The sequence below is a fragment of the Coregonus lavaretus genome, assembly GCF_964263955.1.
Source record: "Coregonus lavaretus genome assembly, chromosome: 28".
In the NCBI taxonomy this organism is placed as follows: Eukaryota; Metazoa; Chordata; class Actinopteri; order Salmoniformes; family Salmonidae; genus Coregonus; species Coregonus lavaretus.
This window is the reverse complement of record NC_140015.1, coordinates 17107055-17178600: the sequence shown is the minus strand read 5'-3', so window position 1 is coordinate 17178600 and position 71546 is coordinate 17107055. Positions and strand designations below refer to the sequence as shown.

The 71546-nt window shown below is 47.5% G+C and overlaps 2 protein-coding genes and 1 pseudogene across 4 annotated transcripts in view; 1 reads left to right on the top strand and 2 right to left on the bottom strand.

Annotated features, from left to right (window-relative positions):
• The window catches only part of LOC311104191 (retinol dehydrogenase 8-like), a 3872-nt gene extending 309 nt beyond the window's left edge, over positions 1–3563 (top strand). Inside the window, exons 2-6 of one of the 2 annotated variants that reach the window (XM_084145895.1) lie at positions 1–141; positions 2246–2425; positions 2542–2635; positions 2912–3095; positions 3229–3563. The exon at positions 1–141 is cut by the window's left edge and continues 39 nt beyond it. In XM_084145895.1, coding sequence (XP_084002021.1) covers positions 1–141; positions 2246–2425; positions 2542–2635; positions 2912–3095; positions 3229–3507 — 878 coding nt within the window. In that variant the 3' untranslated portion in view covers positions 3508–3563. Of the gene's footprint in view, positions 142–2245; positions 2426–2541; positions 2636–2911; positions 3096–3227 lie in introns of both variants that reach the window. The other variant, XM_084145894.1, reaches the window with a different exon arrangement.
• A 458-nt stretch (positions 3564–4021) lies between these two features.
• On the bottom strand, positions 4022–4997 carry LOC311104197 (microfibril-associated glycoprotein 4-like; annotated as a pseudogene). Its single transcript, XR_014615799.1, has 2 exons — positions 4528–4997; positions 4022–4434 (listed from the first exon to the last, which is right to left on the bottom strand). The product of XR_014615799.1 is annotated as a microfibril-associated glycoprotein 4-like (transcript).
• An 8559-nt stretch (positions 4998–13556) lies between these two features.
• On the bottom strand, positions 13557–51267 carry LOC311103939 (uncharacterized protein). Its single transcript, XM_084145571.1, has 27 exons — positions 50976–51267; positions 48906–48978; positions 31079–31221; positions 30527–30862; positions 29355–29711; positions 28972–29127; positions 28666–28851; positions 26546–26659; positions 24987–25100; positions 23426–23659; positions 22842–23291; positions 22059–22445; positions 21604–21832; positions 21243–21444; positions 20945–21101; positions 20338–20522; positions 20093–20225; positions 19026–19283; positions 18809–18921; positions 18025–18560; positions 17436–17914; positions 17064–17289; positions 16688–16947; positions 16154–16458; positions 15802–15949; positions 15547–15644; positions 13557–15414 (listed from the first exon to the last, which is right to left on the bottom strand). The coding sequence occupies exons 1-27, from the start codon at positions 51037–51039 to the stop codon at positions 13906–13908; spliced, it is 7452 nt and encodes a 2483-aa protein (XP_084001697.1). The 5' UTR covers positions 51040–51267; the 3' UTR covers positions 13557–13905.
• Between the last annotated feature and the right edge of the window lie 20279 nt (positions 51268–71546).

Sequence of the window (71546 nt, the reverse complement as noted above, 5' to 3'; positions counted from 1 at the left end):
TAGGAAAGCGGGAGCCCCAGGAGAGAGAGGCTGGGGACACCCTGAACAGATCCCTGGAGATCAGACAGCTGGATGCCTGCTGTGAAGACTCCATCAGAGAGTGTGTGGACAGCCTGCAAGACAGACGGGTGGATGTACTCGGTGAATATTAGGCTTCCGCGCACGCACGCTCGCACGCACACACACATAACACACACACATTCATACTGACTCTACACACACACACTTGCATGCAATCATCATATACACTGCTGCTACTCTGTTTATCATATATCCTGATGCCTAGTCACATTACCCCTATACATATCTAACCCTACTACTCCAGTATCCCTGCACATTGTAAATATGGTTTGGGCACTGACCCAGGAACTGACCCTGTATATAGCTACTGACCCAGGAACTGACCCTGTATACAGTGAGGGAAAAAAGTATTTGATCCCCTGCTGATTTTGTACGTTTGCCCACTGACAAAGAAATTATCAGTCTATAATTTTAATTAATGGTAGATTTATTTGAACAGTGAGAGACAGAATAACAACATAAAAATCCAGAAAAACGCATGTCAAAAATGTTATAAATTGATTTGCAGTTTAATGAGGGAAATAAGTATTTGACCCCCTCTCAATCAGAAAGCTGGGACCATAGTCACCAAGAAAACAATTGGTAACACACTACGCAGTGAAGGACTGAAATCCTGCAGCGCCCGCAAGGTCCCCCTGCTCAAGAAAGCACATATACAGGCCGTCTGAAGTTTGCCAATGAACATCTGAATGATTCAGAGGAGAACTGGGTGAAAGTGTTGTGGTCAGATGAGACCAAAATCGAGCTCTTTGGCATCAACTCAACTCGCCGTGTTTGGAGGAGGAGGAATGCTGCCTATGACCCCAAGAACACCATCCCCACCGTCAAACATGGAGGTGAAAACATTATGCTTTGGGGGTGTTTTTCTGCTAAGGGGACAGGACAACTTCACCGCATCAAAGGGACGATGGACGGGGCCATGTACCGTCAAATCTTGGGTGAGAACCTCCTTCCCTCAGCCAGGTCATTGAAAATGGGTCGTGGATGGGTATTCCAGCATGACAATGACCCAAAACACACGGCCAAGGCAACAAAGGAGTGGCTCAAGAAGAAGCACATTAAGGTCCTGGAGTGGCCTAGCCAGTCTCCAGACCTTAATCCCATAGAAAATCTGTGGAGGGAGCTGAAGGTTCGAGTTGCCAAATGTCAGCCTTAAAACCTTAATGACTTGGAGAAGATCTGCAAAGAGGGGTGGGACAAAATCCCTCCTGAGATGTGTGCAAACCTGGTGGCCAACTACAAGAAATGTCTGACCTCTGTGATTGCCAACAAGGGTTTTGCCACCAAGTACTAAGTCATGTTTTGCAGAGGGGTCAAATACTTATTTCCCTCATTAAAATGCAACTCAATTTATAACATTTTTGACATGTGTTTTTCTGGATTTTTTTGTTGTTATTCTGTCTCTCACTGTTCAAATAAACCTACCATTAAAATTATTGACTGATAATTTTTTTTGTCAGTGGGCAAACGTACAAAATCAGCAGGGGATCAAATACTTTTTTCCCTCACTGTAAGTATAACTTTTGTATGACTGAAGCTTTTAGTGATAGGTCTAATGCTTTAATATTTAATAATTTCTGTCCTCCGAATTCATATTCATTATATAAATAGGCCCGTTTAATTTTGTCTGGCTTTCCGTTCCAAATAAAATTGAATATTTATTTCTCATATAATTTAAAAACTGTTCGCTAGGCGTAGGCAAGACCATAAGCAAATAGGTAAACTGGGATAAGAGTTCATCAGGGTGATTTTTCCACAAATAGACAGGTATTTACCTTTCCATGGTAGCAAGATCTTATCTATTTTTGCTAACTTTCTATTAAAATGTATTGGAGTGAGATCATTTATTTCATTTGGGATATGTATTCCGAGGATATAGCTACTTACTTTCTCGTGTTCTTCTTATTTCTATTTCTTGTGTGTTTTTGTTCTACTTGACTTTGTATTGTATTTTTGTATAGTACTACTGATATTGATTACTGCATTGTTGGTAAAGAGCAAACAAGAAAGGCATTTCACTGTACTAGCGCACGTGACAATAAAAACTTGAAACACACTCCAATATAAACTCACTTATACTGTATACAGTACACCATGAGGGATAACACATTGTCATCCATAATGAGTGAAGAGGGTGTGACATGGCATTATCAGTCTCCCTCAGTGAGTAATGCAGGTGTAGGCATGATTGGGCCGTTGGAGTGCCAAAGTGTGTCTGAAATGCAGGAGCTCTTCGACACCAACTTCTTTGGCTTGGTGCGGCTGGTGAAGGAGGTCCTGCCTGATATGAAGCAGCGTCAAAGCGGACATATTGTGGTAATGAGCAGCATCATGGGCATTCAGGGTGAGTAGTCAATACATAAATGCAGCTTCAGAAATAAATAAGGTGTTTACTTCCTAAACGTATCCCTATAGAATTTGACATTAAAATGAATGAATGGATTTTATTTGTATTGATAGGGCTACTCTTCAATGATGTCTACTCTGCTTCAAAGTTTGCTGTGGAGGGGTTCTGTGAGAGTCTAGCAGTACAAGCCATGAAGTTCAATGTGAAGTGAGTCTACACTAAAGGAGATCCATCCACATCACTTTACATGAGTCATACAGCAGTAACTAAACAATCACAAAGCAGTAACAAGACTTTGCCCTGATGCCACAACAGTGAACCCACAGGTTATGTTTTCATGTAGATGATTAGCCTGAGATACTGAATAGTTGATCGCACATGCAAGCAGGTGGATTCCCTCAGTTAAACAGTGGTCCTTTATCTCTCCCTGCTCTGTCCATCTGTCCTTCTCCCTGCTCTGTCCATATTTCCTTCCACTCTGAGGATGATTCTAGTGGAGCCTGGTCCGGTGGGGACAGAGTTTGAGAGGAAGGTGTACGAGGACGCTGAGAAGATGGACCTCGCGAGGGCAGACGAGGAGACTGCTAGGATCTTCCGTGAGATCTACCTGCCCTACTCTAGGAAGGTGTTCAACTCCCTCGCACAGACACCTGAGGAAATAGCAGAGGTAACACTGTTCTGTCACTACTTTATATTTTGTGACTACTATCCTATTATTATTTGGTATGCAGTCTCAACATCTCATCCTTTGGTGGCTAGATGGGGAACAGAATGTACTAATCGCTCTACTCTCTTGCAGCCAAACACTTCAACTGATCACAGCGAAGGAGCCTCCGTTTCGCCACCAGACCAACCGCGTGTACATGCCCATGACTGCCCTGAAGCACGCAGACCCTACCGGTCGTCTACCCCTGGACACCTTCTATAAGATGCTCTTCAAGCACGACAGTCTATTCACTGCCAGTCTGGGGCTGCTGCACATGTTGCAGAAGAGGACGGGTATTTTGTATCAATGGGAGTATTTCCCGTGTGCCTTGTATTTTCCAGTGCGCCTGTTTTGTGCCCTGGAGTGTGTTTGATGCATTTCTGCGTAAACCTGTATTTTGCAGATTAAAGCCTGTTATTCTGTGATTTACCCTCCTGCGCCTGACTCCTTCAACATCACCTTATCACAGCTCGATTCAATCCGTAGTGCTGAAGACCCGTGCTATGGTGCAATTAAAATGTACAGGTAATTTCCGATTGAGCCGACATATGCAATGTTTACCGTGCATGCAATCATTGCCTTTAAATTTGAATCGAGCTGTAGCTCGGATCTTCAGATTGAATCGGATTGAATTGAGCCCTAAGAAAGAGTATGTGTGTCTCACACCAATCTGGACTCCTTCAACTGTTCCTTCAGCTTTTAGAGGATATTAGTGCTTTACTACTGTATTTTAACAGTGTAATGAAGGTTTATAGTAAAACTGGCAACACTTAAATAAAACGAGGCAACTTTTTTCCCTTCAAGTTATTTGCTTTAAAATGTTTAAACTTCAGTTGCTTTCCCAATATTTTCATAATTTGAAAGGTAATATTTGAATGCAATATAGATGAAAATATGAGTGTGAGAGGTTCTGAACTTATTCCACAGGCCTTATCTTCATCTTAATGGCTTTTAAAATGCAGAATGGATTGTTCTACATTTCCATTTACAGTATAACTTTCTTCATACTGTATCTACCAAGTAGTCATTTCAGATTTATAATACTGTTATTTCACGGGAAAGGAGGAGAAATTGAAATGCTCTATAGACTCACCTGCACATCCATCTTTGAAGCCACTTAAATGCAGCTTGTATCCTTCATGCTCAGAGGAGACAGAGAAGGAGGAGTACTGGACATAGACTTTAGCTCCTTCAAAGTCCTCCATGTCCACCCTCAACTCATTATTCTGCCTCTGAGTGAGGAGATGGATGTTTTCTAGGCCTGAGGGACAGCACAAGGTGATGGTGGAGAACATGAGCACTAAAGATAGTAATAATACACATTAAAAACATTTAATGCATTTAGTATCTCAGCATAGACATTTCAAATGTGTCCAGTGCATCATGCTCTTACCTAACCAGTACTCTCCAGATGCCTGCCCAAACCCATTCCTGTATTGGTACCATGCACGGTAAAAGTTCACTGTCCGATTTCCACTGAAATTTGAGATGTTCCACACCAGGGGAATTTTTATCCATCTCCGGTTGATAACATTTTCTACTTCAAATGTTAATTGTGCAAACAACACAGATTGAGCCCTGAGGTAGTGGTAGTGATTTTTTTTTTGATGAAGCTCAAAACACTATAAACAAAAGGTCTATTCACTATACACACTGTCCATTTCCCCCCCCCCTCAGGTTGGTCCTCACAGCCCATGTCACAGTAGACCTGGATGGGGGAGGTTTCTCCTGCAGGGTAGATGGTGTACACTCCACTGGGTCCAAAGCCCCTTCTATACACATCAGCACAATCCACTGGCATGGTGTCGTATGGTAGAGTATTGACTGCCACAGGGAGCAGTAGAATGAGCACATCCAAAGCCTGCAATATGTCATGGGCCTCTCACTCCACCGGGTTACCACCTTAATTTTCTTCCACTCTGCTCACCACTCTCTCTACTCAGCCTAACTAGCTCCACCTGTCCCTGCTCTGCTCTGCTCTAATTACTCTGCCAGCTGCGCTGCATTAACCACTACCTCTCCCAGTATTTAAGGCCCTGTCTTTCAGCTCTCCGGTGTCAGATCGTCTGCAATGCTCACACCCGGAACCTGTTTGCTCGCGCTTCTGGCTTACCCTGGTTTTGTGACCCCGGACCTGCCTGTTTTTTGGATTCTCTTCTGCCTCAGGAGATCCAGACCTGCTTCTGCCATTACGACTCCTGACTACTCTTCAATCCCGGTAACTCTGACCAGCCTTCTGCCTTGCTACTACGTATTTTGGATTTCCCTTGAACTGTACTGCTGCCTGGTTTCATTCCGCCCTGTTGTGTCTGTGTCTCCCCCCCCCAGGACTTCTGGACCACCCACCACCGGCTTCATAGGACGCATCGCTGCCACTGGGGGGGGCACAGACCCAGCGCATTGGACGGGATCCCTGTTACCCCTGGAGCCTTCATTCACTCCCTACTTCCCTTTTCCCTTAAGTTTAATAAACTTTCTGGTGTGACGCAATTGTGGTCCTCTGGTCGTCTGTCTGAACCGTGACAGTACGATCTGACCATTATGGACTCAGCGCACACTTTCCCCGACATGGAAACCGATGAGCATGAGCAGCAGTTCCAGCAGCAGCAACAACAACTCGCCATGATCATTCAACTCCTCACCAACCTTACCCCAGCCAGTCTGCCCACCAGCCCAGCCCCCGAGTTACCTGCCCCGGTCATTGCAGCCGCTGCTCCGGAACCCAAGATTGGAAACCCCGAGCGGTTCAACGGCGATTCAACCCAGGTCCGGCCATTTCTGACTAGCTGCCGACTTCAGTTCTCCTTGCAGCCAAGGACCTTCGCCACGGAGGGGGCTAAAGTTGGGTATGCCATCACTCACCTGACGGGCCGAGCTCGACTCTGGGGAACAGCAGAGTTCGAACGTCAAACCCCCGCATGTGCAACCTTCGACCTGTTTGCTGAGGAGATGCTGAAGGTGTTTGACCTGGATTCACCCACCGCAGAGGCGTCTCGTGAACTGTTCAGTATTCGACAAGGCAGACGTACAGTCGCAGACCATTCCATCGACTTCCGAACCCTGGCTAGACGAAGTTCTTGGAACACACCATCGTTGGTGGACGCGTTCTTCCATAGTTTGGCTGACTATATCAAGGACGAGTTGGTCTCCCATGAACTGCCTTCCACTCTTGATGAAGCCATCGCACTGACTGTCAGGATCGACAGAAGGATACAGACCCGTCGTCGTGAGAGGGGGCGCCAAGGTCCACCTACTACCGGCATTCGGAGAGATCCGACTGGGCTCCTGTCATCTACTGCCACTCACCCAGGTCAGCTTGATCAGTCTGAGCCTATGGAGATTGGGCGAGCCTCCCTCACTCCTGCAGAGCGCCAGCGCCGCTTCACCTCAAACCTCTGCCTCTATTGTGGAGGTGATGGACATCGTGTGGTAACCTGCCCTTTAAAGGGCCGAAGCTCACCGGGCATAGGGGGAGTCCGGTTGAGTTCAATGACCATCCAGTCCTCCGACCGCAAACCCCTGCTGCAAGTTCACCTCCGCCTCTCTGACTCAACTCACACCCTGGCTGCTCTGGTGGATTCTGGCGCCGAAGCCAACATAATGGACATCAAGCTGGCACGCCAACTGGGACTGGAGAACCTCCGTTTGACACCTCCTATTCCTGCCCGGGCACTGGACGGACACTTACTCGGATCGGTCACTCATGTCACGGCCCCGGTCTCGATGGGTCTGTCCGGAAACCATCAAGAAACTATCCAGTTTCACCTGCTCCCCTCTCCAGGCCAACCCCTCATCCTGGGTTACCCATGGCTCCGCCGGCACAACCCTCAGCTCGACTGGGTGACCGGGGTGATCAGGGAGTGGGGAGAGGACTGCCACCGAACCTGCCTGCTTGCTGCCGCACTACCCCCTCGGCCAGTACCTACTAACTCCGCTCCTGACCTCTCCAATGTCCCAGAATGCTACCATGGTCTCAGAGAGGTGTTTAACAAAGCAAGAGCCACATCTCTGCCCCCTCACCGACCGTACGACTGTGCCATCGACCTCCTCCCTGGAACAGCTCCTCCAAAGGGTCGTCTTTATTCGTTGTCTGCTCCTGAAAGAAAGTCCATGGAGGACTACATCAATGGCTCTCTGTCCGCAGGATTAATCCGTTCATCTTCATCTCCTGCTGGTGCTGGCTTCTTCTTTGTGGGGAAGAAGGACGGATATCTTCGCCCCTGCATCGACTACAGGGGACTCAACGACATCACAGTGAAAAACCGTTACCCTCTGCCTCTGCTCACCTCTGCTTTTGAGTTGCTCCAGGGAGCCACTGTTTTTACCAAGTTGGATCTCAGAAACGCTTACCACCTAGTGCGGATCCGGGAGGGAGATGAATGGAAAACCGCATTCAATACACCAACAGGCCACTACGAGTATCTGGTTATGCCTTTTGGCCTCACCAATGCTCCTGCTGTGTTCCAGGCTCTAGTGAATGATGTACTGCGGGACATGTTAAACAAGTTTGTCTTCGTTTACCTGGATGACATCTTAATCTACTCCAGAAACCTGTCTGAACACACCCGCCATGTCCAGCAAGTCCTTCATCGTCTTCTGGAGAATTCCCTCTACGCCAAGGCAGAGAAATGTGAGTTTCACGTCAAGACAGTGGCCTTCCTGGGGTACATAGTGGCAGAGGGAAGTATCCAAATGGATCCTGCCAAAGTATCAGCAGTCACTTCATGGCCAGTTCCGGAGAACAGAAAGAAGCTGCAACAGTTTCTGGGGTTTGCTAACTTCTATAGGAAGTTTATCCGGAACTACAGTACCGTTGCTGCCCCTCTCACTGCTCTAACCAGCACCAAGCAACCCTTCACCTGGACCCCAGCAGCCGACAAAGCCTTCAGTACCCTCAAGGTGAGGTTCACCTCCGCTCCCATCCTCCAGATGCCTGATGTGGACCGGCAATTCATTGTGGAGGTGGACGCCTCGGATGTGGGAGTTGGTGCTGTGATTTCTCAGTGGGCTGCGGAGGATAGGAAGCTCCATCCCTGTGCCTTTTTCTCACGTCGGTTGTCCCCCTCTGAGTGCAATTACGACATAGGGAACCGTGAGCTGCTGGCTGTGAAGCTTGCCTTGGAGGAGTGGCGTCACTGGCTGGAGGGGTCCACCATTCCATTTCTCGTTTGGACCGATCATAAGAACTTGGAGTACATCCGCACGGCCAAACGGTTGAACTCCAGGCAGTCCCGCTGGGCCCTGTTCTTCACCAGGTTTAATTTCACTCTGTCATACCGGCCTGGATCACGCAACACCAAGCCAGACGCCCTCTCCCGTCAATTCCAGAAGGATGACACCCCCTCCAAGGACCCTGTGTCGATTCTGCCAAGTCCCTGCATCGTTGCAGCTCTGACCTGGGCTGTTGAGGAACAGGTGCTGGAGGCTCTCCGTAACCAGCCAGGTCCCAGCACTTGCCCAGCTGACCGCCTTTTTGTCCCCGAAGACCTGAGGTCCCAGGTCGTTCAGTGGGGACATGACTCCCGCCTAGCTTGTCACCCTGGCTCCACCCGCACTTACAACCTGCTCGCCCAGAGGTTCTGGTGGCCCTCTCTGAGGAAGGATGTACGGGAATTCGTCCAAGCCTGCCCCATCTGCAACCAACACAAGTCGTCCTGCCAGCCCCCAGCCGGATTGCTGCAGCCCCTGCCTGTGCCCAGACGTCCCTGGTCTCACATCGCCCTTGACTTTGTCACGGGGCTGCCCCCTTCAAGTGGCATGACCGTCATTCTCACCATCGTTGACCGTTTCAGCAAGATGGCACACTTCATTCCCCTCCCCAAGCTCCCAACCGCCAAGGAGACCGCCCAGGTGGTCCTGGAACACGTCTTCCGGATCCACGGACTGCCAAAGGATGTAGTTTCTGACCGTGGTCCACAATTCTCCTCCGCTTTTTGGAAGGAGTTCTGTCACCTGCTGGGAGCCACAGTCAGTCTGACTTCCGGATTCCATCCCCAATCCAATGGGCAGTCAGAGCGGGCTAATCAGGAGCTCGAGAAGGCACTGCGATGCATGACTTCACGCAACCCCCACTCCTGGTCGCAGCAATTGACATGGGTGGAGTACGCACACAATTCTCTGACCTGCTCTGCCATCGGTATGTCCCCTTTCCAATGTGTTTATGGATACCAGCCTCCTCTATTTGCCAGCCAGGAAGAGGAGGTTACTTGCCCATCTGCACTTGCTTTTGCCCGTCGATGTCGCCGCACCTGGTCACAAGCCCGAGCCACACTCCTCAGATCCGTTGCCAGCTACACTACCGGGGCCAACCGTCGGAGAATTCCTGCTCCCACCTACCATGTTGGTCAAAGGGTGTGGTTGTCATCGAAGAACCTGCCACTCAGGGTGGAGTCGCAGAAGCTGGCACCTCGGTTCATTGGCCCATTCCCTATCATAAGAGTGATTAGCCCAACTGCTGTCCGGCTCCAACTGCCTAATTCCCTGAGGGTGCACCCCACTTTCCATGTGTCTAAGATTAAGCCCATCCATGAGAGTCCGCTGGTCCCTGCTGCGCCTGGTCCTCCTCCTCCACGGCTCGTCGATGGTGGTCTGGTTTACACCGTCCGCCGCCTGCTTCGGTCCAGACGGAGGGGTAGGGGTCTCCAGTACCTCATTGACTGGGAGGGCTATGGACCTGAGGAAAGGACCTGGGTGCCAGCTAGTCGGATTGTGGATAGGACTCTCATCACCGCTTTCCACCAACGGCATCCTGATCAACCTGCAATCCGTAGGGGCCGCCCCAGAGGGGTCCCTAACCGTCCGGCCCGCTCGGCTTCCTGTCCTGTGCCTGATCCTGTCTCGGGACCTGTCCCATCTCCCGACCACGGCCCTCCGGCTTCCTCCGAGGATGAGGACGTTCACTCGGACCGTTCGGAGGAGTTCTAGCCCTCCTCCGGCTCCCCTCCTCCCGCCCGGCGTGGTGTTGCTCTTGGGACTTCTGGGGCCGTCCCTTGGGGGGGGGGTTCTGTCATGGGCCTCTCACTCCACCGGGTTACCACCTTAATTTTCTTCCACTCTGCTCACCACTCTCTCTACTCAGCCTAACTAGCTCCACCTGTCCCTGCTCTGCTCTGCTCTAATTACTCTGCCAGCTGCGCTGCATTAACCACTACCTCTCCCAGTATTTAAGGCCCTGTCTTTCAGCTCTCCGGTGTCAGATCGTCTGCAATGCTCACACCCGGAACCTGTTTGCTCGCGCTTCTGGCTTACCCTGGTTTTGTGACCCCGGACCTGCCTGTTTTTTGGATTCTCTTCTGCCTCAGGAGATCCAGACCTGCTTCTGCCATTACGACTCCTGACTACTCTTCAATCCCGGTAACTCTGACCAGCCTTCTGCCTTGCTACTACGTATTTTGGATTTCCCTTGAACTGTACTGCTGCCTGGTTTCATTCCGCCCTGTTGTGTCTGTGTCTCCCCCCCCCAGGACTTCTGGACCACCCACCACCGGCTTCATAGGACGCATCGCTGCCACTGGGGGGGGCACAGACCCAGCGCATTGGACGGGATCCCTGTTACCCCTGGAGCCTTCATTCACTCCCTACTTCCCTTTTCCCTTAAGTTTAATAAACTTTCTGGTGTGACGCAATTGTGGTCCTCTGGTCGTCTGTCTGAACCGTGACACAATAAATGTCAACTTTAATTTAAAGACATACTTCAGAATTATTATAGAATAATAATCCCCCACCCCGTATTCAAGGTAACCAACTATTATGAATAGCAAGGTCTTTGGAAGTTCCGTTTTATACCATTTAAAGAACATGTCTGTCCCTCCTTGTAGACTTGTTTACTTTTGTGCAATATTGATAGTGGAAATCCACCGCAATTGTGACAGAGTGGAAATTCCACCCGACATGGGCACGAACTCACTACTCTCAGTGCCGTAACAACGTACTCAAGAAGCACTGTCAATACCACTGACCCAGAAACGCTAAGACATTTCTAAATCTGGGGAGACAGTACTTCTAGGTCTCAGGAAGGCAGTAACGATGCCCTTAACCATCCACTAAAACTGCAACCAACATCATATTCTACATTTGAAACTATTTGCTCTATTCACATGCAATACATAATAATTAGTGCATTATTATAAGTCAAATATAAATGTGTGAAAATATGATACACAAACACAGAAATGTAGTTCCCTACAGTTTTTATTAGAAGTGACGTATTTTACAACTTTTGTCTGTAGAAAGAAACATTGTGGAACGGTTTTTATGTACAATGATTTTTAAACTACTTTTAAACAAGTATAGGAATTAATAATAATGATAGAAAATATCTATGACTTCTAATAATACAAGACCAATAAAATATCAGTCACATCCTCAATTTTCTTTTTGTCCTTTTTAGTACATAATCATTTTTAGAAACATAACATTCATCTTAAACAAGTAGATCTACCCAGGACAAACATTATTTACAGACAGAAGTTGGGATATCTGAAATGTAGAGACAGAGCATAGTAGTGTGGCCAGGAAAGGAAATCAAAGGACAACAAATAGATACTTCACTAAATGAACCCTGAACTGGAATCTGAACCTAGTATCAGTCCAACCCAGAAACCTCCCATGTCTGACTCTACTGTAGTAGCTGGTTATAGTGAACAGGCTTGGACGGGTGAAGGAAACATAGTAATGAAGCCGAACAGGGGAGGAGGATCTGGTGGGCATAGAGGTGATTGGCTTTCCCAGTAGTAAGTACTACATCTCCAGCAGTAAGTATCCTAGCCAGGGAGCAGCAGTGGTGTGGTTGTGAGGGTTAGTTGGATCACTGGGGAGTGACATCCATAGTAAAGAGCTACAGTAGAGGGTGCAGCACTACATAGTAGTGTTCTCTCCTTCCACGTCTTCTAACAAGTCATGTCTAAATGTCCTGTCCGTGGCTGGTGGGGTGCAAGCTGCTAAAGATGCAGGGGAACGCTCCTCTGCATGCCGTAGTATAACACCTCCCTGAGGAGTGACAGAGCACTAGCAGTCCCAACCCACCAGCCACGCCCTCACACTGAACGACTGACTGACCACGACTGGACCGCACCAGAGTTGGAATCAGTCCACAGACTTATCCATAACTGAACCACAGGAGAGAGAACATACCAACACCTCAATTACCAATGGAACCGCAAGAGAATGTGCATCTATTGGCCAACACAACAGCTAGCCTGAGTCCCAGATCTATGTTTGCGGTCTTGCACACATAACAATGACAGCAATGGAGCAGGCAAGAGAGCACAAACAGATGTGGGACTCAGGCTACACAAAAACAGGACCAGGGGTCAAAGAATAGAATAGAACCAGTAAAAAACATGCTATCATACTGACAGGCAACATGCAGGAATGTTTGCAGGGGAGTGGTAAAAGAATAGCAGCCGATAAACATAGCTTAGTACACTGAAGAGATGTTCAAAAAGGTAACCATGGTGTCAACACATATACAGTATATAAAAAACAAACACATAACTGAGTAAAACCAAAACTAAAGGGCAGTGATAATAATAATGCCCTCATCTGAATGAATTTTCAGAATGAGTGAAAACAAGCTATGACTTAAGTAGTGATGGCAGAATGGGTGGGTTTACACTGACAGTGGTAGGCAGACCCTTTAGACCAGGACCAATGAGACTAATGACCAGGAGGATGACTCGAGCCATGTGTGGGACTGGCACTCACCCAGACAGCCTGGGGAAGAACGTGGCTGAAGTTGAAACTTTAACACATCACTGTTTTTGTTTAGTTGTCTGTCTGTCTGACTGAACACTGGCCAATGAACGTACTGTAATGAATGTTTAAATGCCTTCCTGGCTCTGTGTGTGTGGATAAGCAGAGTGCTTCATTGCAATGTCAGAACCCCACCTCACGATCACCCTCCCTCCAAACGCTTTGTCCCGTGAAGTGCTTCAGAGACGCCCATCATTCTACATTCTTACAAATAATACTTCTACGGAATGTAATCAGTTCTTTTTTCCCTAGTTCATCAAATCAGAACATAATATCACTAATGACAGCCAACTTAAAAGACTACGTATTTGTTCCCAAGCCAATCTGATCGTTTTACCTGTTGGCCTAAATAAATAACATCAGTCCAGAGAGGCGAGACCTCTTCCTCTTTCTGTCTGAACCCCATGTTGATCTGCCTACGGTGTGTTAGACACTGGTGGTGATGGGGAGTGAGTGAGTGAATCACTAGTAGTTTTCCTTGTAACACCACTGGCCTCAGGTGAGCCCAAGCCGTGTTCCATGTAACAGGTGAGTGTGAAACACTGTGTGAGAGGGCAGGACAGAAAGAGACTGAGAAAACACCTGAAAAGGCAGTTCTGAGAAACACAAAAAAACAATAAATAAAAATAAAGGAATTCCCTTCAACATTTTTACTTTTTTCTTTCTTTTATCTACTTTTTAAAAAGTTTGTTAGTTTTTCAGGAGAGTGTCCCTAAGTCTTTGAAATGAAAGACTTCGTTTTCTTCATATACTTTTTATAATAATAAAAAAACAAGTCCATCTGTGACAGAATAAGTCTTACTTCATTAAATTGTCTGCTCTTTCATATCCAGACAACACACATTTCCCTTGACTCTTTCTCTGCAAAAAACACAGTCAATCCAAATCCAATGAAAATCTTGGAACCAGGCTGACACATAAACTCGAGACACACAGGCCTTTACAGCCAGTCGTCTCCTCTCTCCTCTCCCCCAGGCAGGTCTCTGTTAACCATGTGTTAACCAGGTGCCTTGGGGGTTCATGCAAACACCTGCATCTTGCCGTTGGACTCCTGGACATGGGGGATCTGGGTTTGGGCAGGACCGGCCACCGCCGGGCTGGGGGTGGAGTCTGACCAATCAGACACACAGTGGGGGGAGGGGCTGGACCAGGGCTCGGGCGACTCTGGGGAGGGGGTTAGGTAGGGATGCTCGCTGGGCAGGCGGAGGTAATGCTTGGGGGTGGCATCCAGGGCGGAGGAGTAGCTGTGCTGGGAGGGCGGAGTGGGGTAGTCCTCCAAGCCTGCAGTGCTGCCACTGGCCTGGGGAGGAGGGGCCTGGGAGGCCTGGGGAGAGGTGGGCTGAGGGGCTGGCTGGGGCTGAGGAGGCTGCTGCTGCCCGGGGGGCTGCTGCTGCTGGAAGAAGGCTGGAGGGGGCTGTGTCGTCTGGGGGGTGGGTGGGGAGGAGGTGCCCATGCGGAGGCTCTGCTGGCTGGCCATGGAGTGGTTGTGGAGCTGCTGCTGCTGCTCTGCGATGGAGGGCAGCTTGACAGGGCTGAGGGAGATGGGCGTGCTGGCGATGACAGGCGTGGGCTGCAGCATGGCCTGCTGGGCGCTGCGGTACAGGTGCTGCTGGTGCTGCTGGTGCTGCTGCATCATGAGGCTGTTCTGCTGCTGCTGCATGGGGCTCTGAGGGTGCATGCCCGCCTGGCTGCTGTGGACCAGGTTCACCACCTGTCCCCCGCACTGGGAGGAGGGGGGCATGCGGCTGTGCCAGTCGAAGGGCACGCTGACAGGGCTCACCAGGCCCATGTTGAGCCCCAGCTGGCCGGCGTTGAGCACGTAGCCGTGGGGGCCCTGATTGACCTGGCTGGCCATGGACACGCGGCCCTGCATGGACATGCCTCCATCTCCCAGGTCGTTGAGCTGGGCCAGAGACACAGCGAAGGGGCCAGAGCCGTCCATCATGCTGCTGTGCACCATGGGAGTGCTGGGCACTGACATGGAGGAGTGGAAGAGCCCAGAGGAGGGCATGGCCACCGGGGAGCAGGGGTTGGTGATGTAGCCGGCATTGTTGGCCCCTCCGCGGGGGGAGTCCAGGGAGTCGACGGGGGACAGGGTGACAGAGCTCTCCAGCAGGGCGCTCTGCATGTCCAGGGTCAGCTTCTTGTTGCGGGCCTTAGCTGAATCCTTGAGGTTCTGGGCATGCTGCCCTCCCAGACCTGAACCCTTGGCCCCGGGGCGGCGACTCTTCTTCCCCTGGGGGGTGTTCTTCAGGCCGGGCATGAAGGCGCTGGGGGGACACATGAGGGGGGACAAGGTGTGTGTCCCGGCCAGGTGGTGTGGGGCCCCTCCGTGGCCCTGGGGGCTCCTCACTGTGTTGTACTCATCCAACAGCTGAACAATGTCATGGTGCATTCGATCCTGGGCGATGTCCCGAGGCAGACGGTCCATATGGTCGGTTATCTCCCTGTTGGCGAAGTGGGCCAGGAGGATCTTGACTGCCTCACAACTACCCTCACGCGCCGCCAGGAAGAGAGGAGTCTCCTCCTAATATACAGAGAGAGAGAGAGAGAGAGAGAAAATTAGACATGTTTGCTCCCCAATATCTCTCTATATATTCAAGATTGTATCACTGTGGGTAGCTGACAGCTGTAGATATAGGTGGAGGGCTGTGTGTACCTTGAGGTCCTGCATGTCTTTGTTGGCTCCGTTCTTCAGCAGGGCCATGGTGGCCTCCACGTTGTTGACAGCAGCTGCCCAGTGCAGAGCAGATTTACCTTGGATGAGAGGAACACACACTGTTGTTACTCCTCCTACCTCTTACCACTAAACACAGTATCACCATTCAACTGCATGAACTCTCTCTTCAACACACACACACACACACACACACAGTATGCTGCACCGCACACACTAGTTTGGCCAATCACGTACCCAGTTCGTCGACAGCGTTGATGTCTGCGTGACAGGTGATGAGTTCCTCCACCATGCCCTCTACAGCCAGGCGGGCAGCCAGGATCAGGGCGGTGGAGCCGTCGTACATACGAGAGTCCAGGTCTGTGGCCCGGGTCCTGATCAGAATCTAACCAGGACAGACAGGGAGAAATAACATATGTCAGTCTGGCAGATGAGACAACAGTCAACTCAGCAAGTGGACTACTGTAAGTAGTAGCAAAGTCAAGTCTTACATGTGTAATTATGCGTATAGAAAGACTGAGGTATACACTGAGTAAATGTGAAGATATAACTTAAACATTAAGCATTTGAAAAGTGTGTGTGTATTTACCTGGAACACCCCCTGGGCATCGGCGGCCACGGCAGCGTGTAGCGGCGTGCGTCCTGTGTTGTCCTGTGCATTGGCGTCGGCCCCGGCGTCCAACAGCCGCTTGGCAGCGTCAGCGCGGGCGTAGCGGGCAGCCAGATGAAGGGCGGTCTCTCCGGTGCGGTCCGTCTGGGCGGCCAATGTGGCGCCCTGGTAGATGAGGTCAGAGATTATGTTGGCGGAACACTCCTCTGACTCCTCCTCCTCGGGGAGCTCGGGCTCCAGACCGCCTCCGCAGAACGACGCCAGCATCAGAGGGGTGAAACCGTCTGGTGGAGAGAAGGAAGGGAGAGGCACAGGGTCAGTCAATGTGTCAACCAATACATAACAGACAGGAACATATAAAAAATATCAAATGTATCAACTAACAATAAACAGTGGGAAATTGAATCAGGAGTTTTTTTTAAATAATATACTACTGTCTCAAGGATTCCAATCCAGACGCATCCCCCTGCACATGACACAACAACGTTCCATGTGATTTATTTCAATACTGACCAGGTCCTCGGACGTTGACGTCCATGCAGTCCTGGTCGAACTCTCCCTGGGGCGGGGTGAGGGCCATGGAGGGGGGCATGCGGATGTCTGCAGCCGCTAGGTGGTGCTGGGTCCACTGTCTACAGTCTACAGTGTCTTCACTGTCTGACAGGATGCTGGGCTCCTCAACCTTCAGTCTCTTGGCCTCAGGGCAGTCTGTGTCAATCCACGAGTCACTGTGGTCGCCAAGCAGAGACTCCTCCACCGTCTTGGGCATGTGTCTGGAGAGAGACAGGTAAAACACAGTCACAATACCATAGTGGAGCAGATACATTGATTTGGAATCACCATAGGAGTGCTGTAAGTGTACTGAGGACACAACAGTGTGACTACTCACTTCATGCCCAGTGCATCCTGGCCCAAGGGTTCCCTGCGGTTCTTGTTGCTGCTGGGTTCCTTCTTGGGGAAAAAACCCTCAGGGAACCACAGGGTGCTGTGTTCTCTCTTCCTGCGGGCGATCAGCACGCCCACCACCAGGATGACCAATAGGAACAGGGCTGCCACGCCCACCAGCATCAGTTTGCCCCACTCTGGCATGTCTATAATTTCTGGGAACTTCTCACCTACATGTTATAACAAGGACTTTAGTATATGAGCTGTGGTTACAGTATGTGGTGAAGAAATGACATATATATCAATGTTTTTAATGTTATCTCATGTTATCTTTAGATGCTGTATCCTGGTATAGTGTCTGTGTGTTCCTACTCACCGCGGACTTCTTTGATTGGGTATGGGAAGTTGAGCTTGATCTCCACGGCTGACAGGGCTCCCAGGTAGTCTGCTGCACTGTTTGCCGATGGGAAACAGTCATCAGAGCTCTGGGAACACAGACGGTTGTCTATCTCCAGGTACACTATGGACCCAATGACCTCCTGGTGGGGCTGCAGCTCTCGTTTGAGGCGCGCCTCTCTCCGGATGTAGGGCCGGATCATGGCCTCTCCGTTTTGGTCCAGGCGGAAGCGCAGGGTGGTTCTCAGGATGGCGCTGAGCTTCTGCAGGAAGGCGGGGCCCGTACGTACTAGCTCCTCCGGGGGTAGCAGGACCACCAGGACCAGCACCCCTTCAGCCAGGTCCTCTGGAACGTTCCCTGCACAGTCCAGACCGTCCCAGCCACACTCCTCTGAGTTACAGCCCTGGTCACAGCGACCGTCAGCGTAGTGGTCGATACAGTACGTCTTGTAGATGGGACTGGTGGAGACAGAGAGAGTTAGAGAGATCAGCTTAGAGGGTTACATATAGTAGAGGGTCAGGTGAAGGAATGAGAGTCCAGAACAGAATGATGGAGGTGGAGTACTTACTTGCAGATTTTCTCCTTGTTCTTGCAGTCAAAGTTGTCGTAGAGGCAGTCAGCGTTGTTGCACGCCTCGTCACACTGGCTGTTGTTGAAGACACGCCAGCAGCGCGGGTCGGTGCAGCGGGCCCACGGGTTCACCCCCAGCGAGCAGTCGGCCCCGTCCCAGCGGCAGAGGAATGTGTTGCACTCCTTGTCGCAGACACCGTCGTTGGCCTTGCCGTGGCAGTCGGGCAGGGGGCAGGTGGGCGGCGGAGGGGGCTCTGCCAGCCTAGTGCTGCCCTGCTCGCAGCGCTTGCCCGTCCAGCCTTGGACACACTGGCAGTGGAAGAAGGGGAAGCTGGTCTCCTCGGTGCAGAGGCCTCCGTTGCGGCACGGCTGGGAGGAGCAGCCCTCGTTACTATGGTGCTGGCACTGGGGCCCGGCGTAGCCAGTCAGGCAGGTACAGCGGGCGCCCCGCGTGGTCAGAGCACAGCTACCTCCATTATAGCAGGACAACTCCCGGCACGACATGCTCCTCTCACAGTTGTTCCCAGCATAGCCCTGAGGAGGGAGAACATTCACATACATAGTCAGTGTGGGTAAGAAACAGACATGTGGTCAACTACAATACATGAGACATGGATGTTAGCATTGTAATAAATCCAGGGGTCTTTGACATATGTTTCTAGGTTATGCTATTTGAGCAGGGAAGGTCAGGGAGATAGAGATGGTTTTAGAAATATCAGCTTTTTCCACAGGTGGACTAGACACTAGATAAAAGTGTGCGACAGTGACATATTGATCCTTACCAGCTGACAGGTACAGGCGTATTCAAGGGCTGAGCTGCTGGAGACAGAACAGGCCCCTCCGTTCTGACAGGGCTGAGACTCACACACACTGAACCTGCTCTGGCACCGACGACCTGCACACAATAACACACACACGTTAGACTGGTGCAAACAGATACAAACACACACATTTATATACACAACAATACGACTATACACACACGCACACCCTCCTTACCTGTGAAGCCGGGCTTGCAGACACACTGGTAGTCGTTGGGGAGCTGGATGCAGTCCAGACTGTTGGTGGGGCTGCAGGGGTTGGAGTGACACTCGTTGATGTCCCCCTCACACCTCTCTCCAGTGAAGCCAGGAGGACAGTTACAGCGGTAGCCCCCCACCCTGTCCACACAGGTACCGTTGTTCAGACACTTAGGAGGAGTCCCGTGCAGCCTCAGAGGAGGAGCACAGTCATCCTCATTGATCTCACACAGAACACCTAAAGGAGAAATGGCCGGGTATCAATATTGAGTACATTTACATGCACACTAATAATTAGATATTAAACTGATTATGGCAGTAGGCAGAGCATGGCATTAGTCATGTAAACACCTTACTCTGCTCATCTTAATCAGCGTAAGGTTATAATGGTAGTAAGCATACGCTGATTAAAACACCTGGTTTTCTGAGCAATCTTTTCTAATTATTAGGACATGTAAATCTGAGTTCCAGCAGTGTATTTGATCTGTGCATGTGCCAGGCAGCACCAGCAGCACAAGCCTCCCTTATGCGCGAGTGAAGTGAGTCTGTAAAAACTGAAAGTATGCATCTTAGAAGTAGCTTTCACATACAAACTTTATATGTCCGAACTCAGATAGGGAAGCCTATCAAATAAGCTTCCCAAAAATAACATGGTTTATTTTGTTTGGCAATTTTCTGCATTCATCAAAGTCCCATCAAGCAGCCTGATTTCAGATGTGTCCATGTAAACAGGATTATTAGGGAAATCGTTCTTCTTGAAAAGCATGTAAATGTTTTAAACTAACTATTATATCAATCTGACTATCCACAATAATCATATTATTGTGTGCGTGTAACCATACTCAATATAGGATTCTCTCCTCTTTATTCACTTCACAAGGAAATAACAGGACATGTTGTGAGTATGGAAGAGGACATGTTGTGAGTATGGAAGAGGACATGTTGTGAGTATGGAAGAGGACATGTTGTGAGTATGGAAGAGGACATGTTGTGAGTATGGAAGAGGACATGTTGTGAGTATGGAAGAGGACATGGGTGAGGACATACCCAAGGTGCCAGGTGGGCAGGAGCAGATGTAGTGTCCCACCAGGTCAATGCAGGTTCCACCGTTCTGGCACGGGTGAGACTGGCACTCATTGACCTCCATCTCACAGTTCTCTCCGGTGTAGCCTGGCATACACTGTAGGGCCATAGACACATACCATTAACATCATATCTATAACTGTATTACAACAACATTAAGGCATTAACTGCAGTTTATACAGAATTCAGACTTGACTAATCCGACTCACGTCACACTGGTATCCTCCCACGTAGGCCCTGCAGGTGGCGCCGTTGTGACAGGGTTTGTCCTCACAGTGGTCCACCTGGCTCTCACAGTAGCTGTCTGTGTAGTCTGTTGGACACTTACAGTAGTGGGTGTTGCCTGTGTTGACACAGTGACCTCCGTGGTGACACAGCTCGTCTGTCTGGAGGCCTGGGAGCAGACAAGAGACCGGGGACAGTTATACCACGGTATACATATAAACACATACTGTATACATGCGCTAAACCAGGGGTGTTAAACATATACTTTAAAATGACTCAAACCAAATCGAAACTGTGTAGAAATGATAATGGACCTACATTCATACAGTTTCTTGACTGTGTCCAGCTCGCTAATAATCACCGAAATGAAAGCTAGACAGTCAGGGAGCATCGAAAAATCCCAAAACTATGGATAGAGGACAATTCTTTGCTAATTTTGATAGCGAGGAAATATAACACAATTTTTGTATGACCTTCTAGACCTTGTTGAAGACCGAATGCGGCCCCTGGGGCAAAATGAGTTGGACACTGCTGCGCTAAACACTTACAGTAAACACACACAAATAGCAAGAACAGGGCATGCGTCCGTACCTCTCTTGAGCGCGGCCACCTCACAGGAAACCCCAGGGATGTCACAGTAGCGTCCAGACCAGCCTCCTAGACACTCACAGGAGAAGGAGGCGTCCTTCTGACGACAGCGCCCTCCGTTCTGACAGGGAGACGATCGTCTGCACCAGTCCACTGGCATCTGGAGAGACAGAGAAGAGGACCAGCTTAACACCACAGTATCTGAACATGTGTTTGTGTTAATGTGTTCTGGATTACTATAGAATAGTATAGAATAGAATAGTATAGAATAGTATAGAATAGAAATGCCGTGTGTGTGTACCTGGCAGCGGTTGCCTGTGTATCCCTTGGGGCAGGAGCAGCGGAAGGACTCCAGAGCGTCCTGGCAGACCCCTCCGTTGAGGCATGGCTGGGAGTCACACTCATTCACCTCATACTGGCAGTGGGAGCCTGTGAAGCCTGAGCGGCAGGTACAGGAGTAGCCGTTGATCTTGTCTGTACAGGTACCGCCGTTGAAGCATGAGCTGTGGGTGTAGGGTAAAAGATAGTTATATTATCACTGTTGATCCATTCTGCACACATCAGAACACACACTGTTTCAAAGGTCACAAAGGGCACACGTGCATGCACACACACACACACACACACACCACTCTCCCCCTGAAGCGGACTATCACACTCACCTTTCAGTGCAGTCAGGGATGTTTGTCTCACAGTTAATGCCAGTGAAGCCAGGTCTGCAGGTGCAGGTGTAGCTGTTGACGTAGTCTGTGCAGGTGCCTCCGTTCTTACAGGGGGCGCTCTGACACTCGTTCACCTCCACGGCACAGCGCGGCCCCGTGAAGCCTGGCAGACAGCTGCAGCGGAACGAGTTCACACCGTCCGTACAGGAACCCCTACTCAGACACGGGTCTGCAGGAAGACGGAGAGAGAGAGGGGGGGTAGGGATGGAGGGAGAGGAGGATGATATGATATGTCTATACAGTACTATAGTTCTATGGATAATGCGATAAACTGGAGTTGGAGGAAGTAGTAGCAGATATGGAGGCTGGTATTGTACAGCAGCAGCAGAGACAGTGGTCCTATGGATAATGAAGTACAGTAATAGAACGTTGCTAGTCTCTCATTGGTCACTCACTAGGGGCACAGTCGTTGATGTCCGTCTCACAGCTGGGCCCGGTGAAGCCGCCACGGCAGGTGCACACGAACCCTCCCTGTGTGTTGGTGCAGGTACCACGGTTCTTACACGGGTTGGCGATGCACTCGTTCACGTCAATGTTGCACAGCTGACCTTGCCATCCTTGCTGGCAGTTGCACTGGTAGCCCAGGTAGTCAGGTGTGTGGGTGCACAGGGCATGGTTGGCACAGGGGTTGGGGGAGCAGGGGGTGAGCACGTCGGCACAGGTGGGCCCGCTGTAAGGCAGCTCACACAGACAGGTGAAACTGGCCACGCCGTCCACACACGTGCCCTGGTTCAGACACGGACTGGACGAACACTCGTTGATGTTTACCTGGCACAGGTTACCTAGGCAACACAGGAGAGAGCGACACAAGGGGGATGTGTTAGATTACGATACAGAGTAGAGTCATTGAGTAGGTTAATTTAACATGGGGATAAACCTAACTAAGACTAGTAAACTGGCTGTCACTCGCTGCAGTTCTTTTAGATATCCACTAGAGGGCGATATGAGCCAGTACATTAGATGGGACAATTTATGGATGGAAACCAAACCAAACAAGGCCAACGTACAGCAGTTTACACGGTCTGTAGATGTTTATTTTCAAACAGTGATTGTGTTTGTATGCTGTGAGAGTGTATACATCACGGGTGCCTGGTGTATGCTTGTTAGGCTGCTGTAGTGCCTATGTGTGTCTAGAGTCAGAGTTAGGGATAGGGTTTGGGATAGGGCAGCAGGCTCACCTCTGAAGCCCTGGCGACACTTGCAGGTGAATCCGTTCAGCTGGTCGATGCAGGTGCCAGCGTTCTGACAAGGGCTGGGCAGACAGTCATTACGGTCTAGGTCACAGTTCTTCCCCACCCAGCCGGGCTCACAGTCACAGCGGTAGCCGTTGATGTCGTCTCTGCAGGCGCCGTGCACACAGGGGTTGCTGCCACACTCGTCCACCTGGGAGTAGCAGTAGGGAGGCTGGAAGCCCTCGGGACACTGGCAGTGGAAGCCGTTCTCCTCGTCCACACACGTACCCCCGTTTCTGCAGGGGCCGGACGAGCACTCGTCCATCTCCATGTTGCACAGAGGGCCGGTGAAGCCTGGTTTGCACACGCAGTCGTAGCGGTTGATGCCGTCCTTGCAGATGCCATAGTCACATGGTTTGCTGGCGCAGTCATCAAAGTTAATCTCACAGTTGGTACCTGTGTGGACAAGAGAGAACACCAATCAAACAGCAGTACTATGACAGAGACCCCAGCAGAAATTCTGTGTCCATAAACAGAATAAAGTTGAAGATATTTAGTGTTATAAATCTCTATTGGTACTGCTCTCTCACCTGAGGTGCCGTGTTGACACTGGCAGATGTACTTGTTGACCAGGTCTACACACTTGCCCCCGTTCTGGCAGGGGTTACTATGGCACTCGTTCAGCTGGTTCTCGCAGCGGTAGCCCGTGTAGCCCGCCTCGCAGTTACAAGTGTAGCTGGCGATGCCGTCCACGCAGGTGCCGTGGTGGCACGGGTCGGGCTGGCAGTTGTTGGTGTTGCTCTCGCACAGTGTGCCCTCGTACCCTGGAGAAAGAGACAACAGGAATTAGAACAGGCCTCTTGGGGGTTCTTTGCATCACACTCTTCATCTTTTAAACACTGTTTTTTTTCTTTAAATCTGCCTGCCACCCAGCAACCTCTCCTCATCCAAACCCCTCCTACCATTTCCCCTCTCCCATTCACTTCTCTCCATCTCCATTTCCCTTTCATTTCCCTCTTTCTCCACTTCCCTCTTTATTCCTTTCTATTACCTCCCCCTATTTCCCACTCTTTCTCTCTCTATGAAAGCTTCTACAGTTTGGAGTTCTGGGCCCCGTGGTTTCCATGCCGACGGTGTTGTATGTGTGAGACTGAGCAGTGTTAGTTGGTTCGTTAGCGTGCAGAGCAGAGCGTTGTGGTGTGGTGGTGCAGAGAGAGCTGAGCGCTGCTGTGCCGGGTGCTAGGCAGGCCCCGTCGTGCTGTGGGCCAGGGGACAGGTCCTTGCGGTGTAGAAGGAGTAGGGCCCTTGACAAGGCTCACAGGCCTGGCTTTGTTCCCGCCGGGGACAATGGGCCACACCACGTCTAACAGGGCCACTTCACTCAACAACAGAGGAGGGGGGGTGGGGGGACACAGGGAATACCAAGCAGCTGGCCACCGCTAAACAATGCAACAGGCTCCCCATACACACACATAGACACAGCCTCCGACAAACACACACAAACACACACACACACACGCTAGACAAACTAACACAAACACACTTGCTCAAGAAACCAGCTAAAACCCACTGTAGCTGAGCTGTTCACATTCTTACATATAGATGCTAATGTGAATGGGAATGACCTTGAGTGAGCTAAGATATGCCATAAGGCCAGTGCAGTGTGTTGGGGTGTATGGGGGTATGTATTGTGGGGTACAGAGGAACAGATGTCGGGGTGATGACCAGCCCTAACCACCCCCCACCCCCCCAGCAGCTGCTGGCCCTGGGTGACCCTGTGTGGGGTCTGAGGGACCGGCTGGGGAGAAGAGGGGGGATTAGGGGCCTCAGTCCAGCCTCAACCCCAGCCCAGTCTCAACCCAAGCTCAGCCTCAGTCCCAGTCCATCTCCAGCAACAGTCTCCCAGGTCCAGTCCAATCAGCAGTCTGAGGCCACAACAGACACACAACCAGGGAGTCATCTGACCCCACCATCACACCTACTCTCACTGAGACCATCACCATCTATAACCCCTATAGAGGTGAGGGGACAGACGTGCCTGCTGTAGGGGGTGATTGTCAGTCTAGGAGCACTCATGTATGTACACACTGACACACACAAACACAGAACACACACTGACAAAAATAAATGTACATTATTATTGCTCCTTACCTTCAGCACAGCGGCACTCGTATCCGTTGGGCCGGTCGTAACACTTGGCTCCGTTCTGGCAGGGCGTGCTGGCGCACTCATCAATGTCGATCTGACACATGGTGCCAGTAAACCCTGGGACAGGCAAATACAGAGGTGAGGGGTCAGAGAAAAGCTCCAGTAGATGGGTCCACAGTGAGGTCAGCCCGCGCTCCTTAAGGGGCCAGAGGTCTCCAGGCTAGGTTAGATGTGGGACGTCTGGACAGTGGGATGGTAAGGTTCTAAAGTGTCTGGACAGGGTGACGACGGTCTATCGTCATTGATCCATGGACTTGAAATCCAGAGTGTGATCCAGAGAATTGGACCTAAACATGGTTCTGGAGAGGGTTAGGTTCTGCAATGTCTAAAATCTTCAGTGTTCTGTTATGATGCATTCTGGGATGTCTGGTGAATTTGAGAACGTCTGGACTCTCAAGGACTATGTTGTGTTCTGGAATGTCTGCTAATGTCAAGTCACGGTTGTAGTCCCGTGTAGCTCAGTTGGTAGAGCATGGCGCTTGCAACCCCAGGGTTGTGGGTTCGATTCCCATGGGGGACCAGTATGAAAAAAAAAAAATTATGCACTCACTAAACTGTAAGTCGCTCTGGATAAGAGCGTCTACTAAATGACTAAAGAATGTTTAAAAAAAAATCTGTCTACCAATCGCTTAACCCAGCAAGATTTTATCTCCCACATGCCTACCATTTAAATTGATTTCTTGCCCCAACATTAATGTAAATGTCAAACCAGAATCCTGAGTATGGTTAATGCCTTGGTCAACTAGCTGAGACATTTATTCTTGTACACATTCTTCTACAGTGTCTGAAATAGCTTGTTCTCAATTTGTTGAGATGGCAACACCAAAGTAGGCTTTAAATGAACTTCTATTCCACGTCTGAGAAAAAGTTTGTCTGGCAAAGCAACAGAAATCAATTGGGAAGGGACCCTTGGAGGAGTCAATTGGTGCGGTTGGTTTAGGAATACCTAGTGGTGATTAACAGTGTGAGGAGGATGGACCTGGTCTGTGTGTCTCTGTGTGTCTGTGTTGCTGCTTGGGGCAGGAGGTTAGAGGGGGAGAGACAGTGGAATTGTTTTCTCTCTCAGGGAACCCCCCCTCCCTGCCTGCATCAGCTACACAGGCTCAATAGCTAGATGGGGGGTGAGGGGGGATGTCTGCCCCAGATGTAAATTGCGAACCTGAAAAAGAATCTCATTAGTAGGACTGCTGTCCCTTCCACATTCCACCATAGAGGGGGAGAGGAAGGGGGAGGGGTTGTGGGGGGTCACAATAGTGTCTTTGTTCAGTGGAGAGGATAGGCAGGCTGCCTCTGGGGCCTGCATGGCTTTTATGACTGGGCTTGGTTGCTCTAAACTCCCATCAGACACAACTAGCAGGAGGAGCACTCTGATTCACAGGGACATTTAACTCCACATCTCACACCTGTTTGGTTCACACTGACCAACACAAGGTTAGACATTTTGATTATGAAAGGCTGGAGAGGTTCTGTACCTAAACAGCTCAGAGAGATTCAGATCTTACCTGGCTGGCAGGTGCATGTGAATCCATTGACCATGTCCCGGCAGATACCGTCGTTCACACAAGGGTTGCTCTCACACTCATCCACATCCACCTCACAGTAGGTCCCCATGTAGCCTGGAAAGTAAATACATTTACATTTTAGTCATTTAGCAGACGCTCTTATCCAGAGCGACTTACAGGAGCAATTAGGGTTAAGTGCCTTGCTTAAGGGCACATCGGCAGATTTTTCACCTAGTCGGCTCGGGGATTAGAACCAGCGACCTTTCAGTTACTGGCACAACGCTCTTACCCACTAAGCTACCTGCCGCATATATATATATTTTTTAACACATATATTTATTGGATTTTCAAACAGGACAATCAACAGAATTGCTATAGAAATACACCCCCCTGCATATACATTATTAACACAAATATCAAAGATCATACTTTTTCATAAAATGCAAAACTGTGAAGTGAAAAACGATTAATCTGGGCCTTCTATGTCCAGGAGACATGACAATATTGTTTCCCTATCTATCTAGGGGAGTTCTAGCAGTGGAAATAGTTTTCTCACAGTCTCAGTCTCAGGGGGCCACAGAAGGTTTTCAATCAACACCGCTCTTGTCAGAGCCCCAAACCACAGGGGGAACGTTAGCTTTTTCTCCCTGGATGGGAAACCATCACAAATACACCTAATTGAACTGCTGCCTGGGCTAAGGCTGTGACCTGGATCACCACACCCCGCCGTGGTTCCACAGAGTATTACCACTCCCTGTCCCTGGGTCATCTTTCCCATTGACAACTGTCCTATAATCAGTGGTATGGTGCTATAGAGTGTTGCAGTGTCCCCTCCATTGAGGTGAAACTGAGTGTGGAGTGGGCCGCGGCGGCTCTGAAGAGACAGAGGCAGCATGGAATCAGGAAGAATCGGCCACTCCACATGGAACTCCACCAGGCTAGCCGATGATGAGGAGGGTGGAGAGAGAGGAGAGGAAGGGGGCTGTCTGTGGAACATGAACGGGGAGGTGGAGGGGAAGGGGGAGGGTAGAAGCTCTGGGAAAAAGCCTCTCTCCCTTCTCTTCTCTGTGTGTGTATGAGGGGTGCAAAGTGGAGCACAGAGAGGCCCTATTGTTCGGCTCCATTCCCACCACTCCACTGCTCATTATTATTCACAGCACACTCCTCCCCCTCGCCTCGCTTCTCTCTCTCCCTCTCTCTCTCACCATCCAGCCCTATAGACCACGACTCCCATCCCTAATTTGCATAGTCCCCCAAACCAAACCCCCAGCCAGGATGCATGGACTGAGGACGGTGCCATGCGTGAGAGTTTCAATGTGTTTGTGAAGGAGGGTCGGGAGCCTTGATTCTGTACCGTTCTAACTAACACACTGGCTGGCTGTCTTACTGGGACCACCGGTGTCAAAGTTATGAGCACCTCTCTAGCCCACCACCACCACCAGCAGCAGCAGTGAGAACGTGTTACATAACAAGATCTAGTGCTGAGGGTTGGTGGAGGGTTAGAGCTATGGCTACAGCTACTCTGGGAAAGTCAAGTGTAAAGCCATCATCTCCAGTGTGTCTGGGGCTCAGAGGGTCTATAGTAAACAAGAGGGATGGGAGAGCAGTGAGAGATGAGATGTGACAGGACTGGGCTGTAATTCCCTGGCTGTAGTTCCCTAGCTGTACTTCCCTGTAGTTCCCTGGCTGTAGTTCTCTGTAGTTCTCTGGCTGTAGTTCCCTGGCTGTAGTTCCCTAGCTGTACTTATCTGTAGTTCTCTGGCTGTAGTTCCCTGGCTGTAGTTCCCTAGCTGTACTTCTCTGTACTTCTCTGGCTGTAGTTCCATGGCTGTAGTTCCCTGGCTGTAGTTCCCTAGATGTACTTCTCTGCAGTTCCCTGGCTAAGTTCCCTAGCAGTAGTTCCCTGTAGTCCCCTAGCTGCATTTCTCTGTAGTTCCCTGGCTGTAGTTCTCTAGCTGTAGTTCCCTGTAGTTCCCTAGCTGCATTTCTCTGTAGTTCCCTGGCTGTAGTTCTCTAGCTGTAGTTCCCGGTAGTTCCCTAGCTGTACTTCTCTGTCGTTCCCTGGCTGTAGTTCTGTGCTGTGAGGTGTCTCCAGGTGGTCGGGGTCAGGGTGGTCCTACCTGGCATGCAGATGCAGGTGAACTCTCCGATTCGGTCCAGACAGGTGGCATCGTTCTGGCAGGGCATGGACAGACACTCGTTGATGTCGATCTCACAGCGGGGGCCGGCGTAGCCTCGGCCACACTGGCACTGGAAGGACCCCTCCGTGTTTACACACTTCCCAAAGTGTTCACAGGGGTTGGCACCTGTAGGAAGAGGGAACAGGGGTCAGTGCACCCGCTCACACACAGTACATATAGGGCAGGACCAGGTGAGATAGGACCAACACAAAGCAGAGGGCAATGCTAAATAATATGCCATTTTACCAATGGAACACTCGTCCATGTCCTGGTTGCAGGCTCCGCCCACAAAGCCGGCGGGACAGGTGCAGATGGCGCGCCCGTTCAGGGGGTTGGTGTCACACACGGCGCCCTCGTTACATGGGTTGCTGACGCAAGCGTCGTCCAGGTGACACAGCAGACCTGAGGGAGGGGACACAGGGACAAACAGAGCCATGTCAGTAACACTGTCCTCCTATGAGTAAATAAACAAGACCATAACTAACATACTGCTGACTGGGACTAGGACTGCAAAATTCCCTAAACTTCCCTGGTTTTCCAGATGGGGATTTCAGGAAAACCAGGTAATTTGGGGAAAGTTCCCGGAATTTCACAACCCTAACTGGGACACAGAGAGACAGTGGACTCACCGGTTTTCCCCACAGGGCATTCGCAGAAGAAGGACGCCACGCGGTCGTGGCAGGTGGCTCCGTTGAAGCACACGGCGGTGGCACAGTCGTCGATGTTCTCGCTGCAGTCGTCTCCTGTCCAGCCGTTGACGCACACGCAGGTGTGCCCCCCGATGGTGTTGAAACAGGTGCCTCCGTTGTGGCAGGCATTGGGCTGCATAAGGCACTCATTGACATCCTCTGCACAGTACTGACCTGTCCACTCAGGTGGGCACTGGCAATTATAGGTGTTGACTCCATCCACACACAGGCCTCCATTCATACACTTATGCCCTGGGCAGTCGTCCACGTTCGTCTCACAGTTGTGTCCCTCGAACCCTGTAGAGAGAGAGAGTGAGAGAGAGAGAACAGAGAGGAGGGAAAGAGAGAGAGAGAGAGGTGAGCCAAGAGGCTAAATCTCAGGGATAACAGGCACTCCCATTAGAGTTAAGTGCTCACTAACACATCCATTGCCCCCCACTTCCATCCATATAGTCTTCCTAAACATTCCCCTCACTTCCCACAGCTGTGGAGGTAAAGGGCTGAGAGGGGCAGTAAAAATGTTCAGTGGGCGTCTAAGTGTTTACATGTTCTCATGGCGTGGTGTTTCCCACAGTAGGCAGCAGCAGAGCACCAGGGAGGGCCCTGACACCACCGGGCTGACACACAGCGCTGTGCTGCGCTCCAGAGGTCCACTACTCTCTGCCATGTTTGCTTGTTTTATAATCTCTCACAGTTTCAATGACTTCCTCTCCGGCCCAGAGACATTTCCTGTCAGCTCCCAGGAGGGAAGCCAGAAGGGCCATGAAGTAAATTCCTCCTGAAGGAAGCAGTTTGGAGTAGAGCAGCGGCCCACTCTCCTCTCCCACCCCTGTTAGTCCCCCGCCCCGTCAACAAGCTATTAATAGCAGCCAGAGAGAGAGAGAGAGCGAGAGAGAGAGAGAGAGGCATGACCTGGGAACCTGGGAAAGACAGGGGAGTAGATCCCACGTCCCACCAGGATGCAGCACTGGCAGCTACGTCACACAGCCTGCCTGGGAAACCCTGGGAAAGACCTGGGGTTCACAGTGACTGGTGGGGCTCTGGGGTCTGTGTTGAGGCACTGTGTGTGTGTGTTTGTGTGTGGGGGTCAGTTTATGAGCCAATCAGTTTACCTGGCAGGCAGGCACAGTCGTAGGTGTGATCTCCGGTCGGGCGGCAGGTGCCCCCGTTGATGCACTGGGAGGGGGCGCAGGGCAGGGAGGACACCTCGCAGGTGCGCCCGCTGTACCCAGGTGGGCACTGGCAGCGGAAGGAACCATGGGTGTTCATGCAGAGGCCTGCGTTGAGACAGACGCCAGGCTTGCGGCACTCATCGATATCGTTGCGGCAGTTCTTCCCCTGGAACCCGGGCGGGCAGGAACAGTTGTAGTGGTTATTCCAATTGGCACAGCGGGCACCATTGGCACAGGGGCTGGTGGCACAGGCATCTATGAGGGAGCAGTCTTGACCTGTAGATATATAAGGGGTGCAATGTCTCATTATGAACATTTTAGGTAACACCTAAACCTAATATATGCTTTATAACTTGTTATAAGCATGCATGAGCCTTCAACTGCCTCTCATCATTGTACTTGCATACTGTACATACATATGCACAGATCAGCTCTTTCCCACACCACTCTCTAAGTAAACACTAATCCACATGGACAGACAGACAGATGTACCTCTGAACCCTCTCTGGCACACACAGGTGAATTGTGGGATTCCGTTGGCCACCTGGCTCTTGCAGGCGGCTCCGTTGAGACATGGCGACCGGTGACATGGGTCCAGGCTTTGGCACAGAGGCCCGATGTACCCCGGCCGACATCTGGACAGAAAAACGGAACACAGCTTGTTAGACCCTAGGTTAGACTGACAGACAGAGTGACAGCAGACCATCAATGTGATTTCCAGCCAAAAGCAAGGCAGGCAACGCCGTTCCCACCATGTTCCTACCCCCACCACCTGACAGACACCTTGGCAGGCGCCCCTGACTCTGACTCACACCCTGGAAGGAGTCAGTCCCCTTGGCCCTGGACTGGGTGGGTTCAATTCAGTCAGATTATTTATATTGCACACACACACACAAAGCAAGCACACACACACATTACACACCCTCCCACACACACACAAAGCAAGTACACACACACACACACATTACACACCCTCCCACACACTATTTCTAGTTCGGAAACAGATGTAAGCCATCACTCTTTGTCTTTCTCTCTTGTCTGAAAAAGACAAGACATGCACTCTCTCCATTTTCCTCTCCCTCTGTTGTTCCCAGCTGGAAAGCATCACTCTCTCCATGCCAGTTCACATTCTTCCACCATTACTATTTTTCCGCACTTCAGCTCTCACTTTTCCCCTCGTACGTTAAAACAAGCACGCCCAAAACCAGCAGCTTACGAAAGCTTGTCAACAACGTTAGACCACCTGTGACATAGCTGACCTATGAGAGATGCAGACATTAGGAACCAGGACACCACTAAAACAACAACATTTCACTGACTCTGAGAGCTGCTTTGGAACGATTGTAAAGACTAGGTGAGAAATAAATGGCTCTGCTTCCTGGACCTCTTCCTAGTTGTTGTTTTCCAGTAACCATCTTAATGGACGACTACAACCTGACCTAAAAGTGTGCAGGTAGGGCGAGGTAAACAACAGGTTTCCTGTGGCCTACTCCAGGGGTGCTGTGGGAGTGCTTTGCTGCAGGAGGGACTGGTGCACTTCACAAAATAGATGGCATCATGAGGAAGGAAAATTATGTTCATATATTGAAGCAACATCTCAAGACATCAGTCAGGAAGTTAAAGCTTGGTCGCAAATGGGTCTTCCAAATGGACAATGACCCCAGGCATACTTCCAAAGTTGTGGCAAAATGGCTTAAGGACAACAAAGTCAAGGTATTGGAGTGGCCATCACAAAGCCCTGACCTCAATCCTATAGAACATTTGTGCGCAGATAGGTAGGTAGGTAGATATATAGGTAGGTAGGTAGGTAGCTGGTAGATATATAGGTAGATATATAGGTAGGTAGGTAGATATGTAGATATATAGGTAGGTAGGTAGGTAGGTAGATAGGTAGATATATAGGTAGGTAGGTAGGTAGGTAGGTAGATATATAGGTTGATATATAGGTAGGTAGGTAGATAGGTAGATATATAGGTAGATATATAGGTAGGTAGGTAGGTAGGTAGGTACATGGCCCCATCCATCCTCCCCTCAATACGGTGCAGTCGTCCTGTCCCCTTTGCAGAAAAGCATCCCCAAAAAATGATGTTTCCACCTCCATGCTTCACTGTTGGGATGGTGTTCTTGGGGTTGTACTCATCCTTCTTCTTCCTCCAAACACGGCGAGTGGAGTTTAGACCAAAAAGCTCTATTTTTGTCTCATCAGACCACATGACCTTCTCCCATTCCTCCTCTGGATCATCCAGATGGTCATTGGCAAACTTCAGACGGGCCTGGACATGCGCTGGCTTGAGCAGGGGGACCTTGCGTGCACTGCAGGATTTTAATCCATGACGGCGTAGTGTGTTACTAATGGTTTTCTTTGAGACTGTGGTCCCAGCTCTCTTCAGGTCATTGACCAGGTCCTGCCGTGTAGTTCTGGGCTGATCCCTCACCTTCCTCATGATCATTGATGCCCCACGAGGTGAGATCTTGCATGGAGCCCCAGACCGAGGGTGATTGACCGTCATCTTGAACTTCTTCCATTTTCTAATAATTGCGCCAACAGTTGTTTCCTTCTCACCAAGCTGCTTGCCTATTGTCCTGTAGCCCATCCCAGCCTTGTGCAGGTCTACAATTTTATCCCTGATGTCCTTACACAGCTCTCTGGTCTTGGCCATTGTGGAGAGGTTGGAGTCTGTTTGATTGAGTGTGTGGACAGGTGTCTTTTATACAGGTAACGAGTTCAAACAGGTGCAGTTAATTCAGGCAATGAGTGGAGAACAGGAGGGCTTCTTAAAGAAAAACTAACAGGTCTGTGAGAGCCGGAATTCTTACTGGTTGGTAGGTGATCAAATACTTATGTCATGCAATAAAATGCAAATTAATTACTTAAAAATACAATGGGATTTTCTGGATTTTTGTTTTAGATTCCGTCTCTCACAGTTTAAGTGTACCTATGATAAAAATTACAGACCTCTACATGCTTTGTAAGTAGGAAAACCTGCAAAATCGGCAGTGTATCAAATACTTGTTCTCCCCACTGTAGGTAGGTAGGTAGGTAGATATATAGGTAGGTAGGTAAGTAGGTAGGTAGATATATAGGTAGATAGGTAGATATATAGGTAGGTAGGTAGATAGGTAGATATATAGGTAGGTAGGTAGGTAGGTAGGTAGATATATAGGTAGATATATAGGTAGGTAGGTAGGTTGATAGGTAGATATATAGGTAGATAGGTAGATATATAGGTAGGTAGGTAGGTATATAGGTAGGTAGGTAGGTAGGTAGGTAGGTAGGTAGGTAGGTAGGTAGGTAGGTAGGTAGGTAGGTAGGTAGGTAGGTAGGTAAGTAGGTAGGTAGGTAGGTAGGTAGGTAGATATATAGGTAGGTAGGTAGGTAGGTAGGTAGGTAGGTAGGTAGGTAGGTAGGTAGGTAGGTAGGTAGGTAGATAGATAGGTAGATATATAGGTAGGTAGGTAGGTAGGTAGGTAGGTAGGTAGGTAGGTAGGTAGGTAGGTAGGTAGGTAGATATATAGGTAGGTAGGTAGGTAGGTAGGTAGGTAGGTAGGTAGGTAGGTAGGTAGGTAGGTAGGTAGGTAGGTAGATATATAGGTAGGTAGGTAGGTAGGTAGGTAGGTAGGTATATAGGTAGGTAGGTAGGTAGATATATAGGTAGGTAGGTAGGTAGGTAGGTAGGTAGGTAGGTAGGTAGGTAGGTAGGTAGGTAGGTAGGTAGGTAGGTAGGTAGGTAGGTAGGTAGGTAGGTAGGTAGGTAGGTAGGTAGGTAGGTAGGTAGATAGATAGATAGATAGGTAGGTAGGTAGGTAGATAGATATTTAGGTAGGTAGGTAGGTAACCCTACATCCACCCAGGGACAGGGAGCCCAGAGCCGGGATAGGGACGGGGATTGGCTCCCACTTCAAACAGGTCGTTTGAAGCTGATGACAGGGCAGTAATGGCTGGGCGCTGGCCCTCCCTCGGGGCCCGCTCTCATCTTTCCCTGTAAAATAACCCCCGGGCAGAAAACAACAATGGCTTTTCCTCTTCTCGTCTTGTTTGCAGGAGGGCCGCCATTACATCGACCGAGGTAGATCCTCTCTGTTACTTTTTGTGCTTCTTTTGTGGCCTACTCTCTCTCTCTCTCTCTCTCTCTCTCTCTCTCCTCCCTCAATCTGGTTTTATGACTATGCTCTCTGACTGGGGGGCCTGAGGCTAGTGCAGGGAGAGGAGCTGTACTGAACCATAGGGGGCACTCTTCTTGTGGGTTACCAGGCTCTGTGTGCTGAATACTGAGCCGGACTGCTCTCTGTCTCTGTGTCTATTACACTGTATTCCACTGGCTGCTCTGCTCTGCTTCCTAAAAACAAGACTGCTCAGTGTTCTGAGTTTTTTTTTTATACCTGCCATGACAATGGCGAGACCGAGAAGCAACAGGGCTCAGCACGGAGAGGCCGGCATACCCACATCAATATGCAGCCGAGAGAGAGAGGGAGCGAGAGAGAGAGAGAGAGAGAGAGAGAGAGAGAGAGAGAGAGAGAGAGAGATAGAGAGAGGGAGAGAGAGAGAGAGAGAGAGAGAGAGAGAGAGAGAGAGAGAGAGAGAGAGAGAGGGAGAGAGGGAGAGAGAGGGAGAGAGAGAGAGAGAGAGAGAGAGAGAGAGAGAGAGAGAGAGAGAGAGAGAGAGAGGGGGAAAGGTCTCGCTGGCTCGCTTAGTTTCCACGGCTACTCGTCCGTGTCCCAAAGCTCCTGCAACATAGGCCTGGCTTTCCCTATGAACCCACTCACACGCTGGTAGGTCAGATGTCAAAGGTCACCAGTCTGATTGTGATGATAATGTCAGTCAGGCTGTGGAAAGGAGGGGGCGGAGCTGGCCGGGGGATGTGGATGGTTGTGGGAAGGGAAGGCGGGGGTTGGGGGGATTCTGTTGGAGAGAGAATGTCTTTTGGAGGGTATGGGTGGGGTGTAGAGGGGGATCTGGTCCAGAGAGAATGTCATGTCATATTTCCTGTAATCCCTCGTCTCCTGCTCTGAAAACACTCTCTCTGAATCCCTGTTGCCCTGGAAACCTCACAGACGAACGAGCAAGCCCTGACACCCCACCAATCACGCGCCTCACACCACCCCCCCTCCCTCCCAAGCCTTCGTCCCCTTAGCTATTTGTCATGGCTTGGCTGGGTTTATTTAGAGGCAAATTAACTATGTCTGGAATCTAGGGTGTCACCCAGGAAGAAAATGAAACGCGGACAGCGCTGCGTCGGCACAAAGAGAGGTCTGGACGGACTGAGGAGGGGAAGGGGAACAGCTTGGAGGTTTTAAAACTAACAACACAGACTGACACTCAAACTCTTCTGAGGCCATTCTGTGCTGTGGCCATTTAAAACGCTGAAGAAAGAACGGCAGAACAGCCATCTTTACAGCCTGTTATTCTGTTCTAAAGGCCTTCACAACTCTTCTGGACAGACAGACAGACACGGAATAACTTACAGCTACTTCTAGAAACTAGCAGATGTGAGACTGTATGTGTGTGTGTTTGTCTGGGGCACAGTGAATGAGACCAGGGCAGTCACACTCAAATCTTTTTGACTTCTATTCTGTTAAAACGGCAGTTAAAAGTTTAAGGGAGAGAGGAGAATTTCAACCGACGACTGGAGAGAGTTGCATAATGTGTGGATAATACTGACTGAGAGATGTTAGAATTCAGGAAATAAGGGTAAAAGAGTATGACTGGATTGTGAGAATGTATTAGGTGTGTGTGTGTGTGTGTGTGTGTGTGTGTGTGTGTGTGTGTGTGTGTGTGTGTGTCTGTGGTTGAGCAGCAGCACCGTTAGCAGCAGGAGGGAATGCAGTGGAGAGATTGTTTGCCTTCCTTTAAAAACACACAGAGTCCAGCAGCCAAAACACACATTATTTTGTCTAGGGCCTTGGCCATTGTCAACATGCTACTCTCATAACACATAACTAAACCAGGGTTCTATCAGTCTCGTGGCTGTGGAGGACGCTATTTTGTCCTGCACCTGTGGTTCAGTCAGGCAGCCTTATCAGAATCTGGGAGTTTAGTTCAGACTTTTACAGCCATCTGGATTCCACCACTGTAGTGAAAGTCCTTGTCTGCTGAGACTGCTGTAGTGTTGGACCTTCGACCGGAGCCAGGGAGTGTTAAGTGTTTAGTGGTAGGATGTGGAGACAGCAGGTGTGTAGGGGGGAGGTGTTGCGCAACGGCCCAGGCAACCTCTGTCAAGATTTACTGAGGGCTGACTCTTGACCTTTGAGGAAGAGAGTGCGCCAGAGCCAGACGAGGGGGAGGTCTGTGGGGTGCTGCACGGCCGGGGCCAGGGGATGGCCAGAGAAGCCAGGGTAATCTCCTCACGTCACAACAGATCTGACAGTTAACGCCAGCTGCAGCCCCACTCAGCCCCAGCCAGCGCCATGCATCTGTCCACATCTGTCAGAGGGACTCAGGCTGTCTGGTGTTGGTCCGCTCTGCCAGGGCTTTCATTTACTCTAGCTAGAACAATGGTGCTATTCTGCCTGGCTGGGAGACGAGGCACGAACACCAACACAAACGCATGCACACGCCACTCAGAGATATGGACATTCCTTCACAAACACTCACATGCAATGGATCTGTTAAACCTACCCTTTGGAATGACTTCGATTAGCAACAGTGAATTTATTTAGTTACATTTTACACCTTCAAACAAAAAGGGCACCAATGACAACAAAAACAATGCAAATACTCACGTGGTAAAATGTGCTCACACATGCAAAGAAACACCACAGTACACACCCAAACACAGGCAGGAACTTACAACCAATCTTAGTTGCCGGAAGAGGAGGGAGGCAGTATGGTGAGCCCATCACAGGGCTGGGGATGCACTGAGAAATTACAAAACAGTTGACAATGAGATTGAGCTACTCCAACATTATGCACTTTATGGAGGAAATTTCTGAATAACATCAAGGCACCCAGACAGACCTGCCGCAAAGACCCTATGTTTTACATGTTGAAAAGCAGTGACAGACGTTTGACAACAACCTCTCCCTCAATGTGCTCAAGACAAAGGAGATGATTGTGGACTACAGGAAAAAAAAGAGGACTGAGCACGCCCCCATTCTCATCGACTGGGCTGTAGTGGAGCAGGTTGAGAGCTTCAAGTTCCTTGGTGTCCACATCACCAACAAACTATCATGGTCCAAACACACCAAGACAGTCATGAAGAGGGGGCACGACAAAGCCTATTCAGGAGACTGAAAAGATTTGGCATGGGTCCTCAGATCCTCAAAAAGTTCTACAGCTGCACCATCGAGAGCATCCTGACTGGTTGCATCACCACCTGGTATGGCAACTCCTCGGCCTCCGACCGCAAGGCACTACAGAGAGTAGTGCGTACGGCCCAGTACATCACTGGGGCCAAGCTTCCTGCCATCCAGGACCTCTATACCAGGTGGTGTCAGAGGAAGGCCCTAAAAATTATCAAAGACTCCAGCCACCCTAGTCATAGACTGTTCTCTCTGCTATGGCATGGCAAGCGGTACAGGAGCGCCAAGTCTAGGTACAAAATACTTCTTAACAGCTTCTACCCCCAAGCCATAAGACTCCTGAACAGCTAATCATGGCTACCCGGACTATTTGCATTGCCCCCCCACCCCACCCCACCCCAACCCCCTCTTTTACGCTGCTGCTACTCTGTTTATTATTTATGCATAGTCACTTTAACTCTACCCACATGTACATATTACCTCAACTACATCGACTAACCGGTGCCCCCGCACATTGACTCTGTATCAGTACCCCCTGTATATAACCTCCTTACTGTTATTTTATTTTACTGCTGCTCTTTAATTATTTGCTATTTTAATTTTTTTCTTAAACTGCATTGTTGGTTATGGGCTTGTAAGTAACCATTTCACTGTAATGTCTACACCTGTTGTATTCAGCGCATGTGGCAAATACAATTTGATTTGATTTGACGTTTGGTGATTTCCTCTGTGTTCAGGCTGAGAGTGTGTTCCTCTCCAGATAAAGGAGACGTGATTTATGTGTGTGAATCCTGACACCTCCGTTCAGCCAGTGTGTGTGACTGTAGCCCAAAGACACTTTTTCTGCTCTGTGGGTCATTGTGACAGGTAACCTGAGCCCATCCTCTCAGACACAATACAGACACAATACATCACCCAGCCTGGGGTCGTAGGCCAGCTCACCTGTGGACGTCACGCAGTAATCTGTGACACGGTTCGATACACCAAAGGTCACGGCCCACAGAGCAACAAGTATGGATGAATGGCCTGATCCCCACTCAGAGGGTGCCCTATTCCACAGGTATTGTGAACCAACCAAAGCCCATACAAGACAAATGGACAATAACAATAACAGGATAGACAGCACAACAGGGCCACCATCTTGTCATCCCCTTCAGCAGGAAGGAAGGAATCTCCAACCTCCACACTTCTGAGAACTTTCATGGAAGTTTTTTCCTTCCCTTGTTTGCGAACTTGCTTCGGGAGGAATTTATGAAGGTATGGGAATTTTGTAACCTCCAACAAAAGTCCCTCTGAGGCAGTGTCCTGCCCAAAGCAAAGCACCCGTCAGCCAAACCCCAACCACCACCACCACCACCAGGAACCAGCAGCTCCATTTCTTTGTGAGAGTCCATACTGACACCACACTGCCAACAAGAACAGATCCTCCTCCCCCTAACACCCCCTCTCCTCTCTCTCTCCCTGCTCTCCTCTTTCTCAGAGAGGAGCCAACAGATTGGGGGTAGGGGAGCGTTTTGTGGGCCAAATAAAAGAGCTAAAGTAGTCAGAACTCCATTGTGTGAGGGGGGGTTGGAGCGGAGTGGAGGGAGGAGGGACAGTGACCCAAACAGCCAGTCTTTCAGGCCTGAGCTTATACGGACCAACAGATCTCAGCTGTAGCCTGGCAACAGTAACCCATGGTTGGGGAGAGGGTGAGAGGTGAGGGGGGCGGTTGGGAGTGACACAGGGTTCCGTGAGGACAGTTTGTAAAGTTCTGGAGAGCATACAGTATGTACAGGTAACTTAGAGTTCAGTTAGTGACAAGATCAAACAAAATGACCATGATCAACTATAATGTATGAGAGTTTCCCAGTTTAAAGTCAAAAGTTTTATTGAACAATGGTGCTTGGCGACAGACAATGGAGGTATTGAAATAAGCAGAGGGAGGTTTGTGGAGTGCCTCCATGGCATGAATATTAACCATGTGAACATTAAGACAATTAACCTTCTCTTAGAGAAAAGCAAATATGAATCTGACCAGAAAAAAGCTGTCACTAAACCCTCTTAACCCCCGAGAGGACAAGAACACATGGGCCTATCAGTGTACTTCAAACTACCGTGGCTTCTCAATGCTCTTTGTAACTCCTGGTTTTCTCTGGTCAGAAGACTGCATGGACATGGTGCATTTTTGTACCTTGGTGTGACAGATGTCTGCAATTGTGTAAATAAGGGCTCAGTAATGCAGTAAACACACACATTTACCTCACATTAAACTGGAATAAAGACACTGATTCTTTAGAAGTCACCGTTTATCAATGCAACACTCTAAAGTTGACATCTGAAGAAATACCTCAAATGTCAACATCTTTTCTTCGGCATTAAAATCCCTGAAATAGTTTGAATAGCAAAGCAGACGTCCATAACCACATCACATGCATCCCAGGGTTGAGGTCTTCCAAAGCATTCTTCAATGTGCTCCACCACAGAACCCCACCCCACCACCTAAACTGAACCAGACTGCTGCAGAGCCTGAGACAATAAAAGGGAATGACATTTTTACAGTATAAAAGACAACTTCCAAAATCAACTTCCTCACAGAGTTTCTCAAGAAATGATTCCCCATTATGAAATGATAGAACTTCCCTTTCAATATATTGACTTTTTCTCACTGTGATGGTTCCAAGTTCATTCAGGAATAACGTATAGCCAGGCCTAAATGTGACTAATGATGATGAGACAGCATGTGTTCCAAATCAAAGACCAAGTTCATTTATCATAGTTAGCTATCCTACTCCTCAGTGAACATTCATTTCACAATGACTTTGGGAGAGAGCAATGAATGGATTTCAATATATTCAAACAAAAGCTTTTATGAAGACAGGTTGATGGATTAGAATCTGGAATCTAAACCAAATAGACCAGCACAGAGCAGACCTTTTTACAGGAGGACTATTTTCCACAGTGAAACCTGTGGGAGAATGCTAGGAAAAGGGCCAAAGAATGTCCATTATCTCAAGCACTCTCACCAATAAACCGCTGGAGAACTTTAAGATGAAGGGTGAGGTCCTCACTCCTATCTCCTCTAACATCTTATAAACAAAGACTCGACAACACGGGATTTGACTTGTATCTCTCTGTAACCAAACCTGGTTTATATTTACTTTAAAGACGCACTAAGCAGAAACAGCTCCACCATTTCCTGGTTTCTAAAATTCTAATAGTTTGCCTAATTTTAGTGTATGTGACAAAACAAGCACGTATAGTGTAGAGAATAATTGTACCATCTAAACCGCTGTGAAATATATTTTCCATAACCAATAATATTGTATTTTCAGCTGTTTGAAGCTGGTGCTCAAAACCGAAAATACAACTAAACTTAAGAGCGGGAAGCATAGAAATAGCGCACATAGAACAGATCTATTGCTTCTCCGACTTGCTTTCAATGAGAACGACAGATCTATAACTCAGATTTCTATATGAATTTGGTCGGGTCGCCCAAAAAGTTACATATTGCAGCTTTAATGCACCCTGTTGCTTGACGGCTACATTAACACATTTCTGTGTTGTGTGCTTGTCTTTCCTCTGGTCGTCTGAGGGAAGGACCCATTCCTTCCTCTCCTCAGCTAGTCTGGGTCTGAGAGGAGAGGTAGGGAAACATGGGGAGGAATCTCTATTTTTTTTTTTCTTTTTTCAATTTAGTCATTTAGCAGACGCTCTTATCCAGAGCGACTTACAGTTAGTGAGTGCATACATTTTTTTTTTTTCAATCTTTTGGGCTGTAGGACTGAAGGCTCAACCTCAGTTATTCCAATTACATGTCTCTTTAGAAGCCTCCCAGCAGAAAGAGAAACAAGCAGGGGATGAGACATCAGAGGAAGGCCTATCCCTATCTAAGCATGAGATTTAGACATATAGGGACTGAAGCATAATATAGTAATAATATAGGACTTCATTGCATATTTTCTTCCTCTTTGGGCAACACAATAATGGACAGTCTGACAATTATTATCTAGCTCAGTTGAGTGTATGTGTCTCTGTGTCTGTGTCTGTGTGCATGTGAGTCATGGTTTGTTCTTAGTAGAGATTCCAAATACAAAACATGAAGGGTTCACATGAGAAAGACTATCAGGCAAGTTGTACCATAATGCCTGATGATGAGTGGTGGCAGTAACATGATTGCATAGGGGAAGCTGTTGGTGGTATTGTGGTCAGTGTGGATGGAGGGATCAAGGAGGAGGAGGGCAGAGAGCAGTGAGGAGTGAGTAAGCTGCTTTAAGCTGCACAGATAGACAGGATGTGTGTATGACAGCGGGTCAGAAGGCACCACTTCCTCTGATAGGGCCTGGGAACCACAGCCCCCAGTCCTCCTCCAGCCCCCATGACCCAGGAGCAGTGGGGACAAACCCCCTTCTACCCCCTACCTCCTCTCTCTGTTCAGACCCAACCACCACTGTCTCAGATAAATACAGCTCATCTTCCCTTAGATATACAACCACCTCAAATCTTATGTACAGGTCCAACAAGCTGAATCCACAGGTTCCTTCAAGTCGGGAAGAGACCACTGACTCCTTGGGAGTGAATCTCAATTGTGTTTACTTGATTCCATGAATCCTCTCTCTTAGATGCATTTTGAGGAGGTGAGGGAAGAGGATGCAAGGAATCAAGAAAACACAATTGATATTCACCCATGGAGTCAGTGGTCTCTTCCTGACATGACGGATTGGGGATGGCTCAATCTGCCTGTCAAACAGACATGAGTGATCTGTGGTATCCTCCCGCTGCATGTTGGCCAGAGAGAACCTAAATGTCTATCCCACCAGTCATTCCAAACATCCCGTTTTAATTGAGAGCCTGTGGTCATGGTGTTTGAAGCATTCCTGAGATGACTGCAGTGGTGAATGGGCTGGAGGTGAGCAGGACAATGCACTGAGAGGAGAGCAGCAGAGGGGAAAGGAAAGGAGGAATCTTACTAAGCATTCCTCTCTAATCCAGTGTGAAAACACCAGAGAAAACACTACTATCCCCAAGGTGCTCCGGGCAACAGTACTAACTAACTAACTAACTGTGTGTCTGCCTGCTTCGCTCTGTCTGTCACTGCGTGACTGCCCACTGGGAAAAAACTGGTTGAATCAACATTGTTTCCACGTAATTGCAACAAAACAAAATCAATGTGATGATGTTTAATCAACGTGGAAAACTGATTGGATTCGCCAAAAGTCATCAACATAAGGGATTATTTTATTTGTTTACCTAAATCCAATGACATGGTGACATTTTTTGTTGATTTCATGTTAGCTGACAACTCAACCAACTGTACATCAAAACTAGTTATTGAAATTACATCTGTGCCCAGTGGGTGGGGAATGTGAGTACATCTCTCTTTCAAGGTGAATTGGTACTGTACTGGATTACATCATACAGTATTTCAAAGTGAATTGGCGCTGTTCATTTGTGCTGTACTGGCCATAAAAAGCTGAACTCATCATTGGGGGCCGCAGTGGCTCGCGGGTCTGCATACCCCCATCCATCCCCACACATGCAACCTTTTGGGGGCCGTAAGCGAAATTTGAAGTTTTAGAGTTAATTTCCTGCAATTCTTCTCATTTTGCCAATATCTGAGATTGACTAACAAAATCAATGGGGGCCACCCGGTCGGTAATTTGACCGTGATTACTACAAGTTCAGATAACTTGCCGCAAGGCTAATTTACAATCTAAAAAATGTTTGCTGACCAGGGCTAATTGAGTGACCACCAGTTACCCATCCCTGGTCTATCTGGTTTGCATCCAAATGACACTAATCACATTCAACAGAACCTGATGCATTTTTCATGAGGAAACTCCGAATTTTGCTCAGGTCTTTCTTTCCTCATGGCAACTGAAAATAATGCAGACATGAACACATAAAACCCTACTACTCAGCGCTCCTACTACACAGAGCTCCTACTACACAGAGCTCCTACTACACAGAGCTCCTATTACACAGAACTCCTACTAGAGAGACCCTACTACATAGAGACCCTACTACACGGAGCTCCTACTAAACAGAGCTCCTACTACACAGAGACCATACTACACAGAGCTCCTACTACATAGAGACCATACTACACAGAGCTCCTACTACACAGAGCTCCTACTACACAGAGACCCTACTAGACAGAGCTCCTACTACACAGAGACCATACTACACAGAGCTCCTACTACACAGAGCTCCTACTACACAGAGACCATACTACACAGAGACCATACTACACAGAGCTCCTACTACACAGAGCTCCTACTACACAGAGACCATACTACACAGAGCTCCTACTACACAGAGCTCCTACTACACAGAGACCCTACTACACAGAGCTCCTATTACACAAAGACCATACTACACAGAGCTCCTACTACACAGAGCTCCTACTACACAGAGACCCTACTACACAGAGACCCTACACACACACACACACACACGCACAAAAACACACACACAGGCTGAAGTGGCTGTTCCCTATCAAACTGAAAAACTGTCCCTCGTTCATCATGTCCTAAGAGGCCAGGAGCTTCCATGGAGGTCATTAAAACACAACACGTACAATTTATAGACATCACTCTGCTACACTCTGCTACTGAGGTCACATCACAGCTACTAATAACATACAGAGAGCCACTGTTTCCATCCCTCCATCCTCCTGGACTCACAGACAGACAGACAGACAGACAGACAGACAGACAGACAGACAGACAGAAAGAGAGAGAGAGAGAGAGAGAGAGAGAGAGAGAGAGAGAGAGAGAGAGAGAGAGAGAGAGAGAGAGAGAGAGAGAGAGAGAGAGAGAGAGAGAGAGAGAGAGAGAGAGAGAGAGAGAGAGAGAGAAGAACATATTGTTCAGATCCATCCATCCCCCCCAGAGGATCTGAAGCCATTGTGCAATCTTCAGTGGGGTCCACCACTGTGGGCTTTGAGAGACACAACACACAGGGTATAGATAAACCGTTGGAGGAGCTGGGGAAAAACACACAGAGACAAAGAGCATTCATCCCCAATAGTTGCTGCCTTCGCAGTGAGAGAGAGAAGGAGCATGTTCAGGGAAGAGGAGGCCCATGGGCTGGTCCGCCGGCCGGCTCCACTACTCCACGCACGAGCCCGTCTCTCCCAGCATGCGGCCAGCAGGCCGCTCAATGGCAGCACCTGGCCCTACGCTTGCTCACCCTTTGTCAAAGATCTGACTTCACTGGATTACCATCACAACATCCACCAGCTGTCCCCAACACACACACCCCGTCCCCCACCCCCTGCCCAATTCTTCCAGCTGGATCCGCTCTGAATGACACCCTCTCAATCTGCCTAATTATCTCCCCCTTCAGCCCCTCCAGGGCCTGTGGCTCTGCCGGCACTCCAGCGGCCCCTCCGTTGCATATTCCATCTACACACAGACATACAGGGGCAATGCGGAGGGGACCCGTGGCCCTTCAACTGACTGCTCACCTAGAGGGCCACTCTCTCTGTGATACTCAACCTCTTCACCATCAAGTGCACCACACATCTGTCTGTCTGTCTCTGGGCTTTGTTCTCCCTTGGCCTTGTGTTCAATTATGGGATTTAGAGAGACAGAATGAGGGACAGAGAGAACAACAACATTCTGTCCAATGATTTTTGTATGTTTTGTACTTTCCCCAACCATCCAGGATGTTGATGTAAGCAGGTGCATCAAGAGTAGAGAAATATGACGCAACAGGGAGTATCATGCCCTTAAGCCAATGTACTAGATCCAATATACTGTATCATGATTCACAGAGAAGAATAAAAAATCACTTGGATTGTTGTAGTGTGTGTTACAGGTGCATCAGCCTAGTAGTCCCTCCCAGGCCAAGCCAGACCAGCCACCCCTACACCTATCAGAAGTAACCCATGTCATGCTGGCTCAGTGAGACGGTGGAACAGGTTCCTGAAGGATTACTCCTGTAATCTGCTATCAACTACACATGCCTGAGACCCTGCTCATTCACCTTAGACAGGGCCACAGCAGTGAACCATGAGAGGGCCAGACAGACAGGGCTAACAGGGAGGGAGCAAAGCTTTATGGTTCTGGTATGCTTAGAGCAGAGTAGTAGTATCATGTCTTTATGTTTGCCAACCAGACATACGATACATTTTAATCTGGGACAGTAACAATGACAATACAAAAATATATAATATTACTGTCACCTGAGAACAGAGGAAAATAATACCCATGTACCTACACCCAAATGAGGGCACTACATTCATCCACCTCTGGCCTGCTAGCCCCCCTACCTCTACGGAAGCACAGTTCCCGCTCAGCCCAGTCAAAACTGTTCGCTGCTCTGGCACCCCAATGGTGGAACAAGCTCCCCCACAACGCCAGGACAGCGGAGTCACTGACCACCTTCCGGAGACACTTGAAACCCCACCTCTTTAAGGAATATCTGGGATAGGATAACAGCTCAGCTGGTAGAGCATGGCGCTTGTAACGCCAGGGTAGTGGGTTTGATCCCCGGGACCACCCATACACAAAAATGTATGCAAGCATGACTGTAAGTCGCTTTGGATAAAAGCATCTGCTAAATGGCATATTATTATTATTATTATTATTATTATTATTATAGTAATTCTTCTACCCCCCCCCCCCTCCCCCACCCCCCCCATTTTAAAAAAATAGAGGGGAAAAAGGGTGGTTGTCCCACTGGCTATCCTAAGTTGAATGCACCAATTTGTAAGTCGCTCTGGATAAGAGCGTCTGCTAAATGACTTAAATGTAAATGTAAATGTTGCACAACTTCAGAGAAGGATCAACAGCTTCTGCGCTGAAACGTCAGGTAAGAAATCAACAGGTTGAGCTAATGGCTAGTTTGCCCTCAGTGATTTTCAGGTAAAAGCTCACGTGTCTCAACAGCTCTCTACAATTTCATCCTAAAGCTACCACTTTTATCTCTATCTGCTATTTCTCTCTCTCTCTCTCCATTTCTCCCTCACTCTGTGCCCTTTCTTTTCTCACCCTCTCCCCAGCCCTAGCTCTCCTGATGGTGCCAGGTTACAGTCAGGTATCTGTGGGAAGAAAGGATCTTTTCTGCTGTTGTGGATCTCCAGTTACGCTGGGATCCCAGGGGATGGGGCTGGGGTAAGGTGGGTCCTCCAGTAGCCTCTGTCTAGGACTGGTTTGACCACTCCGCTCCGCTCTCCTGTTGGCCGGGCTGAGGCTATGCTGCCTGTCCCGGTCATGGCCTTGCTGTGGACGTGTTACCATTTTGTGTGGTATGGCATTTAGATTTCCTATTGGAAATCTCTTCCCTTCCCTCAATCAGTCGCATGTAAAAGAAAAATGCTTATGTCTTGCTGGTGACACTGACCCAGAGGGGTGATTACGCATGAATGGATAGCCCTCCACGCCCCATACATATAGACACACAGCACCAAAAAGCTGAGTAACACAAAGCATGAACACACTACACACTCTCTGAAAAGCAAACACTAACCTAGTGAAGAGACACCATTAAAGTTGGGAGATGAATGAATACGCTAGGTCCAAGTTCAAGGGTTTAACTATGTATAATACAATTATAACCAGTAGAAGGTTGAAGCATAGGCTAGTTGGTAGCAGAGTTATGTGAAGACACTGAGAAGTATTTTGCTCCATAGTCTAACCAGGTTGAAAACAGAAGAGAGCTCATCTCACAAAGAACAGTTTGAGGCGCTATTAACACAATTATACATTTACCCACCACTTTCCCTGCCTTAGGTAATGATTTGTCATCGGTGGTTACTGGCTGCACATGACGTTTACACAGACGCTGCCTGCCACTTTTATACCTTTATGCAGTGAGTCTGTGACTGATCTTTTACAATGGCCATGTTTTCAGACAGATCTGAACTGGGATGTAAGTAATGAAATGAGATAGCAGTGTGGAATGTTCCAAGCAAGCAGCAACTATAGTATAGACTACTCTAGTCAAATCAGTGGTCAATCCCTAGCCTACATACGGAGCTACTATTCAGCCTGGTTGAGAAACTCTACTGAACATTGGAATGATGCTTTGTGATGTCAAATAGCCTTTAGCCCAACCGTATCATGAAGGTGAGGGTCTTGTCACCAACCAAGTCATAAAAACTACTGTAGTGGAGGGAAGCTGCCTGTCAGCCAATCTCATCAGACAAAAGTAAAACCAAAGGAATCAAGCATTATTGTTCCATCCAATTCTCAGTTCTTGTCCAACTTTAAACACTAATTTATTATAGGCTTTAGTTTGCCCAATGGTAAAAAGCCTAATGGCCCCCTCGCGTCATCACACTGTATTTAGTCTAACTACTGAGATTGTTTCCCACGTACCCCATCGCCTATTGGAAAAACAAAGACCCCTTATCACTGTGAATGACGGTGAGAGCTAACACAGAAAATGTCAAAATCAGGCGGGAAAGTAAAAACAGCAGCCCGGGCTCGCTCTGGAGGACTGGAACCGCACGACTTCACGGATATTAAAACCATGGGAAACTCGCGAAATTAATTCAGCTGGTCACGAAACAATCCATCGAATTGCGTATAAGGAACACCTTAGTCATGCTATGACCAGTTTAATACTGTAATTTCTTCAACAGGTGCAACTCCAAATGAACAGTGTGTCACAAGCCAAACAAGTCCAGGCTGGAACACTCCATTCAACCTGTCTCGTATGTATCCATGTATTGTTCATTACACACACTACACCCTAAGTAGTGGTTCGATTGCAGATTGAAACATTTAATAAAACGTGTAAAATGTTCACCGTAAACACGTGCCATTGTCCATAATGTAGCGATAACCACCCAGCACTTGGCTGAGTTCCAGCCCATTGTGAGCGCGGTGCAGCTCTAGTAATTTGCAATGCAATGATTTACTAACCAAGGCTAAATAACACAAGTTCTGCATACTGATACAAATTACTAAACTATGCCTACTTGAACCGTTTCTACACCATAACTCCTCAAATAATCCTGATAGCCTACTCATAGGCCTGGGCCTATACTGTTTTCAGAGTTCCTCCTCATCATGTCACCATTTGGAACAATGTAGGCCTGCAGTGAATTCGTACATGTGTGATCCATAAAACATGATGTTGCACTTACATGCATCGCGAGGGTGAGTCTATGCACGTTCCTCCATTGTCACAAGGTCTGTATTTATCCATGCAGCGGAGTCCTGTGGAGAGGAAGGAGAGATGAAGGGAGACCGACCCATGGTGATCAGGCCCTTTTCTCAGGGTAGGTTTGAAATATTAATTCATTACAGACATTTGATAGAGCAGCCTATATCATTTGTTGGAGGAGAAGTAGGCATGTAGGAACATTGTGTGTGTTTCTTATATATATATATATTTATTTTGAGATATAATCAAAGTACACTTCTCCGCCGTTCAGAATCAATCATTCCAACATACCGGTAAGCCATGTGCTGGGTTTCAAACAGGTTGCGCTTGGCTAGAGAGTTACATTTCGCACTCGTTAAAATGGCACTTTATGGACACGCCGCTTACATGGGTACGCTTATGTTTACTTTCTTGGGAAGAGCTGATAACGTTATCTGCGACTGAACGTAGATGTATGCTGAGATGGGTGTAGACAGGGAACCGAGATAGGATTCAAATTATTTCACATAGACCCAAAATTGCTTTATTAATAATAGGTTTGATATTTTAATTATTGCCTATATGGGATAACTATAAGAATATCTGCCAACCCGTTTCGTTGAGGGTAGGCATAGCCTACAAGCCAATGAATAGTTTCCATTATTTGCTTAATTACAGTGTAATGTAGCCGACTCAAGTTGATTAATGTGCAAGATAATTAATTAATTCAGAGTTCAACGATGAGCCTCCCTGTATACAACCAATCAACTTTTGCTAAGATAACATTTAATTTTTCTGGATGTCAACAAAATAGGCCTGTAGGTTACTTTCTCAACAGTAGGCCTAGTTCAAAGGATTTTCGCGCACAAACAGATCTGGAACTCACAACCCTATCAAACATCCATCCAAAAGGTTTGTGAGCCATATGCGGGAGCTTATTACACAGCATAGACAGATACATTACCTTTTTTAAATTATGTTAAATGATATTCTAGCACTCATCCCATCCCTCACAACAACAAAGTTCAATTGTTAAAAGCTCTTTGTTCAGATAAGGAGGGGGTAAAGTTGGCTCATCACCCCCCTTCACTAACAAAAAAATCTCACCCTATACCCCCACGAACGAGGATAGTAGACTTGAATGAAATAGGGAAAATACTTATCTCCTACAAGACATACATACGGAATTCCGTTTTTATGTAAGTAACCCGTGCTTCTAGCCTACAACTTGTGGAAGAATGCCCGAAGTAACTTGCTTTCAATTGTTACATTCCGCGTTCCTTCTAGCGGGCTTGCATGCACAGCGCTGCCAGCGGCACTCCATACTATCGCTTGTAATTATTTTCTCACAGTGGCGATCTGCCTCGCAAAGTTACCCACAAAGACGCATACCAATCCCGCAGAGACAAGCTGATTCTTTGCTGTTATCGGGTGCAATCTGTAAACAAAATCTCACCCATACAATAGAAGATGTAACATTGTAACAATAACCTCCACAAAACACCCCCTAACGTCCTTCCATTGAATCTATTGGGCTTTGTCACTCAAACACTGCTAGAAGTTAGAACAACTTCAGGGGGCAAATATTCCAGGATAGAATCCTCCTTGTTAACCACCAGTCTACAAAGAACATTATGCAAATACATGGTATGTAGCCTATTACTGTAGGCTATACAAAAACGAATGCTTGTTATCTAGTTATTAACCCGTTATGATAGCCTGTTATATTAACCTGTTAGAAATCGAACTTTGAACGCCACTAACAACCAACCATGCTTTTATAAATAAAATACTTTTTAAAAATCAAGGTGAACGGCTTCTTTGTAGCCTAGACTAGAGAGAAGCTAGCAAATTGTCTGGCATGTGCTTCAATCAATGATTCTATAATCTGATGCCATTTAAATTGCGCAGCGCACAGGTGACAAAATGTAACGTGAACAATTTTTGAAGGGGAAAAACCCAGAAAAAGCTAGAATGTGTCCAGACTTGTCTGCTAGACAAATTTAGAATAATGCTCACATACACATTAATTGTAATTTATGTGACTGTCAAATAAATGCATTGTCCTTACCTTCGCAATTATGGACAAAGAATAAAATTGGTAAAAATATCCAAACGTTATAATTCCCCCCCATCTCGGTGGAAATGTGTCCCAACTCTTCTCTTTGAAGTGTTAACTTAGCAGTAATACATCCTTTGAGTTCACCGAGAGATAAAAGTTCCAAGAGGCAGTGTCTGGGATCTTCAAAAAGTTCATTAATCAACTAAAAGTAAAAACGGCGTATAAATCGTATAGGTCCTATCCCGTATTAGCATTCGCAGCTCGGACACCGCTGCTGTGCGTCTCCTCCTGGAACTTTTTGAAAAACTTTTTTTTCTTCTCAGCTTCACGTCTGCGCTGGGAAACAACTTGGTATTACTCCGCCCTCCTTTCCTCCCCTTTCCTCTTGCAGTAACGGCTTACACTCTGCTCAAGACAAATAGTCCGCAAGCCACCCCTCAATGGACTTGGTAAAGTAAAAAAAAAAAAATGTCATTAGCAACATATAGGGAGAGACCAGTCTTGTTGTCTTTCAAGAGTATGACAGATAAAGGTACCATTGAGGCATCTTATCTCTCACTTGAAAATTATATCAAAGAAACTGAAATTCTCTAATTAATATGACAGCACATCAAGACATGAATGTAGCCAGACACTTTATACTGGCACTTTATATTGAGTTTTATCAGCATTGTAATCGATATATAATAGCCAATCTAGAGTAGACTTACATTAAAAAGTTGTAATTGTCTCAATGCAACAAATCCATGAATTAATGTTGACCCCCTGTTAGATATCTAATTTCTGAATTATGTTATTTTTTAAGTAGCCTACATTTTCCATAGGTCATGTTGAGTGTCAATCAAGTCAATTTTGAAATATTAAAGCCATATATAGAAATGTCAACTTCTACCATAAAAAAAATATTTGCCACTACTACTTGATATGATCTGCTATTATCAACTTGATAATAACAGATAACAATCTTTGTAGAATAACAAAATGTTTACAGTAGAGTGTGGACTACAGTTTTCCTGACAATGAGCCCCTTGTTATCCTGACAGGAGTGTGTCTGGGTGCTTCTTGTTTGTTTTTTGTTTGTTTGTTTGTGTGTTTACACTTGATGCTTCGCAGATAAGACTGTGAATCATGTTTACATGATGGAAATCAGAGCAGACATCCCTGTTACCACCCTTTATACTGCTACTGTCAGGGCTACAGGCCTCTCTTTCTCTCAGCCTGTCTCTCCAGTGTCCACAGCCCTATGTCGGTGGACTCATTTTATACAGCCGCTGTATAGTGCCTCGGTTGTTCTGTGTGCTCAGAGCGGAGCCGGTCGTTTACAGAGACAATAAGTGTGATTTGAATGAGAAAAGCAGTCCGGCATTATGACACAGTTTCTCTCCGCGGGGGACTGAGGTGGAGGGGGGCAGTAGCACACTGACATTCTGCTCCTGGCCTTGAATAAATTAACAAGCGCTAGATAGGGTGTGTGAATGTAGCAGAGCTCATTTGGAGTGGAGTTCGTTACAGCCAGTGACGTCACTCTATGGGGTAATTGAAAAGAGCTCGTTAGGGCCCACCAGACACCTGCCTCTTTTGGCACCATTCTTCTAAAACTTGTGTTCTGCTGTAACCATCCCAGTCAAAAGCCGGATTCAGCAGCGTGTACAATGGTTGATGATGTACACATGGTGGATGGATGTGTTAATTTCCTCACCAGCACCACCAAATAATTTTGATGTTCTCACACTGATATAGCCACTGGATGCAAACCCTCTCTCAACCAAGCCTCTCTGACGATGTGTGAGTGTATCTCCATATGTGTGCGAAAGACAGATGTAGAGAAGAAGAGACGTTGCAAGTATGTGTGATCGGGTGAGTTTGTGTATCTCACCTGGCTGGCTACAGTTTTGTCTTGCAGCCACAGGGCTTGTGGTATAACTTCTCCATACGGATCATTGCAGGCTCCCATCTGTGTTGAGAGTCCTTTCCAGCTGGAGGACTTCCCAGAGAGGGTTTTCTCTCTGTGGGCTGTAAGACAGAGAGTCTGTTAGGGGAGTCTATAATCACCCAGGAACTCCATGTCTGACTGTGACCGCCTCATCATCCCTCATCCTTCCCTGATGAGTTTCACAGTAGAGGTCAAAATGGGCAGTTGACCAATCCCAGCTGCAGCCTTGTCATACGCTCATATACAGTGGTTTGCGAAAGTATTCACCCCCCTTGGCATTTTCCTTATTTTGTTGCCTTACAACCTGGAATTAAAATTGATTTTGTTTGTTTCATTTGATTTACACAACATGCCTACCACTTTGAAGATGCAAAATATTTTTTTATTGTGAAACAAACAAGAAATAAGACAAAAAAACAGAAAACTTGAACGTGCATAACTATTCACCCCCCCCCCCCCCCCCCCCCCCCCCAAAGTCAATACTTTGTAGAGCCACCTTTTGCAGCAATTACAGCTGCAAGTCTCTTGGGGTATGTCTCTATAAGCTTGGCACATCTAGCCACTGGGATTTCTGCCCATTCTTCAAGGCAAAACTGCTCCAGCTCCTTCAAGTTGGATGGGTTCCGCTGGTGTACAGCAATCTTCATGTCATACCACAGATTCTCAATTGGATTGAGGTCTGGGCTTTGACTAGGCCATTCCAAGACATTTAAATGTTTCCCCTTAAACCACTCAAGTGTTGCTTTAGCAGTATGCTTAGGGTCATTGTCCTGCTGGAAGTTGAACCTCCGTCCCAGTCTCAAATCTTTGGAAGACTGAAACAGGTTTCCCCCAAGAATTTCCCTGTATTTAGCGCCATCCATCATTCCTTCAATTCTGACCAGTTTCCCAGTCCCTGCCGATGAATAACATCCCCACAGCATGATGCCGCCACCACCATGCTTCACTGTGGGGATAATAATAATAATATGCCATTTAGCAGACGCTTTTATCCAAAGCGACTTACAGTCATGCGTGCATACATTTTTGTGTATGGGTGGTCCCGGGGACCGAACCCACTACCTTGGCGTTACAAGCGCCGTGCTCTACCAGCTGAGCTACAGAGGATGGTGTTCTCAGGGTGATGAGAGGTGTTGGGTTTGCGCCAGACATAGTGTTTTCCTTGATGGCCAAAAAGCTCAATTTTAGTCTAATCTGACCAGAGTACCTTCTTCCATATGTTTGGGGAGTCTCCCACGTGCCTTTTGACGAACACCAAACGTGTTTGCTTATTTTTTTATGCAATGGCTTTTTTTCTGGCCACTCTTCCGTAAATCCCAGCTCTGTGGAGTGTATGGCTTAAAGTGGTCCTGTGGAGCTTTGCAGCTCCTTCAGGGTTATCTTTGGTCTCTTTGTTGCCTCTCTGATTAATGCCCTCCTTGCCCGGTCCGTGAGTTTTGGTGGGCGGCCCTCTCTTGGCAGGTTTGTTGTGGTGCCATATTCTTTCAATTTTTTAATAATGGATTTAATGGTGCTCCGTGGGATATTCAAAGTTTCTCCACAACTTTGTCCTTGACCTGTTTGGAGAGCTCCTTGGTCTTCATGGTGCCGCTTGCTTGGTGGTGCCCCTTGCTTAGTGGTGTTGCAGACTCTGGGGCCTTTCAGAACAGGTGTATATATACTGAGATCATGTGACATTTGATTGCACACAGGTGGACTTTATTTAACTAATTATGTGACTTCTGAAGGTAATTGGTTGCACCAGATCTTATTTAGGGGCTTCATAGCAAAGGGGGTGAATACATATGCACGCACCACTTTTTAGTTATTTATTTTTTATAATTTTTTTAAACAAGTTATTTTTATAATTTCACTCCACCAATCTGGACTATTTTGTGCATGAAATCCAAATAAAAATCCATTTAAATTACAGGTTGTAGTGCAACAAAATAGGAAAAACTCCAAGGGGGATGAATACTTTTGCAAGGCACTGTTCCTTGGCCGCCATTCCTTCCAGTTCTCTGCTGCCAATGACTGGAACGAATTGCAAAAATCTCTGAAGCTGGAGACTCTTATCTCCCTCAATAACTTTAAGCATCAGTTGTCAGAGCACCTTACCGATCACTGCACCTGTACACAGCCCATCTGAAATTAGCCCACCCAACTACCTCATCCCTATATTGTTATTTATTTTGCTCTTTTGCACCCCAGTATCTCTATTTGCACATAATCTCTTGCACATCTAGCATTCCAGTGTTAATACTATTGTAATTATTCTGCACTATAGCCTATTTATTGCCTTACCTCCATAACTTGCTACATTTGCACACACTGTATATATATTTTCTGTTGTATTTTTGACTTTATGTTTTTACCCCATATGTAACTCTGTGTTGTTTTTATTGCACTGCTTTGCTTTATCTTGGCCAGGTCGCAGTTGTAAATGAGAACCTGTTCTCAACTGGTTTACCTGGTTAAATAAAGGTGGGAAAAAAAAAAAAAAAAAATCTCAGTAGATATTGCTGTTGGAGATTATATATTTGGGGGCAATGGTGGCAAGGAACCACTGAGAGGGGCATTCCCCAGCACCACAAAGTAGTTTGGGGACACTTTTGTTTGTGTGTGTGTTCTGGTATTTCCGATTTATGCACGGCACGGGTCCGGCACGCCCTGAACCTATATCTCTGTCATATCGCTGAGTGAAAAAGGGTGTGAGTGTGTGTGTGTTTCCCTGTGCTTACAGCTAGCAGGCTGTTTGGCTCTGTTCCATAGAGGTTGTTCTACTCTGAAAGTGCATTGACAACAGAGGTGTTACCGATCAGTCACATCACTAATTGTGATAGAGTAATGGTGGCACAGGATTGGAAACCTGTAAACTCTCAATATAACATTTTTTACTGCTGTAAATACAGTGTAGCAATGCGTATTTACAATAATCTTGTAACACTGAACATACTGTAAAACAAGAATTACACTGTTATAAAAACACTGTAGTTAAGTGTTACGGTGTGTAAGTGTGTAAGATAATACAATAAGATATAAGCATCACAGACGTAGGCTAGCCAGTGAGGAGCCTTGACACTATTTGAGGTGTAAAAAATATTGGCCTATTAAAGCTGCAATATGTAACTTTTTGGGCGACCTGACCAAATTCACAAAGAAAAATGTGTTATAGATCTGTCATTCTTATTGAAAGCAAGTCTAAGAAGCAGTAGATCTGTTCTATGTGCGCTATTTTTATGCTTCCCGTTCTTAAGTTTTGTTTTTGCGTCTTTTACTTTCAGTTTTGTACACCAGCTTCAAACAGTTGGAAATACAATATTTTTGGTTATGGAAAATATATTTCACAGCGGTTTAGATGGTTCAATGATTCTCTGCACTATACGTGCTTGTTTTGTCACATACACTGAAATTAGGCGAACTATTAGAATTTTAGCAACCAGGAAATGGTGAAGTGATCTGCATATTGCATCTTTAAGGATAATGGACCACAGCCTAGTTAGTTGGATTTTGGAGCACACAGTGGGAGCAGAGTGGGACAGCAGACTGAGTACCGTGATCAAAATGATAGTTATTTACAGTGTTGTAGGCCCACAGTGCAAAAGTGATGTTGAGAATATACAAATGTACAGTCCAGGAACATTTAAAAAAATTGTTGTAGTAGTAGGTTTTAAGTTGACAAAAAAGACAGGACAAAAGGATCCAAAGGAGGCTAGGCCTACTTACTGTAACAACCAAACACTGTAACAACAGCACATTGTCTATACACGACCAACATCAAACGAAAAAGCACAAATGGCTTAAATAGCCTGAAACCGGAAATGGTCATAGTATGACCTAACGACAGGTGGATCCATACATGAAAAGAAAACACCTCAACGAGATTCAATAAACATGTATTTTACATCAATACATATAGTGGTAATTGGAAATAGTATAAACCATTTTAATGAGCACAAAATGTAATATAATGTCACTGACAATTCAGAATGGATTATCCCAAACAATGTGCGTGCACTACACAGGTAAAGTAGTGCGTGAGACTGGCTCTCTAGAACTCCCAACATGAAGACACATGTAGGCAGGAACGGAGTGGTGGAAATGGCGCTGAATAGTGTGGACGAAATTGAATAAATGGAGAGAAGGTTGGAGAAGCAACAGCTGTGCTGGAGTGCGATCAATATGGATGACCGTTCTGATGATATGGAGCGGGAGGATGAGGGTCAAGGATCTGAATGTTCTGTAGTGGAAAGACATAGGAAGAAGAGAGCTCATGTGATCACACTCGCCGTAGCCGATGTGAGTAAGCCCTTTAAACAGGTCAACATTCACAACGGATTACCAGGACGGGTACTCCCAGCAAGTGTCTTCACTGACATTTTCAACCTGTCCCTGACTGAGTCTGTAACACCAACGTTTCAAGCAGACCACCATAGTCCCTGTTCCCAAGAACACCAAGGTAACCTGCCTAAATGACTACCGACCCGTAGCACTCACGTCTGTAGCGATGAAGTGCTTTGAAAGGCTGGTCATCAACACCATCATCCCAGAAACCCTAGACCCACTCCAATTTGCATACCGCCCCAACAGATCCACAGATGACTCAATCTATTGCACTCAACACTGCCCTTTCCCACATGGACAAAAGGAACACCTACGTGAAAATGCTGTTCATTGACTACAGCTGTGCGTTCAACACCATAGTGCCCTCAAAGCTCATCACTAAGCTAAGGACCCTGGGACTAAACACCTCCCTCTGCAACTGGATCCCATGACTGTTCCCTGTTCACCCATGACTGCGTGGCCAAGCACGACTCCAACACCATCATTACGTTTTCCGACGACACAACGGTGGTAGGCCTGATCACCGACAATGATGAGACAGCCTATAGGAAGGAGGTCAGAGGACAACAGCCTCTCCCTCAACGTGATCAAGACAAAGGAGATGATCGTGGACTACAGGAAAAGGAGGGCCGAGCACGCCCCCATTCTCATCGACGGGGCTGTAGTGGAGCAGGTTGAGAGCTTCAAGTTCCTTGGTGTCCACATCACCAACAAACTATCATGGTCCAAACACACCAAGACAGTCGTGAAGAAGGCACTCTTATTTTTCTTAAAACGGCATTGTCGGTTAAGGGCTTGTAAGTAAGCATTTCAAGGTAAGGTCTACACCTGTTGTATTCAGCACATGTGACAAATAAAATGGGATTTGATTTGATGATAATGAAAGCAGTGGAGCCTCTAGTGTAGAAAGCAAAAAGAGGGTAAAGGTAGGAAGCAAGAGTAATAATGTGTCAGAGTGGAAAGTTGTGATGGCGTTTGATGAGACCACAGGGCCTCATTTACACCCTATCAAATCAAATCAAATCAAATTTTATTTGCCACATGCGCTGAATACAACAGGTGTAGACCTTACAGTGAAATGCTTACTTACAAGCCCTTAACCAACAATGCAGTTAAGTAAAAGATAGATAAGTAAAAAATAAATAATTAAAGCGCAGCAGTAAAATAAAATAACAGTAGGGAGGCTATATACAGGGGGTACTGGTACAGAGTCAATGTGCGGGGGCACCGGTTAGTCGAGGTAATTGAGGTAATATGTACATGTGGGTAGAGTTAAAGTGACTATGCATAAATAATAAACAGAGTAGCAGCAGCGTAAAGTATTATGGCTTAGGGGTAGAAGCTGTTAAGAAGCCTTTTGGACCTAGACTTGGCGCTCCGGTACCGCTTGCGATGCGGTAGCAGAGAGAACAGTCTATGACTAGGGTGGCTGGAGTCTTTGAACATTTATAGGGCCTTCCTCTGACACCGCCTGGTATAGAGGTCCTGGATGGCAGGAATCTTGGCCCCAGTGATGTACTGGGCCATACGCACTACCCTTTGTAGTGCCTTGCGGTCGGAGGCCGAGCAGTTGCCATAACAGGCGGTGATGCAACCAGTCAGGATGCTCTTGATGGTGCAGCTGTAGAACCTTTTGAGGATCTGAGGACCCATGCCAAATCTATCAGTCTCCTGAGGGGGAATAGGCTTTATCGTGCACTCTTCACGACTGTCTTGGTGTGTTTGGACCATGATAGTTTGTTGGTGATGTGGACACCAAGGAACTTGAAGCTCTCAACCTGTTCCACTACAGCCCCGTCGATGAGAATGGGGGCGTGCTTAGTCCTCTTTTTTTTCCCTGTAGTCCACAATCATCTCCTTTGTCTCGATCACGTTGAGGGAGAGGTTGTTATCCTGGCACCCCTGAGGGGCATCCGTGTTGAGGATCAGCGTGGCAGATGTGTTGTTACCTACCCTTACCACCTGGGGGCGGCCCGGCAGGAAGTCCAGGATCCAGTTGCAGAGGGAGGTGTTTAGTCCCAGGATCCTTAGCTTAGTGATGAGCTTTGAGGGCACTATGATGTTGAACGCTGAGCTGTAGTCAATGAATAGCATTCTCACCTAAGTGTTCCTCTTGTCCAGGTGGGAAAGGGCAGTGTGGAGTGCAATAGAGATTGCATCATCTGTGGATCTGTTGGGGCGGTATGCAAATTAGGTGTGTCTAGGGTTTCTGGGATAATGGTGTTGATGTGAGCCATGACCAGCCTTTCAAAGCACTTCATGGCTACAGACGTGAGTGCTACGGGTCGGTAGTCATTTAGGCAGGTTATCTTAGTGTTCTTGGGCACAGGGACTATGGTGGTCTGCTTGAAACATGTTGGTATTACAGACTCAGTCAGGGACATGTTGAAAATGTCAGTGCCCTGTGGCCTTGTGAATGTTGACGTGCTTAAAAGTCTTACTCACATCGGCTACGGAGAGCGTGATCACATAGTCATCCGGAACAGCTGATGCTCTCATGCATGCTTCAACGTTGCTTGCCTCGAAGTGAGCATAGAAGTGATTTAGCTCGTCTGGTAGGCCTGTGTCATTGGGCAGCTCGCGTCTGTGCTTCCCTTTGTATTCTGTAATAGTTTTCAAGCCCTGCCACATCCGACGAGCGTCAGAGCCTGTGAAGTACGATTCAATCTTAGTCATGTATTGACTCTTTGCCTGTTTGATGGTTCTTCGGAGGGCATAGCGGGACTTCTTATAAGCGTCCGGGTTAGAGTCCCGCTCCTTGAAAGCGGCAGCTCTACCCTTTAGCTCAGTGCGGATGTTGCTTGTAATCCATGGCTTCTGGTTGGGGTATGTACGGTCACTGTGGGGGCGATGTCATCGATGCACTTATTGATGAAGCCAGTGACTGATGTAGTGTACTCCTCAATGCTATCGGAAGAATCCCGGAACATATTCCAGTCTGTGCTAGCAAAACAGTCCTGTAGCTTAGCATCTGCGTCATCTGACCACTTCCTTATTAACCAAGTCACTGGTGCTTAATGCCGACTGACTAATGCCATAGAGAAAGAGATAGGTGAAGTGAAACTAGCCCGGATAATTGGAAATGGTTGATTGCTAATATTTTGTGGTAGCCAGGCTCAGCAAGGGAAGATTCTGCAATTGGAAAAGCTTAATGGGAAGAAGATTAAAAGCCATGTAGCTGGTGCTTATGCTAGGTTGAGGGGAGTCACCACTGGGGTCCCAATAGCTATGTCCACAGATAATACTATCAGTGTAAAGGAAAGAAAAGATGTGGCAAGTGTGGAGGGGAACATGATTATGTTGAATGTGGAAGCAATGTTAAAGTTAAGTGTTGTAATTGTGGGGGAGAACACAGTGCAGCATTTGGTGGATGCCAGGTGCAGAGAGAGGCTCAGAGATATACAGTAGGATCAGTCATGATGTATCATATGCAGAGACTGTAAAACAGATTGGTAGAACTACAGTGCGGACTGATGGAGCTTACATGGATGTACCTGTAGTAAGTGGACCTACTGTCGGGGCTGGTGCTTCTGATGGTCCTGGCATGGTTTCGAGGCCTGTTCAGAAATCTTGCACTCATGAATTTGCGGTGTCAAACGACACTTTGATAATGAATAAAGTTGACTTCATAGCTTTTATTGGTAAGGTTATCAGTACGACTCAGGTTGTGGAAAGCAGAAATGACAGGTTAAAGGCTATTGTGGAGACGGCAAAATATATATTTGAGGTAACAGATGTTACTGTTGAAATGGTTGTTGACATACTCTTAACAATCCTAAGGGTGGAGTTTGTTTGCGGACCGCCATGATATCATAGAAGAAGAAGACTTCCCAACGTGATTCTCAAGCAAGCAGGTGAGTTGCGGTAGAAATGTTACTATCTAAACAGTGCTTTTTAGGCAAAATAAGCAACGTAATGACATGGCCTAAGCATGACTGTAAAGAAGCACTAACACACACCAATGTGAGCGTTCATCTGAAAATGATAGGCCTAAATAGGCAACTGTAATTACGCGAGCCCTTATCGTCACAGAGCTGAAAAAGATATTGACTCATATTTCCTATTCATCGAGTCAGTTGCCAAGTATTGCAGCAGTGATATGTTTTCCTGTTAGAAGGAATCCTATATCTCCCATGGGCCATGTAGAATTTAGTTGGCCGTGACTGTTTGAGGTTGGGTTTGACCTGCCCCAGTATCTGTGCGTTCGAGATGTCGACAATGAGTATGACGTGTCTCCTCCCCTCTTCTTCTTCTTCTTCTTTTGAGTTTAACGGTGGTTGGCATCCTTTATGTTGCATTACCGCCCCCAACTGGACTATAATATAAATCCATTATACTTTGTGATACAAAATGGGAAAAGGGGAAAAAGGAAAAACAAAAATAAACACCCTTCCAACTAACCCTACACTCATTAAATACCCCCTACCCCACTTTGACCCTATCTGCTCCTACACCATGCCAACGGTCTGGGAGGCTGGGACACCACCACTCAACACACCCTGTAACTCTTCTGAAGTCAAATCTCATATGCCCAAATACTTCTCTGCAGCAGCCACCACAACATCTATTTTCTGTGATTTACGTTCCATTTCTGCGGTACAGTTGATAACCATTGCTATGAATGTTAAGAAGCCAACCTTACTGAAGCATATATCACTTGTTGGCCTATCCGAGTGTGCTGGCACAGATCTACTACTCACAGGGATCCTCTCAGGATCCCTCACCTTTGACCTATCCTCCTCTACATTCTTCACTGCCTCAGCATATGACACTTTCTGCACTACTCTGACTCTAGCCACCTCAACCTGCCTTTCTCACACCGGACACTTCCGATCCCCAGCAACATGGGCACCCCTACAGTTGACACACACAACTTTATCCACCGAAACTACACAATCCTCTATCCCAGTTGCGTGACACGGAGCGCCTGCTCCCTCTGGTCAGAAGAAACACAAACAAATATCAAAAGTCCACTACAGGTTACCTTCACGGATTCTAATGCACCCAACTACTTTTCCACCCATCCTGAAACCACAAATAGATCTGCCAAAAGGCAAGGATCCACTTTCTCCAAAAATGTCACAACTACTGGACCAGATTCTTCTTTATCATGTCCATTGATGCCAGGCTCGGGTTCCGAGCGCTACACCACACCTTCCACCTCCCTTAACTCGCCCTCATTCACTTCAATTTCACCTCCAGAACTCGGTCTGGTGCACGACTCACTCGGTTTGCACTCGACACCGATCTTCTTCAACACCCCATCTCCATTTTTATGGCCATCTTCCTCAAATTCAAATCCAACCTCTGCTTTCCTCATTCTCTTCCACCTCTTCTTCCTCTTTTTCCCCCTCCATTCCTCCTCAGAAGTCCACCTTTCTGTGTCCCTGTCCCAATATTCCTCTTCTCCCGACTTTGCAGTGGCATCCCGACGTAACTCCATCTCATAATCGTCCTGCTCACCTCGGAAATGTGTCTTCTCCGGGCGCCGACATTTTGAGAGCATGAGCCTTTACATCAACCAAACTCGTTCCCCTGATGTGTCTCCTCTTCGTCGTGACCCAGTATCTGTGCGTTCGAGATGTTGACTTGTGCCGCGTTCACGTGCTAGTCGGAATTAGGAAACTCGGAAATGTCCGACTTGCTAACTGATTGAACGCGGCATGTGTATAACTACAACCAGTTATCAAGTCTTACATTTCTGAGTTTCCTAGTTCCGACTAGCACGTGAACGTGGCAGATGAGTATGACACGTCATAGTCATCGTCGTCATCTCGAACGCACCGATACTGGGGCAGGTTTGACCTTGCCTGAGGACTAGATGGTGAATTTCTAAGTACACCGTCTGGAACATGAGTGTTTGATTCTGGAAATGGTCCTCTACAAGCCGGAATGTTGAATACAATTATATTTGAACTTACTCAGTCGATTGTCCATGGTGTTGGTCCTTCAACTGCTTGAAATTTTAGACAAAATATCCACAGGAAAGTATTTTTTACCCAACTTTTTAGAGCACAGGTACTGAAGTTGAAATTTGTTTCACCTGGTACGGGTGCAAAACCATGTAAATATCTGCAAGACTTCGGTTAATATGCATGGGGGCCTAGTCTTTTCTTCACCCTGCAGGCCCAGAGGCCTGCGTTAAACCCTGTATTGTGTGGAAATAATACCAGGTTCATCTGATCTTAACCCATGAAATAGGAACACAATCACAGAGAATTCTGGTTTGACTTATTTTCAGTGGAAGAGCCAGCCCCAGCCCTTCCCTCTGGAAATGTGAACTCTCCCTGATTGTTTGGAGAATTAAAGAGAACACCGTGACCAGACTACTTCTGTGGTGGTGAGTGTGTGTGTAGTGTTATTTAGGCTGTGCACAGCGACAATGGTTTGTTTGTGTGATGTGTTTTTGGAACTAGGTGAATTTAGAACTTCATGTTAATTCTGTAGCCTACATTTATGCACATAGTTTCACATACATACACATGCATGTGGGTACGTGTACACACACAAACACACACACACACAAACAGAGAGAGGGAACATCATGTTTGTTTGTGTGAGGGACAGAGAGTGTGAGAGAGGAAAAGGCTGGTGACAGAGTTCTCGCAGGACTCCGAGGGGATCTCACATCAGATAAACAACACTGTGACATCAGTCAGGATTTATAACCCCTGGCCACTGACGGGAACCTAGTAACACTCCCTGTATTACCCTTTGAACCATCACCCCTATAGGAGACAGCAATGCACTCAGGAATTCTACAGATATGTGAATCTGTCTGTCTCTATTAACAGTCTACGTACAGTACAATTCTCTGAGGAATTATTTAGATAATATAGCTCTATCTGAGCCTATTAAAATTATATATTTACACTAAGGACATACATCCAAGGGCTTGGCTATTCAAAGTAGCTTTTTGTAAAATGTTGTTGTTGACATTTCTAACTTATAGTTAGTTGTATGTTCAGCTGTACTAACTATTCCAAATTATATTATTCAAAATCTGATTACCTGATAACCTACAGTATGTGCTTCTGTGCTATTGTGATGCAACACTGGCCTGGCCTGCATGCTAGTCTGCTTGTATCCATTCAGCAGCGCATTAGAATGATACTGTATGTTGTGTTTACTGAGTGGAGAGTGAAAGCTTGAGGTTAAAGCCACTTAGCGAGGAGGACCACCCTGGTGTGTGTAAAGAGAGAGTAAAACTGGCTGCATAACCTCCCCCCACCTCGCACCCAGGCCCAGGGGAGCTGGCAGTCTGTAGACTAATCACTACTAAGTAGCAGCAGGTAGCCTAGCGATAATGAGCATTGTGCCAGTAACCCAAAGGTCGCTGGTTCGAATCCCCAAGCCGACTAGGTGAAAAATCTGTTGATGTGCCCTTGAGCAAGGCACTTAATTAACCCTAATTGCGCCTAAGTCGCTATGGATAAGAGCGTCTGCTAAATGACTAAAATGGAAATGTACTGTAGACAGTGGTGCAACACCGTAGGGAGAAGAATGCTGTTGGGGTTGTCATCCAAACATTTGCTTAAATTATTGTACTAAACTAGCATGCTACATATGATAGGAAGGGACAGTGAGTTTTAACATGCAGTATGACCTGAGAGAGCTAATGCTAAAACGCAATGTGGCAAGCCCCTGTGCTGTGAGTGAGTGCTCTTCTAGCCTAGTCTAGTGGCCTTTGAGATCTAGGCTAGCCTATCCTGCTCTGTGATGTGAGCGCTAACAGGCTGTGTGGACTGAGTGAGGGGAGGTGATGACTTTACCACCCAGACCAGGCTGATTTATGTGGGAAAAGCCCTCAGAGCGCCTGTTGAGTGTGGAGAGGATTAGAGCCCCCTCTACACAACCCGTCACGGCCAATCAGCAACTCATACCCCCTACAGACAGACGTCACGGCCAATCAAAACGCGACATTCAGGTCTACTGTCATATCCATGTGTATGCTTTACGTGTCGGCCATGGAATTGTAATTAAGTACATACAGTGGGGGAAAAAAGTATTTAGTCAGCCACCAATTGTGCAAGTTCTCCCACTTAAAAAGATGAGAGAGGCCTGTAATTTTCATCATAGGTACATGTCAACTATGACAGACAAAATGAGGGAAAAAACCCCAGAAAATCACATTGTAGGATTTTTAATGAATTTATTTGCTAATTATGGTGGAAAATAAGTATTTGGTCAATAACAAAAGTTTCTCAATACTTTGTTATATACCCTTTGTTGGCAATGACACAGGTCAAACGTTTTCTGTAAGTCTTCACAAGGTTTTCACACACTGTTGCTGGTATTTTGGCCCATTCCTCCATGCAGATCTACTCTAGAGCAGTGATGTTTTGGGGCTGTCGCTGGGCAACACAGACTTTCAACTCCCTCCAAAGATTTTCTATGGGGTTGAGATCTGGAGACTGGCTAGGCCACTCCAGGACCTTGAAATGCTTCTTACGAAGCCACTCCTTCGTTGCCTGGGCGGTGTGTTTGGGATCATTGTCATGCTGAAAGACCCAGCCACGTTTCATCTTCAATGCCCTTGCTGATGGAAGGAGGTTTTCACTCAAAATCTCACAATACATGGCCCCATTCATTCTTTCCTTTACACAGATCAGTCGTCCTGGTCCCTTTGCAGAAAAACAGCCCCAAAGCATGATGTTTCCACCCCCATGCTTCACAGTAGGTATGGTGTTCTTTGGATGCAACTCAGCATTCTTTGTCCTCCAAACACGACGAGTTGAGTTTTTACCAAAAAGTTATATTTTGGTTTCATCTGACCATATGACATTCTCCCAATCCTCTTCTGGATCATCCAAATGCACTCTAGCAAACTTCAGACGGGCCTGGACATGTACTGGCTTAAGCAGGGGGACACGTCTTGCACTGCAGGATTTGAGTCCCTGGCGGCGTAGTGTGTTACTGATGGTAGGCTTTGTTACTTTGGTCCCAGCTCTCTGCAGGTCATTCACTAGGTCCCCCCGTGTGGTTCTGGGATTTTTGCTCACCGTTCTTGTGATCATTTTGACCCCACGGGGTGAGATCTTGCGTGGAGCCCCAGATCGAGGGAGATTATCAGTGGTCTTGTATGTCTTCCATTTCCTAATAATTGCTCCCACGGTTGATTTCTTCAAACCAAGCTGCTTACCTATTGCAGATTCAGTCTTCCCAGCCTGGTGCAGGTCTACAATTTTGTTTCTGGTGTCCTTTGACAGCTCTTTGGTCTTGGCCATAGTGGAGTTTGGAGTGTGACTGTTTGAGGTTGTGGACAGGTGTCTTTTATACTGATAACAAGTTCAAACAGGTGCCATTAATACAGGTAACGAGAGGAGGACAGAGGAGCCTCTTAAAGAAGAAGTTACAGGTCTGTGAGAGCCAGAAATCTTGCTTGTTTGTAGGTGACCAAATACTTATTTTCCACCATAATTTGCAAATAAATTCATAAAAAATCCTACAATGTGATTTTCTGGAGAAAAAAAATCTCAATTTGTCTGTCATAGTTGACGTGTACCTATGATGAAAATTACAGGCCTCTCATCTTTTTAAGTGGGAGAACTTGCACAATTGGTGGCTGACTAAATACTTTTCCCCCACTGTATACGATAGATCCCTCTATTGATTAAGTGTGTATTATGTCCGGGTGGAGAAACAAAAAGCGCCTTACAGACCAAGGCCCAAGGGTCTTGTAAAATGGACAACTCTGACTGTTAAAACAATGTTTGGGGTTTGGAGGGGAATGTGATCTATTCCAACCATATCTATTGTTGACACATTGACTTATTATTGTGGTGTTGTGTTCTTATCATTAAATGAAATATGTTCTACACGTAGTGCAAGAACACACACACACACACACACACACACGCACACACACTCCTTTTCCCGGGATGATAAGGCATCACCTCGCTTGCTCTGCTCTGAATGGAAAGTTGGGATCATCTCTGAGGGCGGGAATGGGAATGAGAACACCTCTGCCTTTCCCAGGATGATAAGTAAACAGAGAGGAACAAAATCAGATTTGTCCTTTCTTCCTATCTGAGTGTGGTTTGTTCATTTCCTGTTTCCTAATCTTTTATGAAAATCCAGCTAAACCAACAGAGCGTCTAGAAGGCTAAATAATGTGCTGGTGAAATGTGTGTTCATGTGGTTTGATCCTGTTGTTTCTCTGGTGTGTGTAGATTACTTTTATTCTTGAGCTGTACTGTTGAATCAGTTTGCTGGAGGGTTAAAAGCAGAAAATACCTTTTCTTTCATATTAATTAATCATAGACTCCCCCATCCTGTCTCCTTCACGCTCTTTCTCCCCTCTCTCTCTCTGCCTTCTCCCCTCTCTCTCTGCCTTCTCTCTCTCTCTCTCTCTCTGCCTTATCTCTCTCTCTCTCTCTCTCAACTACACACACAGAGAAACTGAGGCTTGTTGCATAATAAACAATTGTGAGTGATGGATCTTTTTCCAGATTGTGGGAAAAGGTGTTTGACTTTCACACAAGTCCTCTAAACGGCTATTAAATCCTGCATGTGTGTACGTCTCCCTCAGGGTGAGAAAAAAAAATTCTGGATCTTTTCCCACTCTCCACCCTCCCTTTTCTCATTTACTCTTTTCCCCTGGTTAGTGATTGTTGCCCCTGGTGTTTCTGTGTGGAAATGGGCCATGTCTCTGTTGGAGTGTTAGATCACATGCCCCGAGGGGACAGGCACCTGAAGAGAACCCCTGTAGTAGACCTGTGGTACAGTGGACCTTTTCTCCTCCCACCCACCAGTCCCCTTGAGAACACAACAGAATCACTCCCCACATCTGAAAACAGACCTCTACTCTGATATTGTAAGAAGTAGCCCCCCCTATGGGGGTTTACACCCCCCACATGAGAGGAACACCCCAGAGCTCCTGTGAGAGACCCCGGTGGTCCACTCCCCCCACAGTAGTCAGTCAGTCCGTCCCCAGCAGAGCAGTGAGTAAGGAGGCCACAGAGTGCAGCAGAGCAGAGTGGATGGTCTGTGTGAGGGAATGTGTTTCAGACCGGGGCTGGAGATGAGCCAGCTGGTAGAATCCAGAGTGCTGTGGCTCTGTTTCCGTGTGAAATAGCTTCTTAAGACCACTGTGAACAGCTGCCGGACAGAGCCCCCTCCCTGCCTTCTCTCTCCCCTCACCCCTCTCCCCAGGGCTATAAATCTCAGCGGAGGAACGGGAGTTGCTGGCGACTTGTTGAAAGGGCTCCAGAGGGGTTCCTGGGGTTTAGTGTGTGGGGTCAGGTCTGTGTTAGCAGCGTTCTGGTGCCGAGGCTCATGGCCTGATACCCACAGATAACCCAGCACAGTGAGCACACGCCTAAAGGCCAGGGAGCTGCTCCTCACTGCAGCCCTGGAGCACCATGTCCACCATGATCCACCACACATCTCCACCCAGCCCTGCTGGGTTTATAGTACAGACGTGAGAGAGAGGGCACAAATGGCGCCCCCCACAACAAGATGGCTTATCTGAAGGAATGTCGAGGGTCATTTAAACCAGCCTTCAAAAACCAAGTCCTGATTCCAAGTAATCTGACAAATAATCACAAAACAAATAAGTTGGGGAATGTATTATTCACGGACCCTGTTTTAAAGTTTGAACCTCGGTTTGGAGTAGCATATGTTACACAAAATATGTCAAAATAAGAAAAATGACTGAATTACAACTGCAATTGATCCCGCATTTGCTTCTGAAAAAAAAGAGGAGAAAAGAGTTGGAGGGGACCCGTCTCTGTGTTGGTCCTCTGTCCCTCCTGAGTCAATTGTTCTGGAGGCATGGTGTCAACCCTGCGCCATCAATCACCCCCTTTCAGAGGAGGGCAGACAGGCCGGGGACCCGCCCCCCAGGACAGGGGGGTGGTGGTTCTCATGCCCTCCCTGCCTCCTGCAGCTCCGCGCCCCTACAGACACAACTCCGACAGCTGGTCTGGCCATTAGGGATAGGCCGAGACCTGAGGGCCCCCTCACAGCACAGCGGCAACAGCTGCCAGCCCACTGCACTGCCCCTCCCTGCACCTTCACTCTGTTCATCTCTGCTGGCCCAGCCCAACCCAGCCCCATAGCTCCACAGACCCACCACTATAAAATCTGGATTACAGCTTTAATATTGCTGCTCCCCCCCCCCCATCCCCCACCCCACCCATGCAGAAGTCATGATTATTACATCTTACACGTTTAGTTATGTACACTTACTTGGTTCTGTTTGTGCATATTTAAGTGAGGTGTGTGTGGCTGACCGTGTGGGTGTGTGACTGTGTGTGCGCGTGCATGCACTTGATCTCTGTGGAGTATAATTGCAGCATTGTTATCGAGGATGTAAGATCATCTTTTATTTCACCATCAAGCAAAGCTAAACAATGTCACTATTGATACAACAGAGAAAGTGGATGAATGTTATGTACATGTTATTTACTGAGGAGAGCATTCCAGTTTTGTCATGACACTTGACTAGCAATTATCAAATTCTACACACCGTGGGTGGTTTGACTGTAGTTGATTTAGTCCCGTAATTATTATTATTTCAAGCTCCTTTATTCTCACAATTCCCTTATTCACTAGCTTCTGATCTGAAGAATCCATTTGTATAAAACATTACAACAGTAGACTGGGTTAGACAATGTTGTGTGGAAGTTGTTGGACGTGACTAGAAAATATTAAGGCCATTATTCTTATTACACACATGTTGCATACTAAAATCAGCTCAACCATACTCTGTATTGTTGCTCAACCAGCCATATCTTGTTTTTTCAAATCCAGGTGTGTTATAATAGTTGTTTTGTCAATTTCTTTTTACAAGACGGATCTTACATACAGTAAATGGTATTACTCATCTATTCACTAATGGACTTTCTTGAGCTTGGGATTATATAGACCTGTATTTACAATATCACATATTTACCATACATTGTGTTTATGTGATTTTAGAGCGTGTGTATTCATTTTCTGACTGATTGAGATGAATGTGTTTATGTGAGGTTATCTGTTTATTTGAGTGAGTGTGTATGTCTGTGTGTGTGTTCCTCTGAGAGCCCTTTCTTTTTTAGAAATAGAGAGAAAAGAAAAGCGTTGGAGGAGATTACGCCACTCTCCCTCAGGGGTCTTGTTACTCATGCACTACTGACGGCTGAGTGGTTCCCACACCTCCACACTGAGGTGAGAGGGAGGCTGCCCAGCCTACAGCCCCACCTGTACAGGTAGCTTTCCTGTCCCAGCAGAGCCCCACAGATCCCTGCTCTTCCCCAAGAAAAGAAACAGGGAAAACAAGATCAATCTGGCCATGCTACAATCAAATCACCAGCCAGGGAGACACAATGCCACAGCATGGCTAAGGTATAATTATAACAAACAGCAACCAATAGAAGGAGAATTACCCTAGTCGTTACCACACACACAGACATAGGCTACACACACACACTTACATGCTGGCACAGACACACCCACACACACAGACCTCCGTGCCTCACAGCAGAGACGTCACCGCAAGACAGAGTCTTAAAGAGAGGGAGTGTTATTCAGTGCACCAAGCCATCAGGCTGGAAGTGGAGGGAAGTAATGCATTAGATGGTTTCACTAGTACTTCCTGCTCTGATGTAGTCAGACTTTGATCCTTTGCTCCCATGTTGATTGAACTGACTCATAAACACTCGGGCCAGTGGTACCACACTTTCAGTTTGCTTTTTGAAGTATGTTTTTTTATGGCGTTATGGCTTTGCACTGTGGAGGGGCAGTGCAGTGGTGGCTGTGTCTGTGTGTCAGTAGTGACTGGTCTGGTGTGGACCCTGCCAAGGCTGGTGAATCCTCTGGCTGTCCTCCTGCTGCCAAAATCAACAGGCCTGTTTGTTCTGTGGGCCAATCCGTCTCTGATCGCTAGGATCCGTGATGGGGGCCCCTTGCCTTTTGTCCCGGCCCAGTGAAGCGGTGTCAGATTACATCTCCGGTTATTACCACAGTCTTCCTCTCCTCCTCTTCCTCAGTCAGTCGGGCCAGGGCTGTGGAGGGAGAGAGGGAGGGAGGGAGGGAGGGAGCAGCTATAGTGCCAGCCTCAGTTGAAGATATTATCACACACCACATTGCAGCAGCTGTTCCAGTTCATTACAAAGGATTCCATGACATGCTCTGTGTCGGGCTTAGAGAGAGAAAGTGAGGATCATCAAGTCAAGAAAATGGGGGTGAATTTGAGGAGTGGCGGGCTTTACTGTTACTGGTCTCGGATTCCAGATTCCACAGCGTGCTGCGCTGCACGTCACGTTGTTGAGACAGACTGACTAGGCATGGCAGGTCTGGAGTGGAGGGACACAGGGAGAGGGTAGTGATGGAATGAGAAG

What these genes read in the sequence shown, in the direction of transcription:
- LOC311103939 (XM_084145571.1), bottom strand. Translation starts at nt 51,039, where the DNA reads ATGGGGGGGAATTATAACGTTTGGATATTTTTACCAATTTTATTCTTT. An exon ending in GTGTCGCCAGGGCTTCAGAG is followed by an intron (nt 22,446 to 22,841) that starts GTGAGCCTGCTG and finishes TGTGTTGCCTAG; the next exon opens with GTAACCTGTGCCAGGTAAAC. An exon ending in ACACAGGCAACCGCTGCCAG is followed by an intron (nt 21,102 to 21,242) that starts GTACACACACAC and finishes CTGTCTCTCCAG; the next exon opens with ATGCCAGTGGACTGGTGCAG.